Source organism: the organism of the source record quoted next, unplaced genomic scaffold (genome assembly GCF_019419815.1).
Source record: "Pyrus x bretschneideri cultivar Hongxiangsu unplaced genomic scaffold, Pyrus_bretschneideri_v1 Contig10, whole genome shotgun sequence".
Lineage (NCBI taxonomy): Eukaryota > Viridiplantae > Streptophyta > Magnoliopsida > Rosales > Rosaceae > Pyrus > Pyrus x bretschneideri.
Window position 1 is genome coordinate 250,977 of NW_025999391.1, and position 69,875 is coordinate 320,851.

Below are 69,875 nucleotides of genomic sequence, written 5' to 3' on the forward strand. Positions count from 1 at the left end.
AAAGCGTTGTGAAAGCTGTTTATTTATTTTTAATAATTTGATAAAGTAAAAAAACTAAAACGTGAAAAAAAAAAACTAAATTATCAGAGCGGATGAAAAAGGTGATTCCAAACGCTGTAGTGCTATAAATTCCCAGTTCCCACCATGCCCTGGAAATTCCTCTCTCTCTCTCTCTCTCTCTCTCTAAATTCTTGAGTCGGTGTTCTGTTGAAGAAGCTCGAGCAATCAGCAATGGAGGTTCTTCTCTGAGAGGGAGCGATATCGGAGCTCTGGTTTTTCCAAATTCGGAAGCTTTGTGGAGGAGGTAGCTGCTTAATCAGTTGATTGCGAGCTGAGGAAGAAGAAAGGTTGCAGCTTCAATGGCGGTGGAGTACGAGTGCTGCACCAGTGGATTCTTCATTCACATAGTGGTCATCGTGCTGCTGGTGCTGTTCGCGGGGCTAATGTCCGGGCTCACCTTGGGCCTCATGTCCATGAGCCTCGTCGATCTCGAAGTCCTCGCCAAGTCCGGGACGCCGAAGGATCGCAAGCACGCTGGTACGGCTTCTGATTTTGATTTGGGTTCTGAATTTTTGTTTTGTTTCGTTTTGAATTCTCTGTTCTGTTTGGCTGCTGGGAAAATGCGAGAAAAGGTGGACAGAAAATGGTGTGGGACCCTATTTGATGTTTATTTCTACTATTTTTAGTATAATCTGGATTGTTGTTTTTGTATGGATTTCGATTCGAGGTTAGTTGATTATAAGGAGATGGATATGATTGTTTGGAATTGGATTGTTCAGCTGTGGAAATATTTTGCCCAATTATATTGATAATTTCACTTACCCTTGTTAAAACATGAAACTTTAGTTCTCCATTGGCATGAAAAGTGGTGTTTTGAGAGGAGAAAGGGTGAGTCAGTGTTGGAATTAAAGAATGAAAAGTGATTTCGTGAGAATTAGAGCCCATTTGGGATTGCTTCTCGCAGGGCTAAAAGCGCTTTCTGGCAGCCGAAAGCAACATCTTCCATGAGTATTAATACTGGGTTTCTTCTTTGTTTAATGTCTTGGGTTATAAGGAATCTGTAAATTTACTTGAAAGATATAGCATAAAGGTTCCCATGGAAAAAGAATGTTTTTGTGCAAGGGTTTTTAGCTTTGTAAAGATAGATTCGGTTGTACTAGCTTCATTTGATATTGATTTGGACATTGTGGTTTAGCTAATCATTTCGCCTGTCTCTGTATCTTGTTTCTAATTGCAGCGAAGATATTACCAGTTGTCAAAAACCAGCATCTGTTGCTTTGCACCCTGCTGATTTGCAATGCTGCTGCAATGGAGGTACATGTTATTGATGTTTGTTGGAAAAGATACTAACTTCAATAAAATAATAATAAAAGGAAAGACGATATTGAAATCTCTATTCCTTCTCTCAGACACTCCCAATTTTTCTTGATGGTTTGTTGAAAGCTTGGGGTGCAATCCTCATTTCGGTGACACTGATTCTTCTGTTTGGCGAGGTAAGTGATATATCATTTTGTTTGTATTGTAGGATGGCCTAGAACATCGATAGTTGAAGTTTGTAAGTCTGACTTCTGTGAGGATGTTTTCATTTTGTTAGTTGTCTATGATCTGAACTAACTGGCTCTTTGAGGCAACACTGAGAGGGCATATCCACAACCCAACCCTATGTTGATGTTTGTTGGTTTGCTTGAGAAAAATTACTTTAAGAACGTAAAGTTAGATTTAGCATCACTATATTGATATACCATTCTTACATGTATATTTGAAGTCATTGACGATATAAAACATGCCATGTGCGTGCCACTAACTTCTGTTTCACCTGTGTGTGCAGATTATACCACAATCTGTTTGTTCCCGATATGGTTTGGCTATAGGCGCAACAGTGGCTCCAGTTGTCCGTGTTCTTGTTTGGGTCTGCTTTCCTGTTGCATATCCTATTAGTAAGGTATGATAGTTTTAGCACTTACTTTTTTCTTTGCAATTTCTTATGCTAGTGGAATGAGGTCAACTCTCTGACTGTTACGCTCTACGTGGTTTCCAGCTATTAGACTTTCTGTTGGGCCATGGACATGTAGCTCTCTTTCGCAGAGCTGAGTTGAAAACGCTTGTAGATATGCATGGCAATGAGGTACGTCTGACAGCTCTTTTAAATTTAATTGTCAACTGTCATATCAGCTTCATCATTCTTGTGTAATTCTTTCGTTGGGTTTTTTTCTCACTTCTGTTTTTAGAGTACTTACGACCTGCCTCATAACCATATGTCTGTCTTGTTCTAGGCCGGAAAAGGTGGAGAGTTGACACATGATGAAACAACCATTATTGCCGGAGCACTTGAACTCTCTGAGAAAACGGCTCGTGATGCCATGACTCCTATAGCTGAAACTTTTGCAATTGATATCAATGCCAAGCTTGACAGGTTTATTATGCTTTACGCATTATAGCAGAAAATACTTTTGTTGACTGTATAATAATGTTTTGATTTGCAACCCTAAATGCTGCTTATGACATAGGGATTTGATGAATCTAATATTGGAGAAAGGGCATAGCAGAGTACCGGTTTATTATGAGGAGCCAACAAATATTATTGGACTCATCCTGGTAAATTTTTAACAATGCCCTTTTCTGTACCTCCCAAGTTCCCAACATGCAGGTTAAAACCAATGTAAATCAGAGTTCACTTGGGTTAAATATCTCTATCAACTTTGAGTCTGAAAATATCTGCGCATAGGCAATTTATTTGACATGTTGAAACGCTATGCTATGAAACTTAAACAGGTTACTAAAATAATTGTAATCCAAAGTCATGTTGAGTTAATTGGTGCTTAAATTTCGAGCATGGTCGACAAGTTAATGTATCTTGTTTTCTGCTTTCATTCCATTTGATTTATTTTGATTTTAGTTTGCTATATTTTTCTTTGTGACATACTTCTCTCAACTACTTAAAATTCAAAATTTAGGTAAAAAATTTGTTAACGGTGAACCCAGAAGAAGAAGTACCTGTAAAGAATGTCACTATACGCAAGATTCCAAGGTATTTTGCGTTGATTTAAGTTCACATTTATTATAGGATTAATTTCAGTACAAATTGAAGATGATTTACATAAAATGATGTTGTACTCTCATTTGTTTGATAGGGTTCCAGAAATGTTGCCTTTATATGACATATTGAATGAGTTTCAAAAGGGTCACAGTCACATGGCTATTGTTGTAAGAGGGTGCAATAAGAATGCGGAGCAGACTAATGGCATTCCGGGTGACAGTAAGTACCTGCTTCCTACTGTAGAATGCCTTGACAATTTCCTTAGCTAGAAATTTTCCATCCGCCCCTTCAAACTCTACAATCGGACTTTTTTGTTTTTTGTTTTTTGTTTTTGTGATAGACTGATTGTAACTGTTCTCTGTATCTCCCTTAATAGGTCCAGTGAAAGAAATGAAAGTCGACATTGACGGTGAAAAGCCTCTTCACGAGAAGTTGAAGAGCAAAAGATCACTGCAGAAGTGGAAGAGCTTTCCGAATTCAAACAGTGCGAATAATTCATACAGGACCGGGTCCAGAAGCAAGAAATGGACGAAGGAGATGTACTCAGACATCCTGCAGACTGATGGTGAGCTCCCCAAACTACCTGAAGAGGAAGAGGCTGTTGGCATCATAACAATGGAAGATGTTATCGAAGAACTTTTACAGGTACTAGATCTCATTTGAAGCACTATTTCTATTTTTCGATGCATCGTAATTTTGCTAACGAGGCCTCGTATCCTGACCTCAAATATTCGTATTGCAGGAGGAGATTTTTGACGAGACTGATCATCAGTTCGAGGACTCATAACACTGGCATTTCTCGGAAGCAGAGTGTCTTGTGTCTGTAAGTGCTGAAATAGCTTTGTTAGAAAACTCTACCAAAACTGTATTAAATAGTCATACGGTTGAGAAGTTAATAGATTTATGGAATTACGTTATCCGGTATTAGTATCTGCTTATGTCCGAGATGAATGTCAACTTTTATCCACCCAATGTTGTGAATATTTTGGATTTATGGTAAATTGTTACAATGCTTTGAGAAAAATATACCTCTACATGTCTGCTGAATATGAACCAGGAGTTGGGTCTTACGAGTGAAAGCTTTTCGTACTCAGCTGTTGCACAAGTTTTTTCGTCCGTAAAAACCGGGATTAAAAATATAGAGCCGAAAAGGAAGAGCTGAGCTACTTGAATATAATTTTCCAACTTGAAGACGAACAAGAAGAATCTGATTCAATGATACAACTGAAATACAACTCCGTCTTCGTTTTCGTTTTCAATAACAGCGGTTGCGTTGCGCATCAACTCCGTACAAGGCTACAAGCATGAAACATTGCGATTCAAGTTCTGATATGTTTCAGATCTTGTCTACAACTGTGAACGATCAAATATCGCCACAAACTAAGATGACCCCTCCTATAAAGCGCCTCTTAAGCATGGTATTTACTTCTTTTCGCGTCCTTCCTCCTCTTCTTCTCGTCCTTCCTCTTTTTCTTCTTCTCTTTCGATTTTTCCTTGGACTTGTGCTTGTTAGAGCTACCAGGCTTCACCTTTTTATATTTCTTCCTCTCATTGTCAAGCTCCTCTTCAGAAGAATAACATAATTTATGTGAAGGCCTCTCTGGTCCATACACACGGCGTTCTTGTACACTGGGGCTCTGTGGCAGCGCTTCCTTGGAGTCTGAAGAACGGGGAAGATAAGGGCCTGTTTCGTCCATCCTTGACCCAACAGCACCTCTGCCACGCTTGATTCTGTCATACAAGGAAATTCACGCTAATTAGTCATATATTCTCTCCCACGCGGGAGGTGGGGAGGAAGAGAGAGAGACCTTGAATGTAAAAATTCTTCAAGTTCTTCATCCCTTAAACCATTCTCTTGCCTTGAATGACAGCTCTCATATTCTCTTTTCCTTGACGAGCAAGAAGGACCAGCACTATCATCTGGGACAGCACGTCCCTTACCGCTGCTTCTTGGAGAGTTACTGTCTCTGTGACTCCTGTCATTTCTGCTCTCATCCTTCTTCCCCTTAAGCCTATTGTCCAATTCTCTCTCTTTTTGCCGGAGTCGCCACATCTCATTCACTTCAACAACTCGATTTGCTGGAGGAAACAAACGAAGATAAAAACTTTAGCTGCATGACACAGCAGTCACCAAACAAATAAAACATGGTGTGCATGAAAATTCTGATTGTACTTTTAACATAAAAGCAATAGAACCTCATACATGCTAACAAAAACATACTAGGCGCATCATAGATTTCTAGTTACACAATTTGATGCAAGCTAGGGAAGGCAACAGTGCATGATCCAAGACCTTTTCAGAAACCGGTAAAGTGTCTACTTTTTAAAAAAGAAATGTCTACACTCATAAGTATCGTTTTTACTCCAAAATGGAATTATGAAGTCCTATTACAACTAAATTATAAATACAGCAGTATAGGAACCGACCTTGTTGCACGCCACGAACAGTAGCACTGAGGAACCGTGAATTTGGCCGAAATCTTGTTTTAGGTTGTTGAAGATAAGCATGCACACCTTCCTTCTCAGCTTGACGCCGCAATTCAGCGGCTTCTCTCATAAGAATTGAAGCTATTCTGTTCTCTGTTTCAAGATCCATCTAACCCTTATAAGCAACTTCCTGGAAAAAAATAAATGCAGTAAATAGTCTTGATAAGTTTGGAATCACAGACAACTTAATATGAATGTGAAAAAAGAGTAGACACATGTCAACAAGCTATTAGTTGTTAAAACTTTAGAAAGAAAAAAAGGGAAAGAGATCCTCTCCGGATCTCTTCCACCAAGGCCACCAGATCAAGTGATCTGGGCCTTCCAAATTTCATCAAACGGCCCACCTGTTTTGACCCCTTAAAAAGCATGGACCATTGGATGAAATTTGGAAGGCCTGGATCACCTGATCTGGTGGCCTTGGTGGAAGAGATCTTGAGAAGATCTCTTTCCAAAAAGAAGTACACTTTACACAGAAGCAATATACACTCATGTCAACAAGCTATGCATGTTTGCTACATAATTAAGGTACCAAAGCATTTTTGGGAACAAAATTTCGAAACAGCTAGAAAACGTAACTAAATTCCAGTCCCCTTTTCTGCCTTTTTTTTTTTTTTTTTTTTTTTTTTTTTTTTTTTTGTGGTGGGGGGGGACAGCGGTGGAGGTGGATGAGTTGACATTAAGTATATATACATCATCTTCCACAGGAAGAAAAATTGAAACGAGATACAATTGATAAAAAATTGCAGGCAGACTGCTAAACACGATCTATTCTAGTTACATTAAGAAGTTCGTGTAATTCTCCTGGTCACTACTGTACTTCCTTAGAGGGAACCATATGGTAAAACCATACAAGAAGAAAAAAACTTTTAGATTTACTACGATAGAAACTAATTTAAAAGCTCCGAATTCCACACATATTTTTACAAAATTACAATCAAGAAAAATTTATAAACAAAAGTAAAGATGGATCTGATTTCTACTTGCAAAGTTCAAAAACAAATTGACAGTGTAGTGTCCACTGATGAAAACCCTTCTACTCTCCTTACAATAGGCATGCCATCATAAAAGTTTGTAGTATTCTTACGGTAACCCCTCTACTTGCATAAGGCCACCAAATTGGTAACATCTTGAGAAAAATAAACAAATTGATCTCCTGGACTTTCTAGAGTTACAAACTAATTCAAAAACTTAGTTCTGTACGCATCCCTCCTATATCCTAATGACCACATAGTACATACACAATTTGCAAGATGCTATTTCAGAACTTAGAATACACAGATTTTGTAGAGGGTAAACAACAAGCGTACCAAATGAAAGTACTAATCTTGAACTACGTTTTCTAATACGCCAAAACAGACTAGTCACACTTTGGCAAGTTATCTCTATAATGTAAAGTGAATGCATAGATGAAGCAAATTACCGTATGGAAACCTCAACTTTATTAGCTTCTCAAACCTTCTTATGCAACTCTCAAGTCACAACCTGATACAAAAACTCTTCAATTAATGCAGGGGGCGTTATAATACTCAAGTTGATTTGAACTAAAAATTATGCAGAACCATGCAAACAGCTAAACCCACGCGAAAACTCGCATCGAAACAGCCACAGACCAATCAGAATTACAAATTTCATACAAAACCAATATAATTACAGATAATCAAGACAACCCAATACGGAAATTTGAAAATATAAACAATGAAAAATTTAACTAATTACGAAACAGGCAATCAGAATCACAAAATTAAACACAAAATCAAGTAAAAAAAAAAAAAAAAGAGGGCTTTTGAAAGATGCACATGGAAAAATCTGGGCTTGATGTTCTTGATCAAAGTGGTGGCCATCAGAAATCAAACTCAATCGAAATTCCAAACTCAAATTTGTGTTAACGAAAACCTAGAATCTCATTCCTACTCTTTCAAATAATTTAGCTCTCAAGAATCTCAACCAAACAAAAACCACAAAGAAAATTATTAAAAAATAAATAAATAAATAGGGGCGGTGGCTCACCCGGTGACGACGTTTCCTCCGCCGTTAGCAGCGTCGCTGTTTGCTTCTTTTGGAGGTGATGAGAATCGAAGTCAGATCACAGAGAAAGGAGAGAGGAGTCTTTTTCCTCAAAACGCAAAACTTGAACGAAAATTAATGTTCGTTCGGACCAAAATACCCTTACATTTTCACAAACGAGAAAGGCAAGTTAGGGCCGTTCGAAATCTCTACTAATTAATAAAATATCTATTATCAACTAAAATCTTATTAAATTATCAACTTAATCTTTTAATTAAGACAGAATATGAATAAGAAATATGAAGTAGAAATGTAATTTCATATAACCAAATTTTGTTATTTTTCAAAGCCACACGTACATGTAATCATAACATATTTCTAATTTAAAAAAAAAAAAAAATCTCTCACTCCTACATTCTCTATCACTCTCTTCTCTCTCCTTCTATTTCAAAAACAATTTTTTATTTTTTTTAACACATTTTGTGTGTGCCATATGCTAGTTACATTTAAAATAACTAAAGATGTTTCTTGTGAAAATATTTTTAAAACCAATTTTTAGTAAAAATACAATAAATTCCAGAGAAATACACTAATTACTTTCTGAAATAAACAGGTGCTAATACTTTTCGCAAAAGCATTATAAGTGCTTTTAAAAGCTTATTTAAGAGGAAACTAATGAAAATGATTTGAAAACTTTGAATTTTAATGATAAGGATAAAATAAAGGGTAAAATAAATAGTATCATAATAATTTTTTAATATAAAAACATAATTTTTTTTTGTTAAAATAAACAATATTAAGAGCTTTTTGTTAAAAAGTTCCTTATTTTTAAAAGCACTGCCAAATTATTAGGCAACGCCTTTACCCTCTTCTGCTTTTTAGCGCCGCCGAGAGCTAACCGGTACAGTAGTATCCAACACTTCTCTGCGATTCTTCAAAATCCAAAAATGTCTTCTTTTTCGCTGCTGCAGACTTCGATCTCGTCGTCTTCCTCCGCTTTCTTCGCCAACCACAAATTCACATTCAATTCCAGGTACTAATTTTCCCACTCACAAACTCGTTTTTCCTTCCAATTTTCTCAGCCTCCAAACACATTTTAACACTTAATGTTTTCAGAGCTAATAATGCATCGCTTCCAGCAAAACCCATCAGCATCTGCAAATGCGTCGCCACTCCGCAGGCAGAGAAGACCGGTCTCTCTTTCAGTCTCTCCCCTCCCCCCCTTTTCTCTGAATCTATTCATTTAATGTGAAAAAGTCTAATTTTCTTGAATTTTTAATGTGAAGAGTACAAGACCCAGGTGTCCCGGAATGGGAACATAGCCAAACTTCAAGCTGGGTATCTTTTTCCAGAGGTTTGTGATGAATTTCACTTGCTGTGTTTGGGGCTTAGTGTTGGGTTTCTCAACTGGGTCTCTCAAATATGGCATTGCCCTTTTGATTTACTTGTTCAATTGCTACTGCATCGATATATCTAACCTGCGTCTGTAATATGTTTATGAATAAAATGTTGGGTTTGCACACTTAAGAAAGACTAGTCGTTAAATTTTACTCTAGATGCTAAATGTTATTGCTTTGTGTGGTTTTTTTTGTATTTTTTGACTTATTGCTGTACTATATTCATATATCGATTGCTGTTTCCCGGTTTGTTTGTGATTTTACATTACATCGAATTGTATAGGTTGCTAGAAGAAGGGCTGCACACTTGCAGAAGTACCCTGATGCACAAGTGATTAGCCTTGGGATTGGTGACACTACTGAGCCCATTCCAGAAGTTATAACCTCTGCCATGGCTAAGGTACCTTTTATTGTCAACTTTTAATATTGTGTTATCCTAGACATGATTGAATCAAATGAAAAAGCCAGTTTCATTTTTTGGTTGATTGCATGTATGAATGTGTTGGGTTACAATTTTTTGGAAAAATTGTCTCTCAACAGAATGCAACAGAGGCAGCATACATGTCTGTACATGTGTAAAGTTATTCAAATGGCGATCAAGGAATGTAGCCATTTCCTCCTTAAATGGTTCTTGATGTTGCTTTGTTTCTGTCTCCAATGTGTTTCTATTTCTATTTAAAGCTCGCCTGTTTACATGTGTTTCTTTGAGGCGGTTAACATCAACCTAACCAGCCTGAGCGTTAATGTGAAAGTACTCAAACAATAAACATGGGTTGCCTTTTTTAAGATTCTTGATCTCTTGTTATATGATTCATTTATCTTTAACTCTGCTAGCCAACTAAGTTAAGTTCATTGTTAGAGTAAACTGAGCTGGATTTTGGCTGAGTTGGAAGTGTTGAGACAGTCAAGTAGCCAACCTTTTGATTGAGCCAAACCAGGTAATCTAATCTAGTGACCGCCAATTATTCTCAGACCACTTACAGTAGATGATCTTGGTCTCATATGTTATCCTTCGAAAATATAGGCTCTTTATCCAAACCAAGAAAAGTTCTTTTTCTACGAAAAGTGAAAATATTTATTTTAGTGGTACAGTAGCCATGCATTATGAGCAGCTTTATGTCAAGGATTTATACACATTCTAACACATCATTATATGTGTATTTACCTTACAAAAATAAAAAATAAAAATAAATAAAACAACAAAGTGTAACATATTGTTGTTCGGTATTTGTCTTTCTAAATCCATATTGTTTCTGATTTGCAGAGGGCACATGCTTTGTCTACCCTAGAGGGTTACAGTGGTTATGGAGCTGAACAAGGTGAAAAGGTATTTGGCCTTCTCTATAAGTTAGCTAGTTGACGAGTTTTTAAGTTATTCTATGCAATTATATCCTCCCATATATAATATTAGTGGTACTGAAGACTAAGCCAGATTGTTAATCTGTTCAGCCACTAAGAGCTGCAATTGCTTCAACATTTTATGACAACCTTGGCATAGAGGAAGATGACATCTTTGTTTCTGATGGCGCAAAATGTGACATATCCCGCCTTCAGGTTTCATGCTTTCTATGTATCATGATTTTATATTTTCATGTTAACTGATTCAGACTATAACCATGCTTATACGGGGTTTGCCTTGTTTCTACCATGGTAGGTTGTTTTTGGGTCCAATGTCACAATAGCAGTGCAAGATCCATCGTATCCGGTAAATTTTCATACTTATTCTTTAGTTGCCTGTTCATCTTGTCATGTCTCGTCTCTCTTGCTATTATTGTCATGTTAGGTAGGATTATTTTGCTATTTTTAATGTACACGATTACATTCTGAATAAAGATTTTTTGACAGAGATTGGGAAAAAGAAAGATCTATCTTCTTCTGTCAATGTTTAGTGTTCAAGTACTGTTTAAAACTTAGGATAGTTTACTTTTCTTATTTGCAGGCTTATGTAGACTCAAGTGTTATTATGGGCCAGACTGGACAGTATCAGAAAGATGTTGAGAAGTTCGGAAATATTGAGTACATGAGGTGTACTCCTGAGAATGGATTCTTTCCTGATTTACGCACTGTTGCTCGAACAGATATCATATTTTTCTGCTCACCAAACAACCCGACTGGTTCTGCTGCAACAAGGGAGCAACTGACACAGCTGGTACAGTTTGCTAAGGATAATGGGTCAATCATAGTATACGATTCAGCATATGCCATGTATATGTCAGATGACAATCCACGCTCGATTTTTGAAATCCCTGGAGCCAAAGAGGTAATCTATAATTTGCATATTTGCAGGGCTCTTGATTCTTTGTTTTATTGACAATTTCTCTTTACCTGCTGAAAGTTTTGATAATATGGTAGAGAATAATGCTGTACACAGTTTTGTTTCTCGAAGTACGTCTCCACTATAAAAATTAGTCAGACTTGGCCCAGATTGGTTGGCTAAGCATATGTGCATTGTACTTTAGAAAATTCCTTCGTCTGTCATTTCACTTTTCATAAGCAAACCCTGTTGGACTCATATTTATGAATGTGCAAAATCTAATTTATGTATTATGTTTCTGTGTGGCCATTGCAGGTTGCGCTTGAGACATCATCGTTCAGTAAGTATGCTGGATTCACAGGAGTTCGTCTGGGGTGGACTGTTGTTCCAAAGCAGTTGCTCTTTTCAGATGGATTCCCTGTCGCCAAGGACTTCAACCGCATCGTTTGTACTTGCTTCAATGGTGCATCCAATATATCCCAAGCTGGTGGTCTTGCTTGCCTTTCACCAGAAGGCCTTAAGGTGTGTTCTTATGTGTTGTGATTCGATGGTAAAGTTTCAAATTTGAAATCCGCCTGCATTTGTTACAAGCTTTGGTTATATTTGTTTGATTTCTACTCCTTGTAGGCTATGCGTGAGGTGATTGGTTTCTACAAAGAAAATACAGAAATAATAGTGGAGACATTTGAATCTCTTGGCTTTAAGGTGTACGGAGGGAAGAATGCACCCTATGTGTGGGTGCACTTCCCTGGCCGAAGCTCATGGGATGTATTCAGCGAGATTCTTGAGAAGACTCATGTGGTCACCACACCTGGGAGTGGTTTCGGATTTGGGGGTGAAGGTTTCGTCAGGGTTAGCGCATTTGGTCACCGGAAAAATGTATTAGAAGCTTGCAAAAGGTTCAAGCAATTATACAAGTGAGCCAGAGTTTCTGCCTCGCGAGGCTACTATCTGCTGTCTGGTATATTTGATTCGAAGATAAAATCGACAGTTGCTCCGTTTATGTTCAATGTTGTGGATTCTATTTCTATATCTTAGGAAATGCAAATCATTTTTCAGATGCTGCAGAAATTGATTTATTTAGCATCATAAACTTAAATTCGTTTCGATAATTAGCACAAGTAATTAACTTGTAATTAGCACAACTAATAAACCGCACATTCCAAAATGTATCATTCGATTTCGAGCTTTTCAAGTAAGCCCCTAAGAAAATAACACAAGTGTTGTAAATACAAGATATTGGGCCGGCAACACTGAGAAACGACCCTGATATCTTTGTATCATATGTTACCTTGATCTCCACTGCAAGAAAATGTGATGAAATAGTTAGTGGTGTAACCGGGGAAAAAAAAAAAAAAAAAAAAAAAAACCAATGTTTCAGATCACACGAGTTTGCTTCCCACCCCTCTTTGCTAAATTCTCACCTTATTGTTCAATTCAGCGGGAGCAGCACTCTTGTGCCTTTGTGGACATTGCTGGTCATGGGTTGAGTTAGATGGCCGAAAACCGGCTTCTTTCCGTTTGTTATTCGAGGGACCAATGGTAGTAAAATTTTAGTTGAGGGATTATTGTTCCAATTTGATTAAAGTTGAGAGATCATTGCTATAATTTACTCTTGTAGAAAAAATATACACTAATATGCATTTTTACACATGTGGTGAATTGCCTTAGTGGTTTCAATCCATTATGTTCCGGATTCAAACACTATCTCTTGTCTTTTAGTGTAGATTATTGTTGTAATAAAAAAACAAAATAAAAAATGCATTTTTACGTATTAAATATTGAAATTTTGTAATTGCCTCACTCATTTTATTATCATAAGAAAATTAATATTTTGATAACCCATATATTTTCACACACTATATCCATTTTTTTTTATTTTTAATATGGTTCAAATAGGTTTCCAGCGAGAATTGGAAATGAATATTGCTAAACCATAGTACTAAATGACACTGTATCTATTCTTTGTTGTTCTTGTTTTACTAATATGGTTAAACGAGACACATGAATGCTCTCCTAAGGTCCTCCTTTTAAGGACATATGAGGTTTTCTTTCATATAAATCCTTAGATTAATCTAATGGTTGATTAATTAATAACCTTATATTATTCCCGTTACACCACAACAAAATAATAATCTCAATTAAAAAAGAAATAGAAAAAAGAATTCACACGTGAAACCTCCTCTGTCAAGTCGTCTTCTTCCCATCCCAGTCTCTTTCCCCTCCATTCCTTATCTCTCCCTCCTCTCCATGGCAGCGACAACATCTCTTCGGCCAAGCCCAAAACTTGGGCCCTCGCCGTCGAAAAGCAAGAAGCCAAATTGGAGCGTCAAGTCAAATACCACGAAGCCTCCCTTCGTTGAGTTCCCAACTCTCTGCAACCGCTACCACCATGCCCTAGAATAAGACATTGACCACCTATGCCGATTTGAATTGAATAGCCCAACCTTGCAGAGTAGCCCATGTGCCTGGTCCACCAAGACCAAATGCTTTTGTAGACCATTCAGTGCAAGCGAACAACTGAGGAACTTGATTGGAATTGGCTTGGCAACATCGGAGCAATTGGAAGGAACAAACCCAGATGAGTATTTGAAGGCAGACATGATTGTTGATTGGGGGAAGATATGGTTGATTCACCTCTCCAGAGGTTTGTTCGGGGTGCAACAAGGACAATTTGAGGTTATTGATTAATTCACTGTCAGATTAATCTAAGGGTTTATATGACAAAGGACCTCACAGGTCCTCAAAATGGGGACTTTAGACCATCTCCTATCTTTTAGTGTAGATTATTGTTGTAATAAAAAAAAGCAAAATAAAAAATGCATTTTTACATATTATTAAAGAAATGAAAATAAATATTGAAATTTTGTAATGGCCTCACTCATTTTATTATCATAAGAAAATTAACATTTTGATAACCTATATATTTTCACACACTATATCTGTTTTTTTTTTTTTTTAAATGTGGTTCAAATTGGTTTCTAGCAAGAATCAGAAATGAATATTTCTAAACCGTAGTACTAAATGACAATGTATGTATTCTTTGTTGTTCTTTGTTTTACTAATATGGTTAAATGAGACACATGAATGCTCTCCTAAGGTCCTCCTTTTAAGGACCTGTGAGGTCTTCTTTCATATACATCCTTAGATTAATCTAACGGTTGATTAATTAATAACCTTATATTATCCCCATTACACCCTAACAAAATAATAATCTCAATTAAAAAAGAACTAGAAAAAAGAATTCACACTTGAAACCTCCTATGTCAAGCCGTCTTCTTCCCCTCCCAGTCTCTTTCCCCTCCATTCCTTATCTCTCCCTCATCTCCATGGCAGCGACAACATCTCTTCGACCAAGCCCAAAACTTGGGCCCTCGCCGTTGAAATGCAGGAAGCCAAATTGGAACGTCAAGTCAAATACCATGAAGCCTCCTTTCATTGAGTTCCCAACTCTCTGCAACTGCTGCCACCATGCCTTAGAATAAGACATTGACCACTTCTGCCAATTTGAATTGAATAGCCTAACCCTGCAGAGTAGCCCATGTGCTTGGTCCACAAGGACCAAGTGCTTTTGTAGACTATTCAGTGCAAGTGAACAACTGAGGAGCTTGATTGGAATTGGCTCGGTAACATGGAAGCAATTGGAAGGAACAAACCCCCCAGATGGGCATTTGAAGGCAGGCGTGAGTGTTGATTGGAGGAAGATGCAGTTGATTCACCTCTCCAAAGGTTCGTTCGGGGTGTAACAAGGAGAATTTAAGGTTATTGATTATTTCACTGTTAGATTAATCTAAGGGTTTTATGACAAAAGACCTCACAGGTACTTAAAATGGGGACCTTAGGCCATCTCCAACTGACCCAACCAAAGGATCATAGGGCTAAAAATAGCTCGAAAGGACACGCAAAACCGTCTCCAACCGAAGGCTAGGCCAAAGGGATTGTGGGCCTCATAGGCCAAAACCCCCAAATCAGGCGAGCGGGCTAGCCATTTCCAGCCAGCCAGCCCATTTGCCTTCTAACAGCTAACTGGCGTTAGAATGTCAAGCATGGATTTTTGGTAGGTGCAAGAATACCACGCCTTCTTCGTTATTGTTCTTTCTTTATGCCAAAGGGTGTTTCAATGGACCATTTTCTAACTCAAAACGAACTGCAATGGAAGATCAAAACAAGAAAAATGAAGGAGAAAGAGAAGTAATATGGAGAGTTACTATTTTAATATGGTAGTTTAATTTAATTAACCATATTAATTCAATTAAAATAATAAATTATTGAGGGGGTTATGTTTGGCCTATAGCCCTTTGGCCCCTTTGGTTGGAGATGAGTTTTTTGTCTAAAGGCTATGTTTGGCCTATGACCTTTTAGTCCCCTTGATTGGAGATGATATAAAATATAGCCTGATACTGTTTATTACAATATATTTTTTACAGGACTATAGAACTAAACATGACCATTGGATCCTCCTTTGATTGGAGATTACCCTAGAAGAGCATTATTGAATGAGACAAACCATTGCGATTTCGGGCCGGAAACAGAGTTGCACGCACCAAAAGTTTTATTTGAAAATAGGGTTTTTATCACCAATGGTCCCTGAGATTGACCAAACTCATCATTTTGGTCCCTCACTTTCAAAATCAATCAATGTTGTCCCTGACATTCACTACCACACATCAATTTGGCCCTTCCATTTAGATTTCGTCAATTATTCTATTGGTTTGCATGTGGGACCCAAAAATCCAATAAAATGGTGACACATGGACTATACAAAAGAAGGATTTTTATCGCAAATGGTCCCTGACATTGATCAAACTCCTCATTCTGGTCCCTGAATTTCAAAAATCAATAAATTTGGTCTCTAACTTTCACTATCGCACATCAATAAAGTCATTCCATTAAATTTTCGTCAATATTTTTTGTTAGTGTGCTATTGTGGTCCTACTAATCCAATCATATGGCACCAAGTGGATGACCTATAAGAAACTAATTTTTTTTAGAGTGAACCACGTGGCAGGCGGGGAGTTGGGGACTAGGGGACACAAAAACAGGGGTGGCCCCTTGGGCACACCATTTAACATCAAAAATAATATTTTAACAAATATCCCCCTTTTTTCGTGAAATTACAGAAATGTCCTCCCAATTCAAAATTTAGCTTTAGTGGTGGCATGGTGCCTTCGATTTCTTTTTGAGCATACCTAGATGAAGACGATGATGTATTTTTTTTCTTTTTAATTTCTTATGATACTTTTAGCTTTAAATCTTAAAAAAAAAATTATAGTTAATCTATGTGGCACCATATGATTGGACAAGTGGGACCATATTATTACACTAACAAAAAGTATTGACGAAATTTTAACGGAATGACTAAATTGATGTGCGGTCGTGAAAGTCAAGGACTAAATTTATTGATTTTTGAAACTCAGGGACTAAAATGAGGAGTTTGATCAATGTTATGGACCATTTGTGATAAAAACCCTTCTTTTGTGTAATCCATATGTCACAATTTTATTGGATTTGTGGGTTCTACATGCAAACTAACATAAATAGTTGACGGAATCTAAACGGAAGGACCAAATTGATGTGTGGTGGTGAATATCAGGAATGATATTGATTGATTTTAAAAGTGAGGAACCAAGATAATGAGTTTAGCCAACCTCAAGAATCATTGGTGATAAAAACACTTGAAAATATAATTACCACGTGCCAAACTTCAGTGGTTGTGATTGATGCTGACCTGGTGTCCCAGGGTATGAAAAGTTGTTCTCAAACAAGCAGCCCGCCTCTCTCTTTTCCCCCTTCTTTCCTCTTCCTCTGGTTCGCCGCCTCACCTTCTCTTTTGCTGCTGCGTTTCTTCTTCTTCCCTCTTCAGCTCTTCACTTCCAAATCCCATAGCAGTCTTGGAGTTTGAGGCTTTTGCTCTGTTGGGTTTTCTTCCAGTAGCTCAAAGCTCCAAAAGGTATTCCCTTTTCAGATTCTTCTCTCCCAATTTCTTTCGAGTTAATGTCGATTTTCTTATGCTGTTTGCAGTGGTGCTGTTTAGGGTTGAACTATTTAGTTTCAGCGATTCATTACACGTACAGTTAATAGTTGCGTTTTATATTCGTTTTTTGATAATTTGGTTGTTTAATTCATAAATTCGATTTCGTTACAAAATAAATCAAAATTTTGTACTACTATCTGATTGAATAATACACCATGATTAATTGGGCAATATCGTGCGGCTTAAAGACTTTCGGATGGGTTTGCCGGCATTGTTGTACTCTGAATAAATCTGATCACATTTCAGTGGTCCTAAGCTAGAAGGTCATAGTTTGTAGCATATAATGGAAAGGTTCGCAGATACTTGTCAATTATCCGAAGCTGGATATTTAGGCCTTTAAGCTTAGTGTCTTTTTGTTTGTGTAGCATCTGCTTCGAAGACTTCAACTTTAATGTCTGATAATATCTGTATGTGTTATTATTCGTCACCGATTGACAAGAACTGAGATTAAAGAAAACATCCTTCAAACTGTAGAGATGGGGCAGGTTATAAATTCAGGTGAAATGAAACTTAGAAATATATAGTCTCGTGATTTGTGTCTAAAAACATAATAAAAGGGTATTAGATCGATCCATGATAATAATACGATTGTTACTGATGTGGTTATTTGTTATCTCATTTCTCAAAGTTTTAAGTCTCTTTGATTAAACATTGTCTTTCTCACTCAGGGGTTCACCATGAACAACCTCTCCGCTTTCAGAGCCCTGGACTCCAGTCCACTCTCCAGCCCTCACTCCTTTGGGCCCCACAACCACATACCTATTCTCCTCCAGCGCCCGAGGAATGCTGTCGTATGCTCAGTGAAACAATCAATTGCCACCCCTTCACCTCTAAGTGTTGATAGTTCCCCTAACCAGGGGCTTAATCGAATTGAATCACTAACCCAGGTTTCGGGGGTGTTGGGCTGCCAATGGGGTGATGAAGGTAAAGGAAAACTTGTTGACATCTTGGCCCAGCACTTTGACATCGTTGCTCGTTGTCAGGTAACAGAAAACTCGCACTGCCATAGCCAAATTTTGCAGTTTTCTCATGGGTTTTATTATCTTTACAGGGTGGAGCTAATGCTGGACACACCATTTACAATGCAGAGGGAAAGAAGTTTGCCCTTCACCTTGTTCCGTCGGGTATTCTTAATGAAGAAACACTTTGTGTTATTGGGAACGGAGTTGTGGTGCATCTTCCAGGGCTCTTTAAAGAGATTGATGGCCTTGAATCTAATGGAGTCTCCTGCAAGGGAAGGATATTGGTCTCTGATCGTGCTCACCTGTTATTTGATTTCCACCAAGTAGTGGATGGACTTCGAGAATCTGAGCTTGCTAAATCATTCATTGGCACTACCAAGAGGGGCATTGGACCATGTTACTCTAACAAGGTTATCCGAAATGGTATTCGAGTGAGTGACTTGAGGTACATGGATACTTTTCCTCAGAAGCTAGATCTTCTATTATCAGATGCTGCATCAAGATTCCAAGGTTTTGAGTATGGCCCCCATGTGCTCAAAGAAGAAGTCGAAAAATACAAGAGATTTGCTGAGAGATTGGAACCCTTCATTGCAGATACTGTGCTTGTCATGAATGAAGCCATCTCTGAGAAGAAAAAGATTTTGGTCGAAGGTGGTCAGGCAACAATGTTGGATATTGACTTTGGAACTTACCCCTTTGTAACATCCTCTAGCCCATCAGCCGGTGGGATTTGCACTGGTCTCGGAATTGCTCCCAGAGTTTTAGGTGATCTGGTTGGAGTGGTAAGTAGATGTTAATCTTTAGTTGCAGAATTGATTTTCATTTGATAGTGTGGGAGTGGCTTGTACCCATCAGTGTGGGTTTCTCTCAAACTAATTCTATTTTTGTATATAGTTTTATTTTTTTCGGGTGACGGTTTACAGGTTTTTTACATTATTGTTTCTAGTTTTTTTTTTTTTTTTTTTTTTTTTTTTTTAATTTTTTTCTTGCCTATATAATTGCTTCACCAATGAAATAGTACAATGGCCAATCGAGATGGTGAGGTAGAGTTGCTAACTTGAATTTTGCCTGTGCAGGTGAAAGCGTACACTACAAGAGTTGGTTCTGGTCCCTTTCCCACAGAAATCTTGGGTCAAGGGGGTGATCTTCTTAGGTTTGCTGGTCAGGAGTTTGGCACAACAACTGGCCGCCCTCGTCGTTGTGGTTGGCTTGATATAGCAGCTCTGAAGTATTGCTGTCAGATTAATGGCTTTTCTTCTCTCAATCTCACCAAACTTGATGTCTTGTCTGATCTTCCTGAAATTCAGTTGGGTGTTGCCTACAAACAGATTGATGGTACACCAGTCAAATCATTCCCTGCAGACCTTCTTGATCTGGAGCAAATAAAGGCATGCCGCTGCCACTCACCTCTATTTGGATGTTATGTTTTTACTGAATTTTCAGTTGGATAGTTGATACTGATTTTGTTTTTGATACCTAATGTTCATGGTTAACTCCTGTTGAACTTTATTGCTTTTCTATGTTCAGGTGGACTACGAAGTATTGCCCGGATGGAAGTCAGATATTTCTTCAGTCAGAAACTACTCTGACCTTCCAAAGGCTGCACGTCAGTACGTGGAAAGGATAGAAGAACTTGTTGGTGTACCCGTCCATTACATTGGTGTCGGGCCTGGACGCGATGCACTCATTTACAAATGATGTCCATAATATTTCCTTGAGATTCCAGATGATTTTCAGACCGTCACAAGTAATACGAAGCTGCAAGTGCCGGAGGAATTTACCTTGTATGTTGGGATAGTTTCACTTTTACTTTTCAGATTAGAACTAATATTTCAAGGTTGTGAGCTTGATTAACACATTATCCACCCGAGGCGACGTGAAGTCTACGTTGTGTTTAGCCATTGGGAGAATTTTGTTTCAGTACCGTTGCTGCTTGTAATGGCATCGGGTAGGAAGTTCTTACCAATAATTTGAAGTTTGAAGAGTACTGGGTTTTGTCTTTGTTTTCGTTTGGATCCGTTTCGATGAAATACAATATTTCAAATTGCAACATATTTTCCAATCCTATAAGTACCATTTGCGATACCTTGAATTCAAAAACAACAAAGCCAACTGTACAGCCATATACAGGGTACGGCAACCCAAACTGGAAGATGAAGCAGACACAATCTTCATGGAGTTAGGCAAGCTAGCAACTTTCCGCAGACTTGCCGTAGCTCGGCCAAAGCATCTGTCAAAGCTATACTCGACAGTATCGATCTTGCTTCTATTAATCTTGCTGATATACTCTCTACGATTGCATCATCACTGGCCATTAGAGACCCCATTAGCTTTGCACCTGCCATCTTTTCCTGAAGAACAACATAGGTTTCCGATCGGTATTCGAAGATCATTAATACTCAGACAAAGACAGTAACTAAAAAATTAAAACTGTGTCCAATACCTTCTCCGACCCTTTTCTAAGTGCTTTTAATGAGACTTCAAGAAGATCAGTTGAGTAAGGAAGAATTGCAGATTTCAAATGGTACACCGATGAAAAGAGAACCTCAACGCATGCAGCTCGGATCTCCGGGTTCGTCATCACCTGAAGTATTTGACACCACATGCAAGAATGAAGTCAGGCAGAGCACGATATTAAGAGCCACATACTCACAAATCTGAAAGCAGTGAATAATCAAAATACCTTAACAGAATGGATGAGACATGGAATAGTTTTTCGAGCAAAAGGTTTTCTTCCAGAGTCCAGTATCTTTTGGCAAGCACTAATGAGAACATTTGCCATGCACATATAGAACGAGAGTGGAGCTGGCCCCTCACTTGTGCATTTCACATCATCATGGTCAGATGATAAGGCAGGTTGGTTGCTATCTTGTATAAGTTTATTGATTACATAGGTGAGGGCAGAGTCTCTTGATGCAGCATCTCCTGTATTTTGGATCATAAAAGTCACATGTGCCCAACTCAGAAAAATTTAAGCTCAGACTGAGGATAACATAGCAACCAAAATTACGCAATAGCAAAGTTACCTTTCTTCCCAACAATGCTAAATGAATCTGGATCTTGCAGTTCAGCACATATCATAAGTGCGAGGCAATCAATGCAACCATGCTGTGCTTTGGAAACTGCCGGAAAAGGAACCTTACCCCAATCAATTTTAACAAATAGAAACAAAATTTCTTAGTGTTTGAAATCTTTACTTGTTACACACCTTCATCCCCATCACCAGAAGACCATAATAGCATTGTCTCCAATGTCTGTCTGATTTTGAGCATAACAGGATGAGAAAGTGAATCCCTGCCTCTGACCTGTCAACGATAAGAACCTTAATTAGCTCAATCTCGATGTGAATAAAAACAGTTGATGCCTAGGATTGTGGCAAAAGAATAAAGCTCAAACTCTTAAAAGGCATGAGATAATGGCAACCGAGATGCTGGTCTTGAAGGATAATTACCACAAGTGAAGTGCAAACTGAAAATAAGCATGCCTTAATCTTTAGTATATCCCGAGAACTTGCAGCAATTTCTAGCTGGGAGCTGACAATTGGAATTAGCACCTACAGTTTCAAATGGTAGGTACAGATTAAACTGATTGGTATTTTGCCTAGTACAGCATATATATAGAAGCACAATCAACAAAAAATTAGAAAGCAATAACCCATTATGACACGCAACTGGTTCATGTTCATACACAGTTTCATAAGGCACACAGAAATCAACTTCGCAAATTCCACGATGAATGGGGGTAGATTTTCATTTGTAACTGCTACCACAAAAAAGATGCGGAGGTATTGGTGAAATCTTTATGGAAAATAAAATGCAAGCTGATGAGCAAGCACTTTGGAATAATTCTTCAGCAATGAAAATGGATATAACCCAAATTACACATCAATGATGAAAATTCAGAGGATCCAAAATCATAGAACCTTTTTTTTCATAAAAGAACATGTATATTGGATACTCAAATGGATCTAAAACTGGGCACATCCAACTATGTGCATAACCAAAGTTACTTACTAGTTAAAGTGACATAAGTTCCCAAACTTTGACTAATTACAAGAAACGACAATAAGCTTCTTTTATCGTCAGTATGGAAGTCAAATATGCACATCATCACATAACCAAGTTCCAAGCATTAAAAAAATAAAATTCCATGAAGGACAAATCAGTCTCCAAGAAGGAAAGATGCAGTTATAATAAAGATATGGTAAAAGTCACTATTGTATACTTCGGGATGAATACGCCCACAGAGCTCAGCCGCAAGTTTCCGTACATCATTGAATTCAAACTCACAAAATGTCCTGAAATAAAAATAAAATAACCAGAAAAAAGCCATCAGATTCCATTTGTACAACTGAATATTTATGATGGTCATGTTGACGGATTTACCTTTTCAGAAGAAGAGCAGTCACACAATCCTGATTGATAGTATTGATATCTCCACAGTCTGAAATCAAACAGAAACCAGAAATAGGTTAAAACTAGAATTGCAGTTCCTCTAGAGAATTTTTAAAGATGTCTGACAAAAATCATGCAGTTATTGGAGAAATAGTGATTATTTTTTTGACATAACTGAATATTGAAATGTAGTCATGGGTAAACAGATCCCTAGTGAATACTGACTAACACATCCTCTCCTTATTATCATGAGAAGAGTGGGCCAATACAAAATTGAGTTTCACTTCCAGTCATGAGAGAGAGAGAGAGAGAGAGAGTACCGTGAAAATTGCCTTGATTGAAAAGTTGTCCATAAATGATAGGTGAATTAAGGTCATTAAATACCCTCAGTGGAAGCATCCTAATTATGAGTAGCGGGCAAAGGTGTTCAAAAAGGGTCTGCTGCATGTTTTCAGAGTCATCACTTTTGTAGGTCTGGCACTCCCGTCCAGAAAAGCTGTTTCCATCAAACCTGAAAGAGGAAACGGGCAGAAAATAAAAAAAGTTTAACCACAGCATAGAAAGTCAAATAAAAATCTTGGATATGCTGAAAATAAAGAGAGAGACGAGGATAATCCAGGAAACCTCCAATTCATACAATCAGACAACTTCTTTTCTTTAAGGTAAAAAAAGAACATGTTTTTAATTTTTGAATGAAGAACATGTTCATTTTGCCATCCTGTACTTTTCTGGACTATGCTTAATCGTAAAATGATAGATATGACACGGAAATGATGGACATGCTGGCCCAGGAAGAGACATTAAGAACACCCTGGTAAATGTCAGAGACAACTTTACAACTTTACAACTTTACAACTTTACCAGTGTTTTTCAGGGAATATGTTCTTTGAAGAAAAAAAACAGTGGAAACCCAAAATTACCCTCCAAATGCCCAAATGTCATAGAAAAGTATGGAATGGCAACTAATAAACTCGCAACACGCAACATTATGTAATTTTCCTGCAACTACTGGCCATTTATCTCATAGAACCATAAAAGGGGGATTGTTGCCAGCCAGTAACATAAATCTAGATTAGGATTATTCCCACTACCTAGCTCACGATGACAGTTGGTTGAATGAAACAAGCTCATACATATCATCATTAGGTACTAGTATAAACTACTGAGGCTCAACTATTAACAAGGATATGGGACTGCTATAGATTTGATATAAGTTGTATAACATAATGTACTCACTCTTTCCGTTGTTTAGCATGCAATAGAACACAAGAGAGAACGGCATCAGCAGCTTCTGCCAAGTGCTCACTTATAAAACTCAAAAACTTCACCATTGTTGCATTTGATGGCTCTGCAAACATCTTCTCAATCAATGGACCAATCAAGAGGTCCCAGCTTTGAACCTGTGGTAATGCAATTGTAAACAAAAAAATCATCAAGTCAAAAAAAACATCAAGAAGCAAGCCAGAGTTTAATTTTGAAAACCTTGAAAAGACAAAAGTTTACTATGGAAAATTCATCTTACACTTTTAGACCACTCTGGGATCAGCCTAAGCACTCGTTCACTCTCCAGTTTTGATCCTGAAACTTGCAAAATGAAGAGCCCAAATTGGAAATGTTAGCATATAACAGTTACATTAATCAAGTGTAATACGTTTCATGTTTCTATGTCAACAAATATAATTGTATTAGCGTCAATGTGGGTAGACTACAACTACATAATAGAAGAATGATATCGTTACTTGTCATGTTGTAATGCATTTGAGCATTACTGTTTGATATCAAGTTATCAACACATACATAATTAAAGAACGGTGGGTAAAAGACAAATGAAAAAATTTTGGTAATGCATTTCAAGGGAAAAATACAAAAACAACTTCGGCATAGAATAGAATATCTGCCAAGTGGTCACATTGAAACAGATCCTCACCTACATCCCCTGCAGTGTTCTGAAGATTTACGTTTTGGCTGAGGTTGCTGCAAGCAAGAATAATTAATAAAAGTGTTCAGAAGTAGAAGCTTTAACTCAATACACGTTTCTCTGTATATAAAAAACTCAATAGACATTCTCTAACCCAAACCCAAAGAGCAAAAAAGTTTCTAACAGACATTTTCATAAAAAGATAAACATCTTAAACTTTGAGAACATGAGGGAAACAACAATGAATGGGAAAGGAAAATACCTAAGACAGTCGAGCAGTAAACATATAACCTCAGCATTCTGGCTATGATATTTTAGTACACCAACACAGGCATCACTTGCAGTTGATTGCAATCTTTCATCCGATGAATAAACTAGATGAACTAAAGCAGGCAAAACTAATGAAGGGTCTGCAACAACAGGCAGGTATATTTCATCAATGAAAAGTACTAAATCAAATTTCAATCTTAAGATTCTTAACTGAAAATAATATTTGCCCAAAGAAGATGACCATATACAATCCTTTGCAAGATCTTATTGTTTTTACTCAAAGACTGAAGCATAACCGGCTTGTATGTAAAATGTTTCTGGTCTTATGATCCTAACGATTAAAATTGTTACTAATTATTAAATTCTGAAACACCAAAATTTACATAAAGATAATCTGGAGAATTTCAAACAAGATTTGGCATAAAACAATTCAAACTGTCAAACGAACCGATCATTGTAAGCAAAGTAGATGCTTGTTTTCGAATGGCAATTTCTTCATCTTCAAGTCGCTCAATCAAGTGGTTTGCAATATCTTGCCTGCAAATATCACAGGGAAAAGATACAGAAAGGTGGAATGGTGAAGACACCATAATATTACAAAACAATAAATGCTACTGGAGCATTTTGTATACCATGATAACTGGGGAAGTATGTCATTTGAATCTGACGACATGCGAATGAGTTCTGATACAACATCAAGGGCATTCCCCCTCTGTTGAACATTTCCACAAGCAAGGCGTTCTAGAACTTCTTTAATGCAACGGTTGTCTCTGCTCCTGTTGGGCCATTAATGCCAAGTTAACAACAGGTACAAAACAAAACTAAAAAAAATACAGATCATAAATTTGATTTACATTTCCAAGAAACAAAAGAAACTTAATTGAAGAAGAAAAATACATCAAACAGTATTCAGCTATCAGCATAACAACAGCTCTAGCTGTGCCGTCCCGTTCATCTAAAAGATGAATCAGCAATGGTAGCATAGCATCCACCTCACCAGAGTCAGTGAGACTACTTCCAGATAGTTTTGGCTTAAAAATCACTGCTTTGAATATACAAACAACCCCATCTATCACATCATCATCAGCAGAATGAAGCTTCAAAGAAGAATAAATGTTGATGTCAGTAAGATGACAGAAGAACAATGGCCTTCCAAAAAGAACTCTAATACTGTGGCTAGACACAAATTGATTTAAAAAATAAGTGATGATTAAGTCACCTAACTGTACCAATAATGCCAAGACTGGATGCAACCATAAGACCATTAATATCAAGATTGGATGCAAGCATTAGTACCTGTGGTAGAAGAACCTGTGATATCCTCATCCCATATTCTGACACTATGCTCTCAAATTTCTTGCTGTCAAGACGCCCCAATAGAAGGCATAGACAATTCAGGAAAAACTTTCTGGTCTCTGCACCACCATCCTTATTCTCACTGGGCCCTCCTGAATAATTATCTGTATAAAACTGCATATATTTTTTGTATAAAAAACTAAATGATTCCATCAAGTACAAGCAAATAAAAAGTTGCATAAAAAAAATTGTTCAACACCCAAAAGTGGAAGAAATCATGGTCCAGAATCAGAATTTAAAGATATAAAGTTAAGTTACAAGATTTATTATTATTTACTATTTAGCAATTTAAAAATGATCACATAGTCCAAGATCAACCTGCATGCTGTCCCGAATCAGAATTTACAGATATACGGTTAAGTTACGAGATTTATTATTATTTACTATTTAGCAATTTACAAATGATCATATAGTCCAAGATCAACCTGTATGCCTGCTAAGTATTGGTCCAACAATTCTTTGTAATGCTGAGAAAACTTCTGATCTTCCAAGTGCATTAACATGCCATAATGCTTCCAACAAGAATACAGTAGCAATGCTCCAGTTTTGACAACCTTCGAACCTGTCTTTCATGTTACAAACAAGTAAAGCACAACCTTTGGAAATTAGAAACCATAATGTGTGATATTTAATAAAGAATGGGTAAAGGACCTGCCTCAACTTCCAAGTGACGATAATGTCCTTTTATCTCCTGCAACCACTTAAGAACTTGCTCCAATCCTTTGGCATGTAATGGTCGGCTTTTTCTGCTCCACTGCAGAGTAGGGTCACAAAGTAACAAGGTTCATGTTTGAAGCAAGTGACATACAATACAGAAATAGACATGAATATGTGAGTTTTCTTTCTAGATTGAACGATAAGATTCGATATTAGATTATATGAACTGCTGATAGAAATGTCTTCTAGTTATTAACTTTTACAACTAACGGTTATATAGAGATGGAGATGCTAATTATTTGACTTATTTTGGAAAATAGCATCACAACCACAAGGCTCCCACCTAACCTGTCCAACATCCCAATAATTACCTACTACAAACACTCCTGCACAAGTCCATGGGCAACCATTTTAAAATAAACATAGGACAGGTTAAACCCAAAATGCAGTTGAGAGGAACTTACAGCGAGGAGTTTCTGCACTAGCCGAATAAGTTCCTCTAAATGATCCCATAGGATATTCTCCATTTCCATGTTTGAGGCTACTATAGATTCGGAAGCTGGTTTTGATTTCTTTTTGCCGCTATCACTGGACACTAAAGTAACAGGTCGCTTTGGTGCATTTGAATCCGACAATTTCGGTCTGTTACTTGGAATCTGAGCTTTTTTGGTCAATGCTTCTGTGAGAGCTAAAAAACAATCAGCAGCAGACACAGCAAGGCGAGATGGCAGTTCAAATCCATCCTGCAAAGTGCTACCAAAACAAGAGGTCGAAAATACGACCAAATGTAATCAATACATAAGCATTGTATTTATTGTCATTTGTCACCTAAAGTATAAAAATTGTATTCCTAATATTGTTATACAAGACATTGCAATCATTTTGAACACACTGTGCATTTTATTCCAAACCTTATAAATCTGAATATGACAAGTAATTCCAAATATAAGCATAAAGCAAACACCACATAAACACTGCATCCAATTGGCTTCAACTTTATCACGTACCTGCCCTTGCGTACAACATGCGAGAGATGCGGAATACACGAAGAGAGTATCTTTACCAAATCACTGTACCGCTCCCTTATACCTGTCATTCGAAGCAGTAAAAACTCAAATTTCCGTTATTAAAGATAATTAAAGCAACGGCTTTCTAACTATTTTCACTTCAACAACTTCATATTTGGCTTTGTTACCATTCATGGGAAATTGGGTCACTGTGGTCTCGTAGTCCAGAAGAGCACGCACAAGAGTACACCAGCCAAGCACTATAAAGCGATCATCTTTCGTCGAAACAATTTTCGCCAGTCCTTTCACAATAGCTTGGAAGATAAAATCGTCCTGAAATAGCCAATTCAAAAGTACCATAGCTTGCCTGCCGCGCTTCGTATCCTTGCAGCTCAATGACTGAATTTAGAAAATAACACCAATAATTTAAAGAAATTTGAAAAGAAAAAAAACCCAGAAACAATTGCATTGTGATCGAATGAAAAAATGCAAAGAAAAAGTGAAATTGCGTACATTTTCGAGCATGGGGACTAGAATTTCATGGAGGGGCTCGTTCCTCTGAGCAGCGTCGTTTAGGTACTTGTGCAGGAAGCGGAGGGCGTCGTCGAGAGAGACCGAAACGGAGACGTGAGGGGCTGAGCTGAGGGGCGGATGGGAGAGTCGAGAAACGGCGTCGTGGAGCTTTCTGGGGCGGGCAGATAGCAGAGCGGTCATTGCTCTGCCGAGCGTCACTGACATCATTGACGTCGAGAGAGATTCCGACGAGTCCGAGGAGTCGGATCTCCATAGCAACTGTTGCGTTTGTTCCATTTGGATTGGTTGGATTGAGAAATTGGAGAAATTGAGTCTTGTAGGCTTTTTGGTGTTGCTGTTTCAAAAACCTAACTTTTGGGTTTAAGGAAAAATGAAGTGGAATTGAAAACCTTGAAATAAAAAATAAAAGAGTGTTGCAAATGAATAGTATCAGAAGTTATTTTTTAGAGTAAAAATATCTTTAACTTTAAAAGTGAACAGTACATTAGTGTTTTTATTAAGACTCCCTTGGGTTTAAGATCCTGCTAAGTGCCAATGGATGCAACTGCGTTCTAATTTTTGGAAAAAGCAAGGTGCTCTATCCACATATTATTTTTACTTTTCACATATTTTTTTGTTAATTTTGATTATTTGATTGTTTTTAATTCAGTCGATCCAACGGTTACAAATTAATAAGGTGTGTATGAAGCTATCCACACACCTAAAGCAAATGTAGATTTGGTTTAATCTAAATTACATATTAATTGAACTTCTTTGTTAACAAAAAAAACCAATGAAATTACAATTATAACATTTCACGCAAATAAGTTTTTGCTTTTTGTTTAGAACCTCACCCTATCACTGCACTCTAAACTCATTCTCTCTTTCTCCTTAACTCCCAACCCTGTTAAAAACAAATAACTTCTCCCATCAAAATGTTAAAAAACAATATTTGAGAAAATCAAAATATATTCACACATTCAATGTGTGAGAACTGTTTTTTTTATTTATAAGAGTAGTGATTTGTTTTTAACGAGCTAGAAGTTAAGGAGAGTAGAAAGAGCAGTGGGAGAAAAATGTGAAAGAGAGAGGGAGGTGGGAGTAAATTGGAGATCACTTGGCTGTGAGGATGAGAAAAAAATACAGCAAAATTGTTTAGTGTAGGGCTAGGCAAATGGGTCTAGGACTTGCGGGGCGAGGCGCGCCTTGCTGGTTCGTGGTGTGTCTAGATTTTGTAAACTCGAAACGGGGCGAGGCAGGGCATGTGAGAATTTCTGAAAAGAAAAGGGGCCCCGGCCCGGACCATTTCCACCGTCCATTATATGGAGATTACATCTCCATCGTCCATTTCTAACACACATCTACTCTCTCCCTCTCTCTCGAATTGTCAGTTCACTCTCTTATCTCTTGAATTCCCAACTCGAGCCTTGAGGTTTCCTTCTCTCGACTCCGGCCACCATCGTTTATGTCGTGACTTCGTTTCCTTCGTCAGTTTGTACGTTATGTTTGCCGCAAGACTCCAGCAAGGCTCTGGTAAAGATGACCAAGAAGGACAAGGACATTATCGCCTCTCTCAACGACCTTATACAGAAGGATATCAGCATCCTCGCCAACTAGGAGAAGAAGTTCGAAGGGTCAAAACTTACCAGTTGTTGGTTGCGCCTCGGTATGCGATTTAAGGCTTAAATTTATGTAATTTGAAGCAAAATAAGTGCTTTTAGGAAATTTGCTTATGGGTATGTATGATTTTGTTTTAATTCATCAATTGGTGTAATTTGTAATGGCAAAGGTGGAGGTCTTGGATCCATGAGGAAGACAACGTCTTTCTGGTTCGATAAACGAGTCAGGTTAGGTCTGATTCCAAATTTATAAATTTCATTACTCGCCCTGCTTTACTCCGTTTCATTTTAAAACGGGTCCAGTCCGGTCCTTCAAAATTTGGGCCCAGATTTGCCTGTGCCCAACCTTTGCTTAGTGTGTCATTTACTATATTGTTCATAATTTTATTTTAGTTAGGGGTATGATATTCACACATCATTTTTTACTTTTCACACACCCTTTATTTATTTCTGTCATTTTATATTCTTTAATTCATATGATCTAATGACTGGAAATTAAAAGGGTGTATGAGAAGTAAAAAGGGGTATGTAAGAAGTAAAAAGGGGTGTGTGAGAAGTAAAAATTATTGTTCTTTAGTTTTGTTTATAGGGCTAAAATGATCTTCTTACCCTTGACAAAGAGGGTTATATTAAATAGTAGAAATTTTGTTTTTGTTATAAATATAGGTGTCCATTATTTAATTTGAGTGGATGACATCATGTATGTGCAAGTAATGACATCATGCCTATGTAAGCAATGATGTCATGACCTATTCATTTGCCTATATAATGAAGGCCAAGACCACTAACAAATAAGAAAAACATACGGAGGAAAGGAAAGAAAAGAGTAAAGAAAGAGAGAAAAGAAATAAGAGATATGCATGAGAAAATACCAGTGAGCCAAGCTAGAGAGAAGAGGGAAAATAGTGAGAATTATTTTGTACTCCTATTATTTCAAATAATGAAAGAAAATACTACTGTCACCTGGAGGATGTAGACACATTTGCCGAACCTCGTAAATATTGTGTCTTATTTACTATATCCCACTGCACATATCCTCAATTTCACAACAGTTTTTGGTTTTTTATTTTATTTCTTTTTGTCAAATTGCCTTTTTTTTTTCTTTTTTTTTTTAAATTTGAAACTTGTTTCAATTTTCAGTTTTTAAAAATGTGAAAACTGAAAATAAAAAAGTAATCCTAGTAATTAAATTACTTATAGGATTCTATAATATATTTTATTGTAATTGTATTCCTTGGGGAGTAAGATTTTTTCTCCCTTATCACTATAAATAAAGGCACAACAAGGTGAAACACCACATTACAGAATCACCAAATTCTCTCTTCTCTTTATCCTTGCTATCGCCAATCTCTCTCTTGTTGGGCCATAATTGTCCAGGACGGGAGTGAGGCAAATCAAAATATGCATACCTTAGAAGTCCGGCCATGGACTTGACATCCTCCGATGTAGAGCTGAATAAACAAAGCAGGGATGCCACCGTCGTCCTATTCTGGAATCAATGGACAAAGTCTGATGACTTTGCTGAGATTTATCATGCTTATTCTGCAAGATATGAAAACTTAATCCAGCAAGGAATCAACATGTTTCGTATAATCTTGGAGTCCTTACAATCTAAGGATTGACATGCGCCGCAAGTAATCATAGTCGTAAAAGGATGCAATATCTACTTCCTAAATATCTTCTGTGATTCTCCCGGTTTGATAATGATTATATTATCCTAAGAGATGCATCTTTGCTCCCGCAATTATCGCATACTTATTATATTGCTTATTGCTTGAGTCTTATATTGCAAGCAGTACTTTGTTCTTTTACAGTTTAGTTGGATTTGTGCATCTTTACCGCTTACAGCAGTGTGCGAATTTGGTTCCAGCAATTGGTGTTTTCATTGAGAGTGAAAATCATATTCCTCCTGACCAACTTAATCTATCACAGACATGAACACATAAGAAAGCTCTATTAACGCCAACACTAACAAGGCGACCGATGACAGCCTTGCTCCTGATGTCTCAATCCCATATGTTGAAAATAATCTTGTTGTCGACACCACCAACACTATAGGGGCAAGCAATCAAACCCTTCATGCTCTAGCCACCCCAAAGGGCGGCGAGGCTCTGCCTATTGGACCCCCTCTCATTATGAGGCATGCATGAGATACTTTACCAAAGATCAACGTTTTTGTTGATAAGTTCCAGCATGGCTATACTGCTTTTCGGGTGATGTCATGCAAACTTTGTGGACGTCGAGAAAAGAATGAAGGCTCTCAAAAGATCCAGCAGGACCATCCCACAAACTCAAATTCTTATTTTTGATTATAGCAACATAAGTACCATAACCCCAGCTGAATAACTCATCGAGCCAACTTTTATTCCAACTTTAGTAGACATCACTAATCCGAGTACAAACCCGCTTCACAATGATCAAAATGCCAATAACATCGCTTCAACGGGACACAGGTTCTACACAACCTTGGTCATTTGGCCGTTGCAAAAGTGCCCCGGATGGAACCACGACACTGAGCTTTAACGACCCAATGTCTTTAGATGAACCAAAGAGACGTCAGCTCGATAACGATGACATGACTAGAGATGCCCCAAGGGAAACAACATTTCGTATCCCTGGTCGGACTGTAGTGAAAGTGAAAAGCACACTCTCTTCAACAATCGAATATGCGCCTCTGTCTTATAAGTTTTCTCAACCTCGATTTAAGTACTTCTGCAGCGACACTGATTCGGATTACCACATCATGCACTATATGAGCGTCATGGCTTGATACAGCAACAATGACATTTGGATGTAGAAGATGTTCTCCTCTATCTTAGAGGGGACTATCATGAGATGGTTCTCAGAGTTATCAACTTGTTTGATTGATTGCTTCAAAAATTTGGTCAACATCTTAACCAACACCTATTTGGTGTACCATGATTTCCAAAAACGACACAAAGCCATATTCATCATGGCAGCTCAAGGCAAGGACAAAATTCTTACGGCTTACCTGAAGAGGTTCCACATGAAATTGGCTGAGGTAGAAAGGCTTGACAACATACTTGCCACTATGGCTTACAAGCAGGGACTCTATGTCAACTTGCCATTCTCCCAGAAGCTGGACGAGAGAAAGTACGACTATGCCACCCTAGCAGAATTTTTGACCTCATTAACTGGGACGACAAAACCAAAAGGAAGGTTCCTTATCAAGACCGCGGTAGGAAGCTCAAACGAAAAAGAGAAAACTGGAGCAATCCGTCTCTGTCTTCCTGTCGAAATGACATAAGGGGACGAAAAGATAAATAAGCTCCACTTAGATTGAGGCAATATACAGACCTGCACATTATCATCAACAACATTCTTCACAACATTAAGGACAAACCCTTTCTCAAACGGTCGGAACCTCTTCCTGAACATCTGGTAAAGAAAAGCCAAAAGAGTATTGCTCCTTCCACCAGTGCATAAGCCATACCATTCAAAATTGATAAACACTCGGAGACCACATCGAGGAAATCATCGACCAATGGCACTGTTGGGAGTTTGTAAGAAGCAAGGCAAGGAAAGAAAAAGCCTCCTTGAAGAAAGGGACAAACGTAAATCTGACAAGTATGAGCTAACTGATGACGAGGACAACAAGCGGTCATCAAAGAAGCTTACTCTCAACATCAATTGCATCTATGGAAGGCAGAAGCTACAATAAAGAAAAGGAGAGCCTGGTCCGTGGAAATGAGCATCGATGACTCTGAGGTGAACTGTCTTCAGAGATTGTTTGATCGATAAAACAAAAAAAAAAACTCTCCAAACTAAACATGGTTTGATTCTTCAATGATACAAGAAAATATGAAGGCCACCGCACTGAATTTAACCACAAATATTATCAACGTCGTAGTCTGTGTGAAGACAAGTCCATGGAGAACTCATTTCTTGATCGGCTCACCATGTGCTATCGCCAAAAATGATCCCTTATGTAAAACTTACTTTGTATTGTCTTTTAATTAGAACTACACTAATGATTTGATTCTCTTCTAGGAGATATGTGGGTAGGCATTTCTGGATTCAGTCACATCTCCTATCAAATTCACCATTCTTTTTTGAATAAGAATTTCAGTGTTTGATAATGTAGAGACTTCCATCTTGTTTATTCGTTCTTTTCTTTTTTGCAGTAGTGTGAATACCTTAAAATCCCAAAATAACACACAACCTTGAAACTTCGCATAATTGCAAGTCTAAAACTTTAAAATGGTAAAACTTTAAAATGGTAGTATCTAAGGAGTCTCATTTAACCTACTCCATAGTGTTTGGTTAACAGCTTGGAAGGCTTGAGTTGTATTAAGCACGATTACGATAGGCGGGCTATGGGCATGGGGACATGGCCCCTTGACCCAGAAGTCCAATGCATCATTTGGCTTCCGAAAAGTTTATACAACCAAAAGGTTGTGCGTTATAACATTCAAATTCCGGCTCTACGCCATTTGAGGGAATAATCAATAGAGCTTTGGAATCATCTGAGGGGCGGCTTAGAGTCCTGACCCTGGGTACGATTACTCCCTTGGTCTACTCCTGGATTATGATATTATCCTTTTATTTGGCAAAACCAATCTGCAATTAGGTCTCGGCAGAATCACTTCTATTAGTACTCGGCCAAATTTCATTTTGGGCTGGATATCTAGATATTATTCGGCTTCAAAGGTTACCAGTGAGCCAATAATTAAATCTTAATACAAACTACCCACCTTCGGCCCAAGTCTAGTATTTCAAGCCCAAACAAGATTATGAGCATGATGTTTGTTGACTTACCGATGCATCATCTGTTGCCATGACCTAATGGTGCATCATCATCGAATTGAAAAAAAAAAAAGACACAAAGGAATTGAATTAAGATTTTATTTAATTTTTTCGGAAGAACATCTGCTAAAGCTAAACACATCTTTTTTCAATTTTCATCATGTTAATTAATTAATAGGAGGAGTTCTGTAGTATGATGCCACTGTCACAGGAAAGAACATTTGCCTCACTCCTTCAGAGTTGATTATGGGGAATATGATTCCTGAAGCACCCTACAAAAAACAAAAGGTGGAAAAATCAAAACAACTGAGAAGAGGATCACACCAGATGCAACTGAATATCTCAACAAATGGAGATAGATACACACCAAAACCAATCTGGCTCCAATCCACATGCGTTTTGGGCAAGGGAATGGAAGTAGCAAGCGCCCAATGGCGTAGACAGCCACGGCAAAAAAGTGGAGAACCAAGCTCAATGGTTGCGGGTTTAGGCCGGAAAGAAGTGCTAGAGGTCCATTCGAGAACACGCCTCCAAGGCTCAAGTAATCGAAACATGCTTGGCGCATTTCCATCCTTGCCGGATCAGGTGATGCACAAAATACCCTGTATAGTGCACCTGCCAATGTGTTTATGGTTGAGGCCACAGGCTGCACCAAAACCAAGCATTAGAATTTTTTTTAATTTACCATTAAAATCGATTTGAAATAAGAACTTTACTATTGTAAAAGTATTGAATATGTGTGTAATAACTTAGGCTGCTTACCTTGCGCAGCGTATAGAAGGATTCGAGGTATTTACAAAGGGCAGGTGCATCATTCAGATTGTGCAGAGGTCTTAGAAGATTTCTAAGAACAACAATGTCTGAAAGAGCCACAGTCATGCCTCCTCCAGTTAGAGGATGCCTCATGTTGACAGCGTCCCCCATCAGAAGGACACCAGGAGTGGGACGAGGAGCAGCAGGCATGCTCCTGTTTGGCATTGATTTTATGTTTCCTTTATCCGCGGCAGCCATAAAAGCAGCGTACAGCTCAGGGGGAACCTGCAATAAAGAATTTGCAAACCCCTTGATTAGGCCAAAGATTCAAATACGTAAAGTAAAACAGAGATGGTTGTTATTTAGAGAGGTAAATAACAAAGTGATCGGTTTATTTGTTCGAAATAGTTTTATTCCAAAACAAACTATTTGAAGCACAATAGACATACTTGGGGTGCCACTTTTGTTTTCAAGTAGTGAGACATTTCACCACCAGAAATAGAAGGTACTTTTTGGCCGGGTACATCAACAAGGCAACGAATCTCGGTGCTGCTTATAGGATAAAACAATATCGGCGAAGGATCTGCCAATATTACATGCCCGTGATTTGCATATGGAAGCTGGCAATTCTCCAGAACCAAACCAACAAAACAAGAAGGTATATCGACCTACAAAAAGAAAAATAAAACATGATTTTATATTCTAGTAATCATGTATATTTCAATCAATTATCCTTTCTTGTTTTTGTTTATTTTACAAGATTTGCAGTTTATCTTCACCTTAGGATTGCAGAGAGAGTGCCGTAGGTTTGAATAGCATCCATCGCATACTATTGTGAGAGGCGCGTGTGCATTGAGTTCTAGATCACTACCTTTGGATTTATACTGCACCCCCTTGACAGTACCTTTTTCTTCCAGTAGAGATGTCACCGTTCCTTGTTCCAATCTTACACTGATGTTGAAATTTAAGAAATGACACACAAATGAGACTCCAGCAGAGTATGCAAATCTCCTTCATAATGAATCTCACATAACATGTATTATCTGATATCGTATAGATTCTTGTTAAATACATGGTTAAGTTTTGACAGTCTGACAACATAGCATGACAAACTTTCAAGCAAAGAGAATATATTATGTAATCAAAGGATCTATCTTTGTATAGCAAAAACATACCGAACGTCAAATTATAACAGATACTCGAAATAGATGACTGAAGCAGAGGGAAAACTTTGTGTTTTCCAGACCTCTAAAACTTTGAATTATACAACACATGGCGAGCCTACTGAAAAAAGAATACTATGAAATATATTTGAAGGGAAAGGAAGAGTACTTGGGAAGAGATGAAGCTTTTTCCCGCATCCTTTGAATGAAACGCCCGTGGTGAAAGCTTCTCCCAGCCACATCAGGATGGAAGTTTTCCAAAGGATATGGCAGCTTGGTACTTTTTCCATCCTTGTAAAGAGCATATCCGAAAACCCGTTGAGCATCAATCTCATTTACACAATCTTCAACCAAACAGAAATATTAACAATTATCATATGTAGTTGTCTAACTCAGGGTGGAAATAAATGAGGAGGACAGTTATGGAACATTCATACAAGTCCTCAGGTTTATACTTCTTTGCTTACCCTCAAGGCCTAACTCAACTAATCTGAGATATCCCCCTGGTTGCAGCAGCTCGCCGACGATTCTATCTGGCTCACTCAAGTCCCTTTCAATCACATGCACTCGGCGCCCATCCTGTGGTATGCAGACATTGTAAACAAAACATAGCAATAGTAAGAAGACAAGACATGATAACTTAGATTTGTGCAAATTGTAAATATTATGATCCTGATGTTACTATATACATTCTAACAAAAATATATGAAAAGATTTTCCTAATGATCCAAAACGCAGATGATCTTGGAGACCCCAAACAGATCTCAAGGCGTTATCTTTAAGTTTTCTTCCCACCGAAGCAGAAATATAATCTCAGATAAAAGGAAACAATTACATATTTTAATGAACAGATAAATAAAGAGTGATAAACCATTAAATTTCGAAAAGCTTAAACCTCGTCAAGTTATATATCGCACAAATATAGAAAGAGGCATAGAATCCTTCGAGAGTGAGAGAATGTCACCTTTCCAAGAGTGTAAGCGAGCGCCGAACCAACAACCCCAGCACCAACAACGATAATGTCTGCACTTTCAACCATCTTTGCATCGTCGCACGTTCCATTTTCACAGCTCTTCAAACAATTCCCATTTTGATGAGCTCTGGCCTTCTTCTGTCGTCTTAGACTGCACAAGAAAACAAACCCGAGCAGCGAGGCTATAACAGCACACACTATATTCAGGTAAACCATCTTCAAGGATCGTGAATTCGGTTAGAGAAGATTATGGTGGAGCTCTTCTTTTCAAGTGTTTGAGTTGGTTCTCAGACTTAAGTTGGCGCCTATATATAGTGAGCCAACTTTTTCTACAAAACTATTTTTTGGTTTTGGGTTAGAAACGTGGACAAGTCATGCGCCTACCACTGTAAATTATTTACCAGGCCAAATTGGAAGACCTGAAAGCAAGTCATTGTGTACAAGACTGCGTAATTTAGTAAATTTCATTTCTTCCCCCCCCCCCCCCCCCCCCAAGATTTAGTGGAATCATTTGCAACTAAAATATAGGTACTGTTTTGGCAAATGGGAGTTAAGGCCAGTCGGCTAAGACAATATACCACTCCTCTTCCATATGAGTTTGAGTTCCTTTTTCGTAAATTAGAATATAGTTTTGAATGGAAATAACAATGTAACCGAAACTAAAAAAATGTTTGGAGGTTCTTGAACAATAATGTAATTTACTTCACAAATATAATTTTTATTTCGCAACTGTTATGATATTTATATGTTACGAGACAACAAAATTACGCGCTACAGTGATGCTAGCCACAACTCAATCTCTAACTCATTACAAATGTATATCATTAACATATTCACGCGAGGCTGATTATAACCCTTTTCTCTTACATTTTGGAACCATTAGTGATCCTATAACAGAACCAGAAAATTTACATGGTCAGCGAGTAAGTGCATTGGAGTGGCTGTCCAAGTAAGACTTGATTTAGTCAGAGAGGGGTTGGTAAGTGTGGAAGTGGATCATATATTATTATACATAGTACAAAATATTAATATTCTGCCATGCAAATGTCAAAAAAAACAAAATTTTCTCTAGGTTTTAAAAACCATGGGTGCCAAACAGGGGGTGACAACTGGAAATGTAAAACTAAAACATAAAAAGACGAAAGATGAAAAAAAACAAACTTCCCTAATCCTCCTGTAAACTAAGTATAGCATATAATCATGACTGTTAGAATAATTCTTTGTCAAAAGTATGGGATTATGGATCAAGTCAGTATGAAATTTATTTATTTTATTTGAATATAATTGCAATTGGACAATGATACGATGAAGGCGTGTAAGTGATAAAATATTGACTGATTCATAACTATTGATGCATGCAAGACTCGCTTGCATCTACGGCCAAGAATCACCCACGTTAGTAACTGACCTAGCAGTCCTTGCAATTATATAATACAAAGTGAGTATACTGCATGAGCTGAAGAGAGCATGTAGCAATAGTTACATGGAAGAATCCAGGATTTGAAATTGTTACATGGAAGAATCTGTAATTATACAAACGAGCTTATCTTAAAAGGTTGAGAAAGTGTGCTACGAGCCTACGCCATTCTTTATTTTCGGTTTTCTGAGTATCTTGTTTATAACGGAAGAAATCTTCGTGCAGGGAAGAACATTTGTCTTACTCCTTCAGTGTTGATTATGGGGAGAATGATTCTTAAAGCTTCCTGCAAAATTATAATAATAAATAGCTTTCCAAAAAAAAAAAAAAAATTATAATAATAAATACATATAAGGCTGTTCATCTATCTATACATATATAAAGCCAGAAGACAATAAAATGGGAAACATTCAAAATTCCCAAACTACCCTTCCTTAACTATGATTTCAAAATCAATTTAATTTAAAAAAAAAAAAAATCCAAACAAACAAACTCTCGTCAAAGCGAATTTAAATTACATTATTACTAGTATATTATGAGACTTAACCCACTCTTCCACCCCTAGTGTAGATCGTATCGTTTGTTAAAAGAAAAAAAAAAATCTCATGTGGTGGAGAGTTTTTTCCCCCCTTTATTTCTTTAATTTTTAAAACAGAAATAAAAAAATAAAAACACAAGTAAAAGAAAAATATAAAAGAGCAAATTGTCACATGCACAAGCATGTGGCAAGATGCTAGTTTATTTATAAATTTTGAAATGAAATGATGGTTAATTGTGAAAACTAGTCACAAGATATTACTAATTTACAACCTAATTTTTTTTTACTCTCTCTGCGTAAGATCATAATGTTGTTTTTTATTTAATTTTTCTTGTTGTCAAAGTAATGTTGTTTTGATTCGGTTGGAATCATAGTATTGTGGGACTCGTTAATTAGGACTCGAATGATCATCATGTGTGTTGCGAAAAAAAAATTTGGAACAAGAGTCGGGTTTTGCAGCATCTTACTTTCTTAGGTGGAAACAGACATGTGAAACAAGATTTATAGACGCTTCGGTTAGGAGATATAATTATGAGACAAAGCTAGAGCTAAAGGGATAGAGGAAGACCTGGGAAGACTTGAAAGGAGATTCTAAGAAAACACTTGGACTACTTGGATTTAGGGTCGTCTCTAACATTTTAGGGGTCCTATGCGAATTCAATGAAAAAGCCTTCCTTAATTAAAAAAAAAAAAGGACAATATATTCATACAGGACTCAACAATCGATATTTAAACTTAATTGGAATCAACATCTCACTCTTACTAAATGAATAATCTTTAATTGCCATAAAAGCATGATTTAGGGTTCGTCCATAAAATATAGAGCATTAAATCATGATGTTGTGTATTTGTGGAAAAAAGTAATATACAAGTTAGTGTTTTATTGCTAAAGAAAAATGGTACAAATTAAGCAATACACAAGCTGTAGAGAAAGACAATATTCCAAACTCCAGAGTATTGCTTCTCAGTTAGTGTAGACTCCACACTAGCCCAAGACTTACAACCAACAGTAAAGAGAAAGAATGGAACTCAACGAAGATGAATCAACTTTCACTAACAAGGAAATAAGCTTACAAGTTACAACACTCTCACCAAGAGCATGAACAATACAACCAAAAGGAAAGATGAAAAACTAAACTCAAAAGGATAAGCAGCAATTGAAAGCTATTGTCTGGAAAGAAAACCAAAACATATAGGAGTGCCTCTGCACCATGAAAACATGTGGGTTCCCAAGACAGCCACAATTAAGGAATTAATATAAGTTGTTGGGTATGTGGGAAGTCATTCTAGGAAAAACACTTTAATTTTAACACAAGCTTCTATATTGCTAGATAAAAGTGGGAAATTAATATAATATATATAGCTAGAAAATTTATACTCATATGCAATACATGGGAGGGTAAAATATTTTTGGGCTCCTCTGTGCCATTGCACCTATGTCTTTCTGCAGACACATTCCATTTTCAGAGCTCCTCCAACCATTCACATTCCGATCCCTTACTGAAGCTCTGTCCTTTTTCTTCCGTCTGAAACTGTACGAGGAAACAAACCCCAACAGAAAAGCCACGACAGCAACCAACATAAGCTGGAAAACCATGATTTTAGAGTTTCTGCCATGATTAAACTTTGGCGCCATTATATAGAGTGAGCCAACGGTCAAAAAACTGCTATTTTTGCTCTGGAGCAAAGGCGTATACATCCCCCCCCACAATCAGTTGGACATGAGCATTGCGTGATGGGTAGATGGCAGAAGAAAGACGCATATTTAGCTTACATTTGTTACACACTCATATCTTGCCTACTCCAAGTTTCGTGCCCTTTAACATGCAAACTGCCCGGAATTATGCAAGGGTTGTTTTATTGACACCCTACAAATTGTTGACTACACCTCATTTAAATTTTTTAACGTAAATGACTTATCTGCTATAATATAAAATGACTATGTAGGCTGTAGATGTGTTTTTTTTTTTTAAATAAAACTTTGATTTCTAAACACACCCCTTGAATTAAATGTGAGACAATCTAATATTTTCTTCTATTGTATTGCGGGAAAAAATAATACAGTGAAAGCACTAAACAAGATGATGTTTCTCGAATGGTTCGGATGACATTTTCCCATTTCTTGCTCGAAACCACCAAGAAATATTTGGTGGCACTAGAGTAACTAATTGCTGAATTCACTTTTAATGATTAGATATTGAGTTTTATTACCATGTTCTTATAGTGCAAACTAGCCAACGATGATCAGTTAGACATTTCCATCCATCCGTTGATCAGAAATAGATGATCATCTCTTGACCTAAAGCCCCCAATTTGATTAAACCTAAAACCTCAAATTGTCTTTTCATACGAACGATCTGAAACCCACCCAAATTGAAAGAATGTGAAGACAAGAATGATGAGTTTGTGAAACTCTTTGACAATCTTGAACGAGGCTTTTTTTAAGCGATGAAGAGAGCCTTCAAGTTTACACTTGAGATGTCATTAAAACAAAACCTAATGCAAACCCAACTACAAAATCCAAAACTTTTTAAAAGTAACAAATGAAAAGAAGAGTTATAAATATTGAAGGGTAATGCTATAGAGATCAAATTTTTTAAACTAATGATGTGTCACTAATAATAAACAAGTGCATTAATCGATACTTATCCATGCGTGTTTATTAAGAAGTCACACTCCGAATTTCCAATCGTTGCAGTTTATGTCGACGACATGAATCTCATTGGGACTTCGGAAGAGCTTGAGAAAATTGCCGCTCAGTTGAAATCAGAATTCGAGATGAAAGATCTTGAGAAAACTCAGATTGAGCACTCTTCGGATGAAATCCTATCACATCAAACAAGCTACACCCAGAAGGGGTTGCGACGTTTTAATGAGGATAAAGCGAAGCCTTTAAGTACTCTTATGGTCGTTTGTACTCTAGATGCTAAACGAGATCCTTTACGTCCTAAGGAGGATGAGGAAGAGATTTTGGAGCCCGAAGTTCCATACTTAAGTGCAATTGATGCTTTATTGTACTTGACTCAATGCACTAGACTCGACACCTTCTTCGCTGTGAATCTTTTGGCAAGATATAGTAATGTGCCTACATGCAAACACTGAAATGGTTTTAAAGACATCTTCTGCTACCTCAAGGGTATGACATATTTGGGTTTGTTCTTTCCTTATGAATCCTCGAGAGAAGTCGCCGCCCTCCTCGGTCATCGGGTTGATTCTTGCCTTATTGGTTATGCTCACACATGTTATTTATTTGACATGCACAAGACACGTTCTCAAACAGGTTACGTCTTTACCATAGGAAACATTGCAACTTCTTGTAGGTTTACCAAACAATCATTAGTTGTGACTTCTTCAAAACATGTTGAAATTCTCGCCTTGCATGAAGCTACGCATGAATGCTTTTAGCTGAGAGCAATTATAGAACATATTTGAAGTACTAGCGGTCTTTCTACCGTCGTTAACGTCCCTACAACAAATTTTGACAACAACACTGCTTGTATCAACCAACTGAAGAAATGATACATCAAGGGAGACAACACCAAATCGGCAAATTTATTTTATTCTCATCAGCAACAACAATATTAGAACATTGAAGTCAAGCAAATCCATTCCCAAGACAACCTGGTCAATCTCTTTACGAAGTCATTGCCCAAGTTTACTTTTCAAAAGCTTGTCTAAGGAATCGGTATGTGCAAATTTTCTGACCTGAATAACTTGTAGTTCTCTTATTTTGGAGGTTTTGTCAAACTCAGGGAAAGTATCCAGAAGTATACTCACTTGATTTTAATGTACTATTTTTCCTACGATTAGGAGCATTTTTTCTATTGGGTTTTGCTACCTACTGAGGTTTTGATGAGGCAACCATCCTCAAATGGTCATAACCTTATGAGGTATACTACTTTCGTCCTGTATGACGTTTGTTTTTGATATTATGCATACTTCTCACGTTTCTCCTTAGCCTATGGGGTTTTCACCTATTTTGGCTTTTACCATAGTAAGATTTTGTGAATTTTACTACAATGCATACTACTCACAATGCATGCTTTCGTTAGTTTGAGACTCGCATTCACCCGTTATGGCGACAACGTTACCAACTGATCTACTTCATCCGCTAAAGACCTAATGCAATGTTTTGTTTGAGTATTTACACACTCAAGGGAAATGTTGCAATCCTGTTAGATTATGAATGTGATCGTGTAAATCCCATCATATCTTAGGGTACCCTTGTATAATTCTACCATATCTTTTTAGATTATATATTATCCTATTAAGGTTGTAATCCTACTAAGGTAAGGAATTTACCTTCCCTACTATTATAAATAAAGGTACAATGGGGTGAGATAAAACATACCTCAGAATCTCGCTCTCTTTGTCCTTTATACTGTTCTAACATGCTATATATTTTTATTTTTCTAGTTCATTGACCCACCCTAAATTTCAATACGCAAGCCAATAATCAATTCAAATTCAACATCCTCATTTAGTTATTAGATAACAGAAGCACTACATGTGTAAATAAATTAGTATAAAAACAAACATGTACGTGATCAGTCTTGTTTGGTTTAGAGTCTTTTACAAAACTCAAAATTGTAACCAAATCAATTTGTTACGGTTTGGGTTTGGTTGCAGGCTGGTTGGCTTTGTTTATGGTCAAAACTACACCCAATCGATCATTGCACGGTTGTATTGACACCCACCCTTATCGACATACTAGTAACTAAATCGTTCAATTATGAATTATATTTAATACTTATATAGTAATTCATTATTGGTGCTTTATTTTTTTAATAATAAAAACAATATTCTACACTAATCTAGCATTTCTACATCGTCAAATTGCCCCACTGGGTGATTGAATCCCTCAATCTCTCCAAAATCTGCTCCAGCCCATGGCATCATTACGGCAATCCAGTGGGCCTATCTCCCACAGACCGAGCAATTGGGCGAGAATGTAATGTTCGTAAATTTTTGCCTTAGGTGTGTGGAGTTCACACGTGATTTTAGGCGTTTGAGTTAACAACATGCAGGCTTGAGCCCATGTGGCACAACTTGGGTGGTTGGTTTGCAAAAAAATGTAATCCAACGGTCTATATTATTCATTCAGAAAAAAGAATTAAAGGAGAATACAGAAAAAATGAAAAAAAAAAAAAGCTAAGAGACTTTGAAATTAAACATAATATTATTTTAAAAAAAAACTTAATGCCAATTGCCCTGTAATTCATTTACAGGCTGGAAATGCCCTCGGGCAATTGCTACACTAACGCAATAATTGTTAATTGTCCAATAACCCCGGAATTTTTCGTCATTTAGTCAATTTAGATTCAAGAGGGAATTTTCAAAGGATTTTAATAGACTTTACAATTCTCTATAGATTCTAACATATTTATGTAGATTTGAATGAATTTATATGAAACCTTTCTTGGATTTCTTAGGATTTTGAAAAAAAGTGATGACCACACGTAGAGCTGAGAGATCATTTTTAATGAAATCTTGGGCTGAGATTAACCTCCCTCATCACCTACTTGAGCACCAAATAACACGAAACGACACACATAAGCACTTGCCACTCGTGAAGAAGGAAAGCACGACCCTGGAAGCAAAAAGCCAAAAGATCAATCGACCCCAATCGCCAATGCAAGAAGAATCGGGGACCCGTGCATGTTCAGTTATGGGTCTCTTCTCCCTTGATAAATTTGGGCCAAATAGAATATGGGTTGAAAGATATTTTTTTCCCTTTTCAGATTTTGTTCGTGCGAATGAAAAGCCAGGTCGAATGTGCGTAGTCGGTCATCGTTCCTTCTTTTCAAAGTTGAGATGGTCATCGAGGATCGACAGCGACATCATCGGGAAAGAAGAGTGTGAATCCCCATCACATACTCTCAGATATCATCATACGATTTGATTTTGTGTCTCTATATTGTTCTGTGTACTCTATAATTCTACTTTTCCTTTTCACTATCCAAAATAATAAAAAATAAAGAACATAAAAATGTGATTGTGATCAACTCAATCCAATCGGACGCAGAACAAAAGAAGAAAGGTTGCAACTCACAAGTACAGACGCATACGCAAAGAAATGACATTAGGATTTTTTTTTCTTTCAAGTTACGATTAGAACTTGCCACAAAAATATCCATGATGGATGACGATGAAGAAGATGAAGTCGAAGAGAAGATACGTCCCAAAGATGAGGAAGGTATAGACGAAGAAGAAGAGGTTGGCACTTGGCAGGTTCTCTTCTGTTTGAGCTTATGGGGCGTGAAAGAAATCAGAGAGGGAGGGTTGGATTATTGATGGCATTTGGTAGACTCACCTTGAGATCCATCTAAATCCCCAATCATTTTAGCAGACACTAGCGAAAAATCTCTAGTCACTTTGCCGCTTTAAAATCTTTTGGCAAACTCTAAAACATGACTTAAAAAAAAAAGTTTTAAATGAGAGATTTTTTTTTTCCTTTTTCTTTTCTCACCTCTCAATATATACTATTAGATTGCGTTTAAAATCCTAGCAAATTCTTGGTACTCTCGCTACACCTAAGCTCGTGTACTTTTAATTTTAGGATGCGTTTATTGTACTAGATTATCTCGAATTAGACTAACTTGAGGAATTAAGCTGAATTAGTTTGGCATGAATTAAGTAGTAATAGAATAAGAGTGTATTTTTGCTCACCACCATTTAGTGTGGTGTGTGCTCACAATCCTGTTTATCATTGTTAGATGTGTTTGAATTTTGAGATTTGTGCTTATCCACTACACGAATCTTGAAATTTAAACTCATCTAACGATGATAAATAGGGGTGGTGAACATACACCACATTAAATGGTGGTGAGCAAAAATGCTCCCAATAGAATACTGAAGTGTTTGGTACATTATCAGACTACATTACGAATTAAATTATTTTTTATTCAATTTTTTTTGTCATTTTTAATTCATTTTTTAATGTTTTATTATTAACTACACTTTTTTATTTGACTCATTCACTTTCCCATGTCTCTTTACCTTCCTTTCTCTTCTTTTCGTTTTCTCTTTCTTTTTTACGCGCTGTCTCTGTACCTCAACCTAGAAGCAAAGATTGAACCAAGAAAATATTCCAACTTTTTTTTTTTTTTTTCCAATTTGTAGAGGTTTAGTTGAATGGTGCAGAGGCTTTGCCGGATGGCCGATTGTGCAGAGGCTTCGTCGGATAGCCGATTGTGCAAAAGCTTCATTGGATCGCCGGTTGCGCAAAGGCTTTGTTGCCCACTTTCATATCATAACTCTATATCTGTTTCTTGCGCCTACTTTGATTTTCTTGGAAAATCTTGGAATTTTCTAGGAAAAAGGGAGAATTTTTCTATTGGGATCGTTGTTGTTTCTTTTCTCTTGCAAATCGTCATAACATGTTGTTGTTGACGGTGGGTGGGGATGATAGGATCAGACATGATAAAAAGAGAAATTGCAAGAAAGTAAATGCAGAAAATGGAAAAGAAATCAAGGTAAATTTATATCTTCATTCATGCCATACTTAGATGAACATAATGGTTTAAATACATAAAAGGATAGCTAGAATTTGGTGGTTTTAATGGGCTTAACATTAATATGGGGCCTAATGACTACTAGTAACCTATAGTGCCCAAAGGATCCTAACAGGGGATGAGTTTCCGATATGGGCATGGTTGGAAGTGTTGCAGACACACCGCGCAGGCGTGCAAACGAGCAGGTTTGGAGATGGGATTAGCAATCTCATACATTTTGATGGTCGCACTTCCGAACACATACCAATAACTCTAATTAAGTCAGTTCAGTTCAGTGAAACTTAATAAGTGCAAACAAATGCGCTCTTAATTGATTACCTTTGAATTTAGATGTATTCTTTGAATCATCTTAAATTTTAATTTGAATACACATTGATTTTAAAGTCTTTTAAAATTCTCTTTTAAAATCCTAATTGATTACACTCTTATTTTCAAATCCCCCTAAGTGATATTCTACACTAATCTACACTAGTTAATGTTCAATTATTGATTTTTCTGTAGTAGAAGCAATATTCTACTAATCTACACTAAGTGAAGGGGTTTTAACCTGAGACGCAATTGGTTGACTAAGAATGCCTTAAGTATTAGAACAATCCACCACATATAATTCATTATTGACTCTTTGGTTTTTTTTTTTTTGAGTACATCGATATTTTTACACTAGGGGAATGGGGGAGTTCGACTAAACCATACAATGAGCAATCTAATTTGGTATCAAATTCGCCATCCATACATGAAGAGAGTTGAACTTACACTCCAAAACCAATTGAAAATAGAAGAGTGACCCAACTTCTAGTAGTACAAGATTTAACTTTCCAATGTTAGACAACACCCCACAACATTTTTCCCTTTCTAAATCACAACCTCAAAAAAAACTTACATCACATGCATTCTGGCATGTCCTTTCAAAAAAAAAAAAAAAACTATTATTAAGTAATGGGGGGGGGGGGGGGGGGAAGAATTTGGCACTATTACATTAATTGAGGAAATGGAGAGTTTTGAATTGGGACACATGTGTATAGTGGTTGAGCTAGCATAGGTCATTGGTTGTCCTTGATCCCAAAATTTCAACAACCCCATGTATATTTGTTTAGTATATTGTATTTGACCCCTATAAACACTTAAGACAAACTAAATTACAACTTCCTCCTCCTTCTTCTATTTTTTTCTATCATATTTGTCTTTATTTTCTCTCTTCTTATGAAATACTTTAGTTGAAAAGCATTGTCAGTCTTCAACATTACTCTACAGTATCCTGCATCCACCATTGACAAGCCTTTACAAATAATAGTGGTTGTTGACATATGTTGGCATAAACTTTCGGCATATGTTGACAGAAATTGGCAGATGTCTACTAGGTGCTTGACGAAATGGTTCAATAATTTTTTTTAGTTGATATTATGACCCAATTATCTAAAAATTTTGACTACACCACTTAACCTCAACACTTACCCACAAAAAATTAGTAATTTAGATTTGAGGTTAGGTATCTAATTGTGAGATGAATTAAGTTAGGACAAGTTCAGACTTGACCTACCAAAATTGTACCATATACAGCTAGTATTGTAGTATAAGTGTTAGGTTATATGGTCTTCTCTTCCCATGGACCCTTTGCCTACGAATTATTCTCAAATGTCACATATCATCGTATATATTGATATCTTTCTTTTTCACAGCACGCCAAAATTGATAATAAAAAATATGCCTTAATGGCCAAATTTGTGACACATGAACAATTATCCACAAAAAAATATACAAGACAAAAAGGAGTGGACAAAATAAGAACAGAAATATATTTTATATAAAGAAAAGCAACTACCAATTCAGCCCCATTATATTCATGCGGTCCCTCCAAATATAATATCCTCTCATGTCAAAGATGTGACTTTGTCATGCGTGTTTCACAAGAAAACTCATTGGTAATAGACGGTGACGGAGCTAACGACGTTTTTTTGCAGACCATGAGATGAAGCTTGAGTACCACTGTGGCTAGCTGTTTTTGGCTATCTACTCTGATTGAGCCACTTTGGCTAGTTGTTTTTGGCTATCTACTCTGATCGAGCCGCTTTGAGTCTTTTTTTGTTAGGTATCTTGCCATATGTATACGTATGTGGATTGCTAGTGCCAATGGAGACAAAGTTGTGTTAGTTGGAATTTGAAAAGCCAGAAGCAGCTGACCGCAAAAGCATATTCGTGTGTAACTATGAAAATCCAAAAGCTAGGGTAAGTTGAAACTTTAAAACTTGAAAAAAGGCTGGAAAACTTGCAAGAGTTGGAGATCTTTAACGTGTAGAAGTTAATTAAGCCAAAAATTAAGTGTGAATTATTTACGAACTGCTAGAGCTTGATACAAGTTTCTTGTGGGAATCTTGTTCCCTATTTGCAGAACAACAAATGCTGAAAAGAATTAAAAGCATATATCATTGCTTTCTCTCCTAATTACATCATTAACCCTCACCATGATTTTATTTTTTGGGAAAGTTGATGCTGATTTGATACAAATTAGTTCCTCGTAGCAATTAAAAGCCATTACGGTACCAAGTTTTTGGTTCTTCATTTTTTTATCCTTTTCATGTATGCTTGTTTCCCATTCTTCATTGAAGAGGAGGAGCCCTGTAATATGCCGGGATTGTTGCAGGAAAGAACATTTGTCTAACTCCTTCACCCTTAATAATGGGGAATATAATTCCCGACGCACCCTAAAAACAAAAAATCATAAAATTTAGTTTAAGTGAAAGTCAGTATATGTATGACTTTGTAATTGACAAACATGCTGATGTGAGAAAGTACTGGGATATGTAGTATGTAGTGAACGTACCAAGAGCAATCTGGTCCCAAGCCATACGCGTTTAGGCGTAGGGAACGGAATCATTAAGCGGCCTACTCCATAGACAGCCACAGAAAAGAAATGGAGAAACAGGTGGATCGGGCGAGGGTTAAGGCCAGAGAGCAAAGATATTGGTCCCCTTGCACATAAGCCTCCAAGGCTCAAATAGTCAAAACAAGCTTCCCTCATTTCTTGTCTTGCCGGGTCAGGTGATGCACAAAACACCTTGTACAAGGCACCGGCCAATGTGTTTATGGTAGATGACACAGGCTGCAATTCAAAATTAACCACAATTATCAGCAAAGAAGAAATTGCAAACATTTCATATACAAGATAAGATATGCTTGTTTGCCAAGATATCTGACGTGTAATATTGTCAAACATTGAATTACGGCCAGATATGATAACAAAAAATATCAAACTATCTAATATGAGAAAATAAATTGCATATAAGAATTCTGATTTAAACCTTGCGAAGTGTGTAGAATGATTCTAGATATTCACACAAAGCTGGTGCGTCGTTGAGATCAGTTAGGGGTCGAAGAAGATCTCTTAGAAGAACAATGTCGGAAAGAGCCACGGTCATTCCTCCTCCGGTTAAAGGATGTCTCATGTTGAATGCATCCCCTAATAAAATTGCACCGGGAGTGGGTTGAGGATGAGCAGGCATGCTTTTGTTTTGCATTGTTCTGATGTTTCCTTTCTCAACTGCTGCTAGAAAAGCCTTCGAGAGCTGAGGGGGAACCTGAAATACCCAAGTCCGCGAATTAGTCCCTTTTGGTCAGTGGATATTTGTCAGATTGATATCAAAATGACTGCAAATTAAAAGTTCTAAATGTGAAGCATATAATAGATACCTGAGGAGCAACCACATTTGTCAAGTACTTGGCCATTTCACCATTAGCCACCGAAGGTACTTTTGTGCCGGGAACATCTACCAAACAACGAACTTCGGTACCGCTAATGGGGTAAAATAAGATAGGTGAAGGGTCTCCTAGAATCACATGTCCGTGGTTTGCATAAGGAAGGTCACAATTCTCCAAGATCAAACCAACGAAGCAAGAAGGATTTTCAACGTTTGGAGTACAGAGATTGCGGCGGAGATTTGAAAAGCACCCATCACATACTATTGTTAGTGGAGCGTATGATCTCATCTCCTCTCCAGCCTTGTTCTTGTACATCACACCCTTGATGGTGCCCTTTTCTTCAATTAGGGTTGTCACAGTTCCTTGTTCTAGTGTCACGCTGTTGAGAAAATTTGAGGGACATGAGTAACAATTTAAAAAATATTATATAAAAAAAAATCGAAACACCATCAATACATGGATGAATGAGAATTACTTTTTAAGAGTTGCAATCCTTTCACGCATTTTTTGGATGAAACGCCCATTATGAAAACTTCTCCCGGCGATATCTGATGTATAGTTTTCCAAGGGATAAGATAGTTTTGTGGCATTTCCATTTTTGTAAAGAGCATAACCAAACACTTTCTGAGCATCAATGGACTCATTTGCACAGTCTGCATGTAACACATATAACTTGTTGATCAAAATCGATGCAAATAATTTTGTACTAATTAATCATTTAGAGTGGAAACTATGAAAAGTGATTAAACCAATTAAACAATTTTAAGCAATTGCTTACCCTCAAGACCCAACTCAATCAATTTGAGATAGCCTCCAGGCTGCAACAGCTCACCAACAATTCTGTCTGGCTCACTCAAGTCTCTTTCAATCACATGTACACGGCGTCCTTCCTGTAACAGTGAAGAGAAACATATGTTCAGACACAAAAGCTCACATGATTATCCAAGAAATTAGAGAAGATCTGAACTAGCCTTCTCAGTTTTTATACTAAAAATGGCTTGGACTGCACTATTGAAATCATCACCTCAAAAAGGAGAAAAAGAAATTTATGTAAAATTTATAGAATATAAACGGGGTGTTTTCAATTGAGAATTTGAGAGATTTTAACGGATTTATAAATCTATGGATTTTTATGAAGATTAATTGATTTGTAGAGATTCCATATAAAATTTTGATCAAATTCCCTCGAAATCTCATGGGGAGATGAGAGATTTGTGGATGCTTAAAATACACTAAATCTCTCCAATTTCCTCTAATTCCTCAACTTTCTCAAATTCTTTAAAATCAATTTTTAATTAAATATACTTAGAATGTTATAAACTTCTTTAAAATCCTAATTAAATACACCCGGATTTCTAAGGATTTTAATAAACTATCTTAAAATTCTAATTGAATACATTTTGAATTTCAGATAATTACTTAAAATTCTGATTGAATACCCCTTGATTCTTTAAAAGAATTAAAATCCCAATTGAATACATCTCCTTAAATTTAAGTCTGTATTCGCTAAAACTAGAGAGAAAAATAAAAAGAAAAATGTCAGAAAACACGGATTTGAAGCTTTGACTTCTTAGCTGAGCTTTAGCTGGGTTGTTTGAGGAAAATAAATTTTAAAAAGTAAAACATTTTAAACGGCTAAACGTCTTCAATCAGCAAGGAAATACAATTTTTCCTTAATTTTCTCTGTCACCAAACTGGAATCCCAATAATAATCACTTCTTATTCATTGACCATCAAAATTCTAAATTTATAAAACTTGGGAATTGTTTAAAAACCATAATATTCATTTTATACGTATAGAGAATTATATAGTCACCTTTCCAAGAGTGTAAGCAAGGGCAGCACCGGCAACTCCGGCACCGACAATGACAACGTCCGTTCCCCTGGCAATATCCGGTACAAAACTGCCGTTCTGGGACGGCATCCACACGTACCCATTCCCGTTAACGCCGTTGGAAACTTTCTTCTTCTCGCCGCTGAGAGTGGTGTTGATGATCATGAAGAAAACCGACCCCAGGAGAGAAACCAACACCCCACCAAGAACATACTGGTAATCCATCTTTGATATCAAAATAAATATATATACCGCTAAAATTGAAAATTTGGAAGAATGGGGATTTTGGTTTTGGCTGTTCACAATCTGTAAACTTACGTGGTGGTTTTTGGTTGTGAATGTGAAGAGGAGAGAAAGTGCTTATGGTTGTGAGACAGCAATGGGAACTTGAAGGCGTTTATATAGAGAGTCGTTGGGCAAAAGCTTTGAGGGTTGAGTTTTTACTACAAAACGCGTTGGCGCCTACCGGTGAGTTTTGAGCCCATTTTTTAATATTGTGGGGAGTTATGGTAGGATGTAGGTGAGCCTAGGGTAGAATTGTGTGGGATAGAGAGGACAAAGTTAGAGTCACGTGTGGACAATTTAATAGTCTCAATTGCAACCCTCCTTGCCAACGGTTAGTTATCTCGAAAATTCTAAAATTTTACTAGAGTATAACATTCTAACTTTGAAGTATGACTTTGTAACTTTTCATTTTTTATTTTTATTTTTTTTTAAATTTGAAATTACTATAGAAATTTTTTCGACAAAAGAAAAAGTACCATAGAAATTTCTAACTTTGTTAAACACTACTATGATAGTCAATACCCACGCAACCCTCGCGGTTGTAATCATCATCATTATATTATTGTAGATTCAGCATGATTTTCGTTAAACATGGCATTTGGATGAGAGTTTTTATACGCTCAATCTTTTCAATCAATTGATTTGTAAATATTGTTGTACGCACATATAGCAATTGATATTCGTGTACATGTTTGAACTGACCTTGATATTCGTGTGTTAAGCATTTGCCAAAAAAAAAAAGAAAAGAAATCCATGCTGGCATTTGCTCATTTAGTTGGACGATGTTCTTCAATCCAATCTTATATGAAGGCGAGGTGATAAATACAAAAAGATGAATAATTGTTGTAAAATCGATATTGAGTCGTAGATGGATAATTGTTGTGATAATCTTTTTGGATCCAGCATGGTCTGCTATTAACATTGTTGATATTGTTTCAACTTTACTATCTCTTCTTAGGTATTGAGTTTGTTTACAAAAGGCCTCAAAAACATAGAAGTGGAACTCCCATATATAAGTTGTGTATTATTTTGTTAGCTTTAATTAATATTAGAATGCCAAATTCAGCCAGAAGACTACTTTGGTGTCTCAAGGCTTCATAAAAAATATTTGGATGTAAATGCCCCTCAAACAATCAAAACTGACAAAATAAATACATATAAAAACCCCAAGGGTAATGCTGTCAGAAAACAAAAATTTATAATTCATTTTATTAGAAAAAAAAACGAGATAAAAAAGGGGATGTGACCAACTCCACTTCTCCATTTTTGAAGAGAGAGGGATTAATATCTTATAGAAATTAAAATAAGATTTTTTTTTTTGATAGAAAAGCATTCATTAAAGAGAAAAGCCTCTAGTACAACCATTACCAATACAATCAAAATGGAAAGCACGTAAAACGCTCGATGGCAGATAATGGTTCCAAATGTGGGGCGAAGTAAGAGTAAACCCAAAATGTACCAAAGCATCTACGACAAAGTTGGCTTCACAGAAGGCATGCCTCCAATCAACCCGCCAGAATGAAGCATCAATAAACCGAGCCTCCTTAATGAGAGTTTTAATCTTCCAAGGAACATCCCAATTACCTATCACCGATTCGATCACCACTTTGGAATCTCCCTTCACGATTAACTTCCGAATGCCCTTGGCCTTAGCAAGCTTGAGACCTTCCTTTAAGCCCATTGCATCCGCAAAAGTAATAGTAGCTCCATCAAGGTTGAAGGATCTTGCTCCCACCACCTGACCACCACAATCTCTAAGAACAAAAGCTGCCGCCGCTTTGTCATTGTACACTGAGCCATCAAAGTTTAGCTTAATCGTATTAGGCTTCTCAGGAGACATCTATTTGATGCAACTATTAGCATGACTCAAATCCACTCTAGACATCTTATTGTTGGCGTTCCAAAAGGCCTTCCCAATACTGCAGGCAATGGTAGCCCCCCTCAGATGGTTCGGAGGAACTCCCCTAAAAACAAGATTATTCCTTTCAGACCAAATTTGCCAACAAAACATAATAGCTTTATTTAAATTAGATAAACAATCCTCCTCATTATAATTAAGAGTTTCCAACCAATCTTGGAACTGATTATGCCTGTTACTAAATAGGTCCATAACCTGAAGGGTGTCTTTTGACCATATTACTTTCGCAAACTGACATTTAGTAAAATGATGGGAAGTATTCTCATCATCTCCCTTACATAGGGCAAATTTTATCAATATTATTAACAAACCTACTTAGCCGCAATTTAGTTTGAAGTCTATCATTAATCAAAAGCCAAGCAAAAATTTTAACTTTCGGAGGTAAGGTAAGTTTCCACATACACTTTAAAAGAGAACTTCTTGTATATAGGTTATTTAGTTCGTTTTGAAGCCAAGTAGCAGATTTCACTGAGAACTCACCATTATTAATAATTCCCCAAATTAACTTATCTTCGATATCCCTATTAAGAAGAGGGATTAAAAGAATCTTCCTAACAATGTCATGATGAAATGTCTCATTGAGTCTGGTTACATCCCAACAATTATTAGTAATAAAATCACTAACTTTAAGATGCCAATTAATGCTAACTCTCGCATTCTCTGAAATAAGGTGAAATAAAGGGTAAAGAAAACCCCAATGATAGGACCAGAACAATATGTTCTTGCCATTACCCACAATCCACCTCATCCCATTCTTCAGAACGTCTCTGGAATTCATAATACCTTTCCAAGAAAGAGAGTGATTTTGCTCAATCTTACTACTTAAAAAAAAATCATTTTTGAGGTATTTATTCTTTACTATTTGGACCCACTAGTTATCCTTATTGGTTAACACTTTCCACCCGAGTTTAGCTAAACACACATTATTGAAGTGGTCAATGCGCCTGATTCCCAGACCTCCCATTTCTTTTGGGGTACATAAACTATTCCAGGCCATGGGGTAAATTTTCTTATTTCTGTCCAGAAGAAATCCCTACACTCATTATTAATCTTTTTTGTAAGTCTATTTGGGCATTTAAAGTAAGACATAACATGATTAGGCATACCTGTAAGGTTTGAATGAATAAGAGTCAATCTTCTGACTTTTGAGAGGGTATTAACCTTCCATCCAGCCAGTTTTTGTTTAACCCGCTTTAGTAAATCATTTTCATTTACAAGATCCTTCCAAAATACAATATTATGTATTCCAAAGTACTTACCAATAATAGTTTTGTGTTGAATTTGAAGAATATTTACCATGTCAATTCTAGTTTGGTTAACCGTATTGTAGAAGAAATAAAGAGATGATTTGTGAAAATTTACTTGCTGGCTTGCAGCATCAACAAACCAATTAAGAAGCTGTAGAACGTTCTTAGCTCCCTTAGTAGTAGCTTTAGCAAACAGAAGGCAATCATCCGCAAAAACAAGATTAGAAATTCTCAGACCTCTTGGGGAAGAAAGGATGTCCACATGAGATTTATGATTGTCTTCCAACAAATTAAAATAGCGAATGAGTGGCTCCATACAAAGAATAAATATGTAAGGCGACAAAGGGTCACCTTGTCGAATGCCTCTTTTAGGATAAAAATACCCATGCAGAGTACCATTTACCAAAATTGAAAACGAGGCAGAGGTAATACACTCCATGACTAAACTAACCCACTTATTTTCAAACCCAAATTTAAGGAGTATATGTCTAATGTAATCCCAATTAAGGAAGTCATAACCTTTTTCGAGGTCCAATTTAACACCCATTATCCCTACACGTCCTTTCTTGTTTTTAAAATTACAAAATAACTCATGAGCAATGAGAATATTATCTTGAATAGACCTACATGGGGCAAAAGTGCCCTGATTTTTGGAAATGCATAAATCGAGGAGCGGCTTAAGCCTATTAATGATTATCTTTGTTATTATCTTATAACTAACATTGTAAAGACTAATGGGTCTATAATTACTAACTGTTTCAGGGTTCTCGGCCTTGAATCAAAGCTATATTTGTATGGTTTATAAGTTTAAGACTAGAGTTGTTTTGGAAGAAATCATTGACCATAGGAATTACATTACCTTTAACCACTTCCCAACAATCTTGATAGAAGGCAGCTCCAATACCATCAGACCTTGTGGCCTTTAAAATCTTATAGAAATAAAAAGAATAAATTACACTTTACCACCTCAGGTTTGGGGTATATTACAATCGAATACATCTTCAAAATATTTCAGTTTCATACCTCACCTACTATTTTATTTCAATATAGTACATTCGTTACATTTTCCATCCATAGATCCGTTAAGAGCTGACGTGGCTGCCATAGTTGTGCCATGTGGATGCCAAATTTGTGCCATGTGGCAAAATTTTTTTTTATTCATTTAAAAATAATTAATTAAAGAAAAGTTTTTTTTATTTTTTTTATTTTTTTTTTAAAAAAAGAAAAACCTAAAACCCATCTTCTTCCCCCACCCCTTCCCTGCAATCTAAACACCCCATCCCACCCCACGCCCACCTCCACCGCAAACCCCCCCCACCCCACCCAAAACCCATATTCTTCCCCACATTTTTGATGATGGGCATGGTAGATTGGCACTATTGGGTTCTTCGGTGGGCTTGAACGGCGTTGCACGGCGGAGCGCCAGTGCATCAGCAATGAAGGGCATGGCAGGTGCTGGTGCTAGGAAAGCAGCGGCTGCACGTTCGATGGGCTTGGGTTCTGGCTCGTTCCAGTAAAAAAAGGTTAAGGCTCTCCTGGAGACGCGAGCTATGGCTGCCATTGGAAAAGAGCAGAGAGAGAGAATTGCGGTGGGCTCACGGTGGAGAGTCTGAGAGAGGAGCGGTGCAGCCTTGGACAGAGGAGGTTGCTGTTGCGGTCAAGGGAGGGAGGGAAGGTTGCGAGGGAGGTGGGGGTGGGGTGGGATGGGGTGTTTAGGTTGCAGGGAGGGAGGGTCGGGGAATAAGATGGGTTTTGGGTTGTTTTTTGTTGTTGTTGTTGTTTTTTATTTTATATATATAATTTTTCTTTAATTAAATATTTTTAAATGAATAAAAAATTATTTTTTTTGCCACGTGGCACAATTTGGCAGCCACGTCAACTTTTAATGGATCAATGGATGGAAAATGTAACGGAGGTATTATATTGAAATAAAATAGTAGGTAAGATATGAAAGTGAAATGTTTTAAAGATGTTGTATGCGATTGTAATAGACCCCAAACCTGAGGTGGTAAAATGTAATTTACCCAAATAAAAATAAGAAAATACAAAATTAAATGCAGTGACAATATTGTTAAAAAAAACATAAACTTAAAATTCGTTTTATTGAAAAAATGAAAAAAAAAAATAAAGGGAACATGTGGAACCCCTCAAAATAAATTAGAAGTGAGTCAAAATAAAGGAGTTTCTTCAAATTGAACTGCCAATATATCTTTCCATAAATATTCTCCTTGAACTTTTGTAAATTCTAAATTTTTAATTTATTTTATGATCAACTTTTCAGAATTCACCTCATTTATCAATCTTCATTGGAGATCAATGTTACAAAAAAATATCAAATTTTGAATCAAAGATCGTTGGCCCTTCCAAATTGTTGGACCATGAATTTTCTTTAGCAAGAGTAAGGCAAATCGAAATATAAACAGATTTCTCCCCGGGTTCAGACCCTGAATGCCATACCTTGCTGAAGGCGATTCACGAGAGAACCGCGCATAGTTCCGTTTGATCGAGATGTGAATGCTCGCGGAAGAACGGGTTTAAAAGAAATATATATATTAGCTTGATTTTTATGCAAAAAGGACAAAAAAGGCAAATCGAAATATAAACACCTTCATAATCCAGTCATTGGTAAAACAGCTTTGATTAGGCTGCACCGCGCAAACGGAACAATGATGCCACCACACCCTGTTGGGCTCCGGAATAGTAGGCAAGGCCTGCAGGTCTTGTTGAGAATGACTATGCTTGACTTAAGCCACAAGTAATCACACTCTTCAAAAAAAAAAAAAAAAAAAAAAATCTAATGCTAGATATTATTTAGGATTGTCCTAGCTTTATACGGATTCACTATCCTAAAATGACTATCTCACGACTAGTATATATACACTCATCTAGGGTTCATCAAAGATATTTTGATATTGTGCACTCTGCATACATATCGCTTTCTAGTATATTGTTTGAGTATAAGACCTTTAATAACTTAACAATCAGAGAACCTTTGGTTGGTAGCACATCGGTACCTTAGGAATTTCATAGTTGTTTAACATCTTTTGCAGGTGACCGTTCTTGTTCACCTCCATCCGTGGTGACGCCAAAATTTGGTCCTAACACAAATGTATTCAACAAATTGACAATGTAAGTACAAAGTAATAATGTATTCCTGATTAACCTTTTATTTATTTGTTATATTTGAATGACTAAACAATCTTTAATCCAAATATAAATTGTAGGGATGATTTTCAAATGAAGATTAAGAAATTAAACGTTTATGATAATGAAATTTATACTGTTAATTAAATTATTCGCAAAAGATAAGATATGTACAATTTTTTATTTTTTTTGGTATAAAAAAGTTATGGATAGGGGAGGCTACCCCATCTTAGGGGCATGTTATACAACAATTCTCTTTGAGAACTTACTGAGTTTTCTTAGCCTTCTTTTGGGTTTCACATATTGCCCACCAAGAAGAATTGCCTTAATCTAGCAAAGATAACAATCTTTATAAACTCAACTAACCTTACGCACGGTTTTCAATAGAGGACGCAAGTATTATCTTTAATAATTTAGTAACGCTGAATAAATGGGTGGATGCCTAAAGATCAAGAATGAGGATCCTCTTTGAATCCCCTTTGTGAGGATCCTAAGGATCCTCAAATCGAGTTCGTTTATTGTACATCGTGTGGTCAGAAATCAATTTCAATACTTTTATTTTAAATTAAATATGAATAATACTTGACGAAAACTGATTTCACGATATACAATGAACGGACACGATTTGAGGATTCCTAGAATCCTGATAAAGAGGATCCGGATAAGATCCCCTTGGAAATATCAGGTACCGAGACAGTAGAGTACAGTGAAACACTAGCGAGTTTGTTTTGAAAACTTAGTCAAAGAATGGCACTGCCACGAAGCTTTGCTGGCTCTCCAATTGAGACCAAGTTTGGTCAAAAACAGCTTTGTTGCATGGTACATGCGTGGGCATTGGATGTGCACAAAATAATTTACATATCCAATTAGGCAGCGTTGTATTTTCACAGGTTTTTTCAAAACTGTGGGAAACAAACTAGGAGCTATCATATAATTAATTACATATACAAAAGAAATCATTAGTTAATTAAGTAGTCTTTCGTTCTTTTACAAAAACTTTTCTAATAGTCTATTGATATTAGAAGTTAACAAACAAATGATCAAACATTAAGTCCACGAGCTTCCGTACTGGCGTACAGAGAATTGAGGGCAACGGGGAAGTTGGGTCAAGTCATCATCGGTATGGAGCAATAATTGGTCAAAGCCTTTGAGTATTAATATTTTATAACCAACCGCTAAGAGGTTTAGTAAAACTAATATCAGTCATTATCATTACAGAACTAACAATTTGTTTTTAGTCTAATCAGCCAAGTTTATTTACAAAAACTTAAAACACTTCGTTAAGACATGTATAAGACACAAATATCAATAGCATTATAAATAAACTAAAATACTGGAAATTTGATTAATATAATGTGTTTCTTAAAAACATTGATCACATATGATATGATACACCTTTTTTTCTTAATGCATCTAAATGATATAAGAATCATGAAGAGATGATGGCTATGAATTTTTTTTTTTTTTTTTTTGAAAATCCTTTATGAATTTCACTATGGCTACTCAAAATCATGAAATTTTCAGGCCCCTGTATGCGACATATTTGATTAATCAACAGTAGTTTTTTTAGCCACTTAGTACTACGGTCTAGTAGTATAAATCTTTACTTGTAAGTTCTTAGTCTTAGGTTTGATTTTCTCCAAAAGCGAATTCAAACCACATTCTTGCTAACTTATTGTGAGGCTAAACCCACCCTGTCCCCCTTTATGTAGTTAATATCGTTTGTTCAAAAAAAAAAAAAAATTTCTTTAGCTTCAGTGAAACCAAAATTGTCATATTAAATGGTACATACAGCCAATAATATTGTCACAAACCTGGATTTTTTTGGAATAAATAATTAGCATGGCTTCACAAAAGGGATACAATGGAACAAAAAATAAGAGAAATTAACACCACCTTCACCTCATTTATGAGAAAATCTAAATCACACAAGCCTAAGTTCTGAAAAACATTAAGTTGATATTTTTTCTCTTTTTCAAAAACAACTTTCAAAATAATTATAAATAAAAGATACATTATAAAACAAAGTTAGAGTCTTAATTAAAAATAAAGTCATGTATGCCACAATTACCATCACCAATGACGCTGCCACTACCACCACCAATGCCGCTGCCACTACCACCACCACATTCTCCAATGTCTTACCATCATCACCATTATGGCCACCATTTTTGACACCACCACCTTCCACTACCATCACCCTTGCCACCATGATCATCACCACCTCAACCATCTCACCAACGCCACAACTGATATTACCGCCCCCATCTCACCATGACCACCACCACCTGTACTACCGCCACCGCCACCATTACCATCACAACCATATTATCTATTGCCATCACCCCCACCATGGTGGGCATCATCACCTTCACCGTCTCACCGTTGTGGCCACCACCAGTGCCACCATCTCGCACCACCATTGCCACCACCACCATCATCACATTTTCCATCTCATTATCATTACAATGATCCCCACCTCTCGGCCACCATTTTCACAACCATCCCTCATAACCAATGTTAACAACCGTTTTCTACCACAATCGCATTAACCACCACTATCACCACCATCACTTCCTTCATTATTGCCCTCTACCTACTATTACCACCACTTATATCCTACCACTAATAAAAACTTTATCGTCACCACTATTGTCACTACTCCAACCACCATTGCTACCAACACGACTCTTGTCTCAACCACCATCCTTACCACCACCGCCACCAATATTAGGAAACACAAAGGTATTCAATGTTTTCATTCTCTAAAATTATTCTCGGAATAAGCTACCTACCAGGTGCATTCTCAAATCATAAAAATACAAAATCCTATTTTCTGTTTTCTTTTTACAAAAATTATTTTGTAAAACTTTACCGGATAGACCGTTATTTATCTTTTGCATTAAGAAGGTTAGCCATATATTATATCTATATATGAAGGATGTTTCTTGTACCATTCGTACAGATAGAGAGGTTTTAGCACCATGTTAAAGTTTGTTATCTCCATTCAAGAATCAATACATGAAATGGTCGACACTGATTTGTTTCTCTTTCGTAAAATGATTAACAAAAACATTAATTTTCGCCTCATTTGTCAACGTGAAAAATAATTATGAGAAATAAAAATATTACTGACATGTTAACTTATTAACGATTTTCTAAATGTTAAAATATTTGTGAAATGTTTTGATGAAAAAAGGGTTTTCTGGTTTCAAAGAAGGTGCCAAAATCCAATATAGATTGACATTCTCCACTTTCTTTCAAATTTGGAGGCAACGCTATTTATTTTTTTAATGTTAGGCCCACATATTTCTTTATCTTCTTTTTTTACTTATTAATCATTTCATTATTAAATTTTGATCCACTTGATTTTATAAATAACTAAATAACATTTTTGTTTGACATCGTTTTTTCAAAATGTTAAGTTGTCACATCAGCTATCCAAATATATTTATATAAAGAATACTTAATCACATTCATGTTTCCTTTCACTAGCAATACTTATATCACCTTTTCTTGTTTAACAAGAAAATTGTGGGTTTGATATATTTTAGTGGTACCTATACGAGTCCACTATGAATGTGATTATGATATCAAGTTACCAACTCAAAAGGTAAAATTTGTTCTTTTCAAATCGTTGCGTGTTAATTAACCCCATAATTTTAGAAGGAAAAAGCAAAACAAAAGAAAGTGATGGATCTAAGAAAGCCTTTAATTAGAACACTAGGGCCTCTTTTCGCAACTCGTATAAGGGACCAAATAGCATTAATAATACAGAGTGGTTGTTTGGTGCAGTTATGTATTAATAGTACTCCGACTAATTTATCCGACCCTACCTATATAGTGCAACTCACGCCCACTTCCTTATCCCACCTAAAAGCTCGGTATTATTAGTCGGGTGAGATGTTAACAAAACACTCATTGTTTGGTCATGGGTCTTGCAAATTTCCTCTCGCTTCATCAATCATTTCGATTTCCCTCAACCTCCATAATCCTTTTTTCATTCTCATTCCTACCGACGATGATGATTTCCTCAGTATCTATGGTGATGGCAGTAATAATCAGATCTACTTTGTATTCAAGATTTTCAACGAATTCGACCGGCTTTATTCTCTTTTTCAAGATTTCAAGAATTGGGTTTAAGTTTTGGTTGGATTTAAGAACTGAGTTTTCCTTGGTTTCATTTGGGTTGCACTTATTTGACCAATTTCTTCGACAGTCCACGCCCATCTCTTTTCTTCTCCTGGGTTTCATATGGGTTGCCGAACTCAATTGGAAGAGCCTATAAAGATAAAGAACTGTCAAATCGTGACAAGTGTCAAAAGATGAAGGAATAAGGTGGTTGTGGTAGTTAAAACAGTTAGTACAGAATACTTAGTGTGTAAGGAAAGTCACATGTATATATACTTGTATTATGTACTGTAAGTATTATTCATTGAATACAAAAGGATAACTCAGCTGCAACTTTCTCTCTAAACTCTTCTCTTTCTCTTTCTAGATTACACAGAAAGCTTCATTGATGTTCTTCACAGGATGAAGATTAACATGGTATCTTCGTCGGTCCTTCGATTCTGAGGATAATTGCTGCTTCTGCTCTCGATCTTTGAAGTTTTTAGTGATCTGATTCGGAGTTCTTTGTTGTTATCTTTCGAATCGAGCTTCGTATCTGACATCGATCTTGATCTACACAGTGTATGCAACCATGCCCGCCAAGTGTTTGATGAAAAGTATGGCTCAATCTTTACATGTTGTATTGATGATTTCTTTCTAAATCTTTATCTCGATTTGTGTTCTACACTTTTCTGCAATCTTGCCACTTCTTCTCAAACCCTAGATTTCTCAATTTCTTCAAGCAAATTCCTTGATTTTATGTTACATTTTGCAACACAATGGTGTCAGTTGCCAGTTGAACATAGTTCAGTCTCCAGTCACAAATTTGATTACAAATATGTCTACTTCCGTCACAGTTAAACTTGATGATACAAATTACCTTGTTTGGCAATATCAACTTCGATTGCTTCTTGAAAGCCATGGCATTTTAGGCTTTGTGGATGGTACTAGGCGATGTCCTAATCGATTTATTGAAGATGCTGCAATTGAAGGTGTTGAGACTGATGAATTTCAGATTTGGAAAATGCATGACCGTGCATTAATGCAACTTATCATTGCCACATTGTTTCCTACTGCTATGTCTTGCGTTATTGGTTGCTTGAGCTCTAATGACATGTGGATTAGCCTAAAAGATAGGTTCTCTACTGTGACCAAAACCAATATCTTTCAGTTAGAAATAGAGCTGTAAAACATTAAGAAAGGCAACGATTCAGTTTCTGCGTATTTGCAACATATTAAAGATGTGAGGGATCATCTTTCTGTAACTGGTGTCGCATTTGAGGATGATGATATTGTGATATTGGCACTGAAATGTTTGCCTTTTGAGTATAATACCGTCAGGACGGTTATAAGGGCCAGGGAGAATGTCATCACTCTTAAGGAATTTCGGTCTCAGTTATTGGCTGAGGAAGCAACTGTAGAAAATAACTCAATCTCAGAGTCCTTTATTACTACAATGGTTGCACAAGATACATCTGGTAAAGGCAAAGCTCTTATACTACGAGAAGGCTCTTCCAGTGGTTCCTCTCAGTCACAAGTTTATAATGGTGGTTCAACAAATACTGGCTATAATGGTCATTCATTTAACTACAATGGTGGCTATAGTTTGAATGGCTTTTGAGGACGAGATAGGGGCAGGAACAACTTTCATTCTAATCCAAGGTATAACACAGGCCCTTCTAATTCGAGTGCTGGAATCCTTGGCCCTGCAAAACCTCATATCTCCACTTGTCCTGAGCATGGTTATGAAGTACCTACATGTCAAATATGCAACAAAAGAGGTCATATTGCTGGAGATTGCTTTCAAAGACACTCTTCTCCATCTGCACCATCCTCTAAAGTGCAGTGCTAAATCTATTGGAAATATGGACACACTGCAGTTCAGTGCTATCATCGAGGAAACTTCACTTATCAAGGAAGATCACCACCCTCTAATCTCTCTGCAATGCACACTAAACTTTCTCCTTTTGCACCACAAGAGCAATTTTGGGTTGCTGATACTGGGGTTACTTCTCATATGACCTTGGATCTCTCTAATCTTAATCTGGCATCACCTTTTTTTGACAATGATACAGTAACAACAACAAGTGGCTTAGGTTTTCCAATCTCTAATATAGGTTCTACTACTCTTCATAGACCCAAGTATGCTTTTGAGTTAAAGAACATATTACATGTGCCTCAGTTATCACAACATTTACTATCCATATATCAGCTATGTAAAGATAACAAATGTAGATTCATTTGTGATGAATTTTGTTTCTGGATCCAGGACAAGATCACAAGAATAATCATTCTTCAGGGGCTGTGTAGAGAAGGCCTCTATCCAATACCTTTTCACATTCCACAACATCTCATCATTCAAGCACAAAAACACAATGCATCATTTCAGCAACAAACCTGCTATCTTGGCAGTCAAGTCAAAATAAATTTGTGGCACCAAAGATTAGGACATCCTTCCAACATTGTCACTTCTGAAATGTTAAAACAATCACATATTCCTATATCTTTAGATCATGTGTCTTCTGTTTGTAAATCTTGTTTGGAAGGCAAATTTGCCAAGCTTCCATTTCTGTTTCTTGCAAATAAAACTGTTCAACCTCTAGAGGTCATCCATAGTGGTGTTTGGGGTCCTTCATCCACTGTTTCCATTGAGGGTTACAAATTTTATGTAAGCTTTGTGGATGAATGTACCAAGTTTACCTGGATTTTCCCATTAATGAATAAAAGTGAAATTTTTGGTGTATTTGTTAATTTTCACATTTTTCTGATCACTCAATTCTCTGCCACTGTGAAAGTGTTTCAACGTGATGGTGGAGGTGAATACTCCAGTCACAAATTCAAACAATACTTACTCCAAAAGGGTATCATTCATCAAAAGTCATGTCCCTGTACTCCTCAACAGAATGGTCTTGCTGAAAGGAAGCACAAACATATACTTGAAACAACCATCACTCTACTTCAAACAACATCCTTACCACATAAATTTTGGTTTCATGCTTGTGCCATTTATGTTTATCTTATAAATAGAATGGCATGTCAAACACTTCAAATGTCATCACCATTTCAGTGCTTGTTTGGAACTTCACCATCCATATCTCATCTTAAAGTCTTTGGATGTGCTTGTTTTCCACTTTTAAAACAGTTAAATTCTAGTAAGTTGCAACCTAAAACTTCACAGTGCATATTCATAGGCTATGCATGTCAGTATAAAGGCTACCTTTGTCTCAATCCTCTTACCAACAAAATCTATGTGTCTAGACATGTTTTAATTGATGAGACTAGCTTTCCTTATTCATCCATCATTACATCCAACAATGCATCACCACACACTACATCCACATCACTACACGTACAACCACAAGTTCATCCTTCATTAGTCAACTCTCATAATACTGTAATTTCACCAATTCCATTTCAAGCTCCAGAGTATTCAACTTCTACCCCTACTAATGCCTCAGAATTTTCAACCTTCAATCCCACTAATGCCTCAGAGTGTTCCATGTCCACACCACTTACTACTTTGGGATATGTGGAATATACTACATCTCATACATCACCTAATTCATCACCTGCAGAAACTACACAGTCCTTGATCCCTGTTGATCCAGGTTTTCAACTTGAAAATTTGCTAGTTGTCTTTCCAATACCCTTAGTAAGCTTGCACCCTATGCAAACTCGATCTAAAAGTGGCATATCTAAGAAGAAGGTGTTTTCAGAAACAGTTAAGTCTTCTGTCTAAGTTTCAGAACCTGCTACTTTCAAGTTTGCTAGTAAAATCCCAGAATGGGTTGCTGCTATGAAAGATGAGATCACTGCCTTAAAATCTTAGAATGCTTGGTCTATAGTTCCATTGCCATCTACCAAAAACCTAGTAGGTTGTAAGTGGGTCTATCGAATCAAAACCAATCCTGATGGATCAGTGGCAAGATATAAGGCACGGTTAGTTGCAAAAGGTTATAGCCAAGAAGAGGGTGTGGATTACAGGGAGACTTTAAGTCCTGTAGTGAAACCTACCACTGTTAGGTTAATGTTGGCATTAACAGCTCAGTTTAAATGGTATTTGAGGCAAATGGATGTGAAGAATGCATTTCTTCATGGCGATCTACATGAAGAAGTGTACATGTCTCAACCACAAGGCTTTGAAAGTTCAGCTCATCCCTCTAATTATGTTTGCAAACTTAATAAGTCACTCTATGGATTAAAACAAGCTCCTCGAGCTTGGAATGAAAAGTTTACTAGCTTCTTACCAGGATTGAGATTTAAAGCTTCTTTGGCAGATCCATCGTTGTTTGTGTAGCACACTCATCTTGGTACTGTGGTTCTTCTTTTGTATGTGGATGATATCATTCTAACTGGAAGCTCCACTCAGTTGATTGATGAAGTTATAAAAGCTTTAGCCAAGGAGTTTGACATGAAAGATTTAGGATAGCTCCATTATTTCTTGGGGTTACAGATTACATATCAGCCCCATGGTCTCTTTGTTTCACAAACTAAGTACATCAAGGATCTGCTAGCACAGGTTGACTTGCAAGATTCTAAACCTTGTGCCACACCATGTTTACCCTACCATAGGTTGTCTAAAACGGAAAGGACTCCTTATCACAGTCCACAACAATATCGAAGTATTGTAGGAGCCTTGCAATACTTGACATTTACAAGGCATGATATTGCCTTCTCTGTCAATCAATGTTGCCAGTTTATGCATAATCCTATGGACTCCTATGTTGTAGCTGCCAAGCACATCTTAAGATATCTCAGTGGTATTTTGCATTATGGTCTTCAGTTTCAAACAGGCAAGCTCCAATTACAGGCTTATAGTGATGCAGATTGGGCGGCTTACCCAAATGATAGACGATCGACTTCTGGTCATATTGTATATCTTGGTTTGAGTCCTATATCTTGGGCATCGAAGAAGCAACACAAAGTTTCCAAATCATCAATAGAGGCAGAATATAGAGCATTGGCAATAGCAGTTGCTAAGTTAGCATGGATAAGGCAGTTATTATGTGATTTGTGTGTTCCAATTTTCACTGCACCGGTCCTTTATTGTGACAACATCTCTGCCATTGCTTTATCATCTAATCATGTCTTCCATTCAGGGGTGAAACATATCGAAATAGATTATCATTTTGTGCAGGAACGTGTTATTCGAGGAGATCTCCATGTGCATCATGTGTCATCAAAAGAACAGTTTGCAGATATATTAACAAAGGGACTGTCTGCACCTTTGTTTCAGCATCATTGTTCCAATCTTATGCTTGGTTCCTCCAAGCATATGATTGAGGGGGGTGTAAAGATAAAGAACTGTCAAATCATGACAAGTGTCAAAAGATGAAGGAATATGGTGGTCGTGGTAGTTAAAAAAGTTAGTATAGAATACCTGGTGTGTAAGGAAAGTCACATGTATATATACTTGTATTATGTACTGTAAGTATTATTCATTGAATACAAAAGGATAATTCAGCTGCAACTCTCTCTCTAAACTCTTCTCTTTCTCTCTCTAGATTACACAGAAAGCTCCATTGATGTTCTTCACAGGATGAAGATTAATAGAGCCAAGTTGCAGAATTTCTCGAAAACTCGGTTGCCGTCCCTTTTTATTCTTGGTTTTCATCTGGGTTGTTGAGCACCAAGGAACTCGACGTTGTCGTCCCTTTTTTGTTAATTAGAACATGTTGAGATGCTGCTTGTTTACACAATCCTTGAGGCGTGTTAAGTTTACTAAATTATTAGGAACCACCATTTGATTGGTTTCTACAAAATCAAAATGATTAAAATTTTAAATTGTTTGCAGACTTGAAGTTAGTTTTTCATCTTTCTTTTTCATTAATCATTAGTTTTTCTATTACAAATAATAATAATTGCAAGTCCTCTTATCCTGGTAGGGTGTCAAACATAGTATAAATAATATGGTCATTAGTCCGATATTGGACCAAACACCCAATGACTATTTATCCTATCTGACTGAAATAGTCAGTACAGTCCGAACTGCCAAACGAGGCCTAGTACTTCTTTTGATCGTTACAAAATTGAATAGTGTATTGATGTTAAAAGATAATAACTAAACAAACTTTACAACTCTCACTAATTATCACTTTTTAAATATCATTAAATGCAAAGAAAGTTACAAAAATAACCATATTACTTGTGGTAATGCTAAGGAAACAAAATTTGCAAACTAAATGATGGGTCACCAATAGGAATTAGCACATTTATCAACGCTTAAGTAACAAATCAATCATAACCTTCCATGTCCTTTAGCTTCCAAACTTTTATCTACAAATTTAGTCTCCCTAATCAGTGCAATCTTAAGAAACTAAATAAACAAAAGCTTCAAAATGTCCAGAATTGAAGTTTCACTTAAAAATGGTTCTTCGTGCATTTTTTGCTATAAAATCATTAATGAAACCTTCATAATCAATTTTGGCTAAAAGCCACTTTTAATCGATACCAAACCAAGCCCATTTAACCGTTCTTACAACATGGTTGATTGCAAGTATCATTGTAATTGTTGTAGGGCCCACAAAACTACAAAAGTATTTTTATAACCAAAACAAAAGTTTTGTTTTTTGTTTTTTTGGTCAAATGATAGATTCTGTTAGATTTGTCA

At 36.8% G+C, this 69,875-nt stretch overlaps 7 protein-coding genes across 13 annotated transcripts; 3 read left to right on the forward strand and 4 right to left on the reverse strand.

Annotated features, from left to right (window-relative positions):
- The first annotated feature begins 246 nt into the window (after positions 1–246).
- LOC103967063 (DUF21 domain-containing protein At2g14520) lies at positions 247–3,964 on the forward strand. The gene is made up of 11 exons (XM_009380306.3): positions 247–537; positions 1,238–1,314; positions 1,410–1,493; positions 1,829–1,942; positions 2,039–2,125; positions 2,274–2,413; positions 2,508–2,595; positions 2,955–3,028; positions 3,132–3,256; positions 3,414–3,682; positions 3,780–3,964. The coding sequence occupies exons 1-11, from the start codon at positions 360–362 to the stop codon at positions 3,822–3,824; spliced, it is 1,281 nt and encodes a 426-aa protein (XP_009378581.2). The 5' UTR covers positions 247–359; the 3' UTR covers positions 3,825–3,964.
- Positions 3,965–4,184: 220 nt separating this feature from the next.
- LOC103967062 (cylicin-2) lies at positions 4,185–7,682 on the reverse strand. 2 transcript variants are annotated; one of them, XM_009380304.3, is made up of 5 exons: positions 7,532–7,677; positions 6,945–7,006; positions 5,465–5,654; positions 4,846–5,116; positions 4,185–4,768 (listed from the first exon to the last, which is right to left on the reverse strand). In XM_009380304.3, exons 3-5 carry the CDS (start codon positions 5,631–5,633, stop codon positions 4,447–4,449), a joined length of 762 nt encoding a protein of 253 aa, XP_009378579.2. In that variant the 5' UTR covers positions 5,634–5,654; positions 6,945–7,006; positions 7,532–7,677; the 3' UTR covers positions 4,185–4,446. The 2 variants fall into 2 exon arrangements, with proteins under 2 accessions (XP_009378579.2, XP_009378580.2); XM_009380305.3 differs by lacking the exon at positions 6,945–7,006 and having other exon boundaries at positions 7,532–7,682.
- Positions 7,683–8,369: 687 nt separating this feature from the next.
- Positions 8,370–12,237, forward strand: LOC103967060 (LL-diaminopimelate aminotransferase, chloroplastic). Its single transcript, XM_009380303.3, has 10 exons — positions 8,370–8,561; positions 8,645–8,721; positions 8,815–8,882; positions 9,209–9,325; positions 10,190–10,252; positions 10,375–10,479; positions 10,580–10,630; positions 10,865–11,185; positions 11,495–11,701; positions 11,807–12,237. The coding sequence occupies exons 1-10, from the start codon at positions 8,476–8,478 to the stop codon at positions 12,098–12,100; spliced, it is 1,389 nt and encodes a 462-aa protein (XP_009378578.2). The 5' UTR covers positions 8,370–8,475; the 3' UTR covers positions 12,101–12,237.
- Positions 12,238–16,943: 4,706 nt separating this feature from the next.
- Positions 16,944–20,229, forward strand: LOC103967058 (adenylosuccinate synthetase 2, chloroplastic). The gene is made up of 5 exons (XM_009380296.3): positions 16,944–17,129; positions 17,882–18,196; positions 18,265–18,957; positions 19,252–19,563; positions 19,703–20,229. Exons 2-5 carry the CDS (start codon positions 17,891–17,893, stop codon positions 19,871–19,873), a joined length of 1,482 nt encoding a protein of 493 aa, XP_009378571.2. The 5' UTR covers positions 16,944–17,129; positions 17,882–17,890; the 3' UTR covers positions 19,874–20,229.
- LOC103967059 lies at positions 20,195–28,670 on the reverse strand. Of its 6 annotated transcripts, none has more exons than XM_048564220.1 (23): positions 28,291–28,670; positions 27,966–28,176; positions 27,778–27,859; positions 27,235–27,523; positions 26,769–26,867; positions 26,539–26,679; positions 26,054–26,227; positions 25,655–25,854; positions 25,390–25,527; positions 25,206–25,294; positions 24,750–24,897; positions 24,497–24,543; positions 24,092–24,153; positions 23,806–23,969; positions 22,890–23,080; positions 22,561–22,618; positions 22,400–22,472; positions 21,627–21,728; positions 21,384–21,480; positions 21,202–21,297; positions 20,859–21,100; positions 20,619–20,759; positions 20,195–20,526 (listed from the first exon to the last, which is right to left on the reverse strand). In XM_048564220.1, the coding sequence occupies exons 1-23, from the start codon at positions 28,585–28,587 to the stop codon at positions 20,347–20,349; spliced, it is 3,321 nt and encodes a 1,106-aa protein (XP_048420177.1). In that variant the 5' UTR covers positions 28,588–28,670; the 3' UTR covers positions 20,195–20,346. The 6 variants fall into 6 exon arrangements, with proteins under 6 accessions (XP_048420177.1, XP_009378577.2, XP_009378575.2 ...); XM_009380302.3 differs by having other exon boundaries at positions 24,092–24,147; positions 24,497–24,540; positions 25,390–25,533; XM_009380300.3 differs by having other exon boundaries at positions 24,497–24,540; positions 25,390–25,533.
- Positions 28,671–34,758: 6,088 nt separating this feature from the next.
- LOC103967075 (squalene monooxygenase SE2-like) lies at positions 34,759–37,862 on the reverse strand. The gene is made up of 8 exons (XM_009380320.3): positions 37,557–37,862; positions 37,060–37,171; positions 36,762–36,936; positions 36,209–36,380; positions 35,879–36,097; positions 35,439–35,714; positions 35,044–35,322; positions 34,759–34,948 (listed from the first exon to the last, which is right to left on the reverse strand). The coding sequence occupies exons 1-8, from the start codon at positions 37,779–37,781 to the stop codon at positions 34,844–34,846; spliced, it is 1,563 nt and encodes a 520-aa protein (XP_009378595.2). The 5' UTR covers positions 37,782–37,862; the 3' UTR covers positions 34,759–34,843.
- An 11,472-nt stretch (positions 37,863–49,334) lies between these two features.
- On the reverse strand, positions 49,335–52,944 carry LOC103967055 (squalene monooxygenase SE1). The gene is made up of 7 exons (XM_009380293.3): positions 52,544–52,944; positions 51,506–51,617; positions 51,203–51,380; positions 50,719–51,106; positions 50,331–50,606; positions 49,853–50,131; positions 49,335–49,733 (listed from the first exon to the last, which is right to left on the reverse strand). Exons 1-7 carry the CDS (start codon positions 52,784–52,786, stop codon positions 49,629–49,631), a joined length of 1,581 nt encoding a protein of 526 aa, XP_009378568.2. The 5' UTR covers positions 52,787–52,944; the 3' UTR covers positions 49,335–49,628.
- Positions 52,945–69,875: the final 16,931 nt, after the last annotated feature.

Coding starts and splice junctions, on each gene's coding strand:
- LOC103967059 (XM_009380297.3), bottom strand. CDS start 28,587: ATGGAACAAACGCAACAGTTGCTATGGAGATCCGACTCCTCGGACTCG. Junction 21,729..22,399: donor GTGGGCGTATTCATCCCGAA/GTATACAATAGT, acceptor TTGAAACTGTAG/GTGCTAATTCCAATTGTCAG. Junction 20,527..20,618: donor TTAGAAAAGGGTCGGAGAAG/GTATTGGACACA, acceptor GTTGTTCTTCAG/GAAAAGATGGCAGGTGCAAA.
- LOC103967062 (XM_009380305.3), bottom strand. CDS start 5,633: ATGGATCTTGAAACAGAGAACAGAATAGCTTCAATTCTTATGAGAGAA. Junction 5,117..5,464: donor TGTTCGTGGCGTGCAACAAG/GTCGGTTCCTAT, acceptor TGTTTCCTCCAG/CAAATCGAGTTGTTGAAGTG. Junction 4,769..4,845: donor GAAGAATTTTTACATTCAAG/GTCTCTCTCTCT, acceptor CTTGTATGACAG/AATCAAGCGTGGCAGAGGTG.
- LOC103967075 (XM_009380320.3), bottom strand. CDS start 37,781: ATGGTTTACCTGAATATAGTGTGTGCTGTTATAGCCTCGCTGCTCGGG. Junction 36,098..36,208: donor ACTCTCTCTGCAATCCTAAG/GTGAAGATAAAC, acceptor TTCTTTTTGTAG/GTCGATATACCTTCTTGTTT. Junction 34,949..35,043: donor TTGGAGCCAGATTGGTTTTG/GTGTGTATCTAT, acceptor TGTTTTTTGTAG/GGTGCTTCAGGAATCATATT.
- LOC103967058 (XM_009380296.3), top strand. CDS start 17,891: ATGAACAACCTCTCCGCTTTCAGAGCCCTGGACTCCAGTCCACTCTCC. Junction 18,197..18,264: donor ACATCGTTGCTCGTTGTCAG/GTAACAGAAAAC, acceptor TTATCTTTACAG/GGTGGAGCTAATGCTGGACA. Junction 18,958..19,251: donor TAGGTGATCTGGTTGGAGTG/GTAAGTAGATGT, acceptor TTGCCTGTGCAG/GTGAAAGCGTACACTACAAG.
- LOC103967060 (XM_009380303.3), top strand. CDS start 8,476: ATGTCTTCTTTTTCGCTGCTGCAGACTTCGATCTCGTCGTCTTCCTCC. Junction 10,253..10,374: donor GAGCTGAACAAGGTGAAAAG/GTATTTGGCCTT, acceptor TAATCTGTTCAG/CCACTAAGAGCTGCAATTGC. Junction 10,631..10,864: donor TGCAAGATCCATCGTATCCG/GTAAATTTTCAT, acceptor TCTTATTTGCAG/GCTTATGTAGACTCAAGTGT.
- LOC103967055 (XM_009380293.3), bottom strand. CDS start 52,786: ATGGATTACCAGTATGTTCTTGGTGGGGTGTTGGTTTCTCTCCTGGGG. Junction 51,618..52,543: donor TTGCTTACACTCTTGGAAAG/GTGACTATATAA, acceptor TCACTGTTACAG/GAAGGACGCCGTGTACATGT. Junction 50,132..50,330: donor CATTCTACACACTTCGCAAG/GTTTAAATCAGA, acceptor TTTGAATTGCAG/CCTGTGTCATCTACCATAAA.
- LOC103967063 (XM_009380306.3), top strand. CDS start 360: ATGGCGGTGGAGTACGAGTGCTGCACCAGTGGATTCTTCATTCACATA. Junction 2,126..2,273: donor TAGATATGCATGGCAATGAG/GTACGTCTGACA, acceptor GTCTTGTTCTAG/GCCGGAAAAGGTGGAGAGTT. Junction 3,257..3,413: donor TAATGGCATTCCGGGTGACA/GTAAGTACCTGC, acceptor CTCCCTTAATAG/GTCCAGTGAAAGAAATGAAA.